The sequence below is a fragment of the Balaenoptera physalus genome (genome assembly GCF_965194825.1).
Source record: "Balaenoptera physalus genome assembly, chromosome: 5".
NCBI classification, from domain to species: domain Eukaryota; kingdom Metazoa; phylum Chordata; class Mammalia; order Artiodactyla; family Balaenopteridae; genus Balaenoptera; species Balaenoptera physalus.
The window spans coordinates 89,581,876-89,653,964 of record NC_138884.1 but is presented as its reverse complement, the minus strand read 5'-3'; positions in this window follow the sequence as shown (position 1 = coordinate 89,653,964).

Here is a 72,089-nt window from a genome sequence, read left to right as displayed (position 1 = left end):
TCTAGATCCTGCCCACAGTTTCTAGAAACTGCTCACAGTTTCTAGAGCCTGCACACTGTTTCTAGATACTGCCCAAAGTTTCTGGAGCCTGGCCAAACTTTCTAGAGCCTGCACACTGTTTCTAGATACTGCCCACAGTTTCTGGAGCCTGGCCAAACTTTCTAGAGCCTGCTCACAGTTTCTAGAGCCTGCCAACAGTTTCTAGAGCCTGCCCACAATTTCTAGATTCTGCCCACAGATTCTAGAGCCTGCCCACAGGTTCTAGAGCCTTCCCACAGTTTCTAGAGGCTTCTCAAAGTTTCTAGAGCTTGCTCACAGCTTCTAGAGCCTGCCAACAGATTCTAGAGCCTGCTCACAGTTTCTAGAGTCTTCCCAGTTTCTAGAGCCTCCCCTCAGTTTCTAGAGTCTGCTCACAGTTTCTAGAGCCTGCCCTCATTTTCTGGAGCCTGCTGACAGTTTCTAGAGCCTGCTCACAGTATCTAGAGACGTCCCACTGTTTCTAGAGGCTTCCCACAGTTTCTAGAGCCTGCTCACAGTTTCTGGAGCCTGCCCACAGTTTCTAGTTCCTGCTCACCGTTTCTAGAGGCTTCCCACAGTTTCTAGAGCCTGCTTACAGTTTCTAGAACCTGCCAACAGTTTCTAGAGTCTGCCCACAGTTTCTAGATTCTGCCCACAGATTCTAGAGCCTGCCAACAGATTCCACAGCCTGCTCACAGTTTCTAGAGCCTTCCCACGGTTTCTAGAGCCTCCCCTCAGTTTATAGAGCCTGCTCACACTTTCTATAGCCTGCCCTCATTTTCTGGAGCCTGCTGACAGTTTCTAGAGCCTGCCCACAGTTTCTAGAGACTTCCCACTGTTTCTAGAGGCTTCCCACAGTTTCTAGAGCCTGCTCACAGTTTCTGGAGCCTGCCCACAGTTTCTAAAGCCTGCTCACAGTTTCTAGAGATTGCTCACAGATTCTAGAGCCTGCCCACAGTTTCTAGAGCCTACTCACAGTTTCTAGAGCATGCCCACAGTTTCTAGAGCCTGCCCAGAGTTTCTAGAGCCTGCCCACAGTTTCTAGAGCCTGCTCACAGTTTCTAGAGCTTTCCCACAGTTTCTAGAGCTTACTGACAGTTTCTAGAGCCTGTCCAAAGCTTCTAGAGGCTTCCCACAGTTCCTGGAGCCTGCCCACAGTTTCTAGATCCTGCCCACAGTTTCTAGAGGCTTCCCTCTGTTTCTAGAGGCTTCCCACTGTTTCTAGAGCCTACTCACAGTTTCTAGAGCCTGCCCAACCTTTCTAGAGCCTGCTCACAGATTCTAGAGCCTGCCAACAGATTCTAGAGCCTGCTCACAGTTTCTAGGGCCTTCGCAATTTCTAGAGCCTCCCCTCAGTTTCTAGAGTCTGCTCACAGTTTCTAGAGCCTGCCCTCATTTTCTGGAGCCTTCTGACAGTTTCTAGAGCCTGCCCACAGTATCTAGAGACGTCCCACTGTTTCTAGAGGCTTCCCACAGTTTCTAGAGCCTGCTCACAATTTCTGGAGCCTGCCCACAGTTTCTACTTCCTGCTCACCGTTTCTAGAGGCTTCCCACAGTTTCTAGAGCCTGCTTACAGTTTCTAGAACCTGCCAACAGTTTCTAGAGTCTGCCCACAGTTTCTGGATTCTGCCAACAGATTCTAGAGCCTTCCCCCAGTTTCTAGAGGTTTCCCAAAGATTCTAGATCCTGCTCACAGATTCTAAAGCCTGCCAACAGATTCCAGAGCCTGCTCACAGTTTCTAGAACCTGCTCACAGTTTCTAGATCCTGCTCAAAGTTTCTGGAGCCTGCCCACAGTTTCTTGAGCATGCTGACAGTTTCTAGAGCCTGCCCACAGTTTCTAGAGGCTTCCCACCCTTTCTAGAGCCTTCTCACAGTTTCTAGAGCCTGCTCATATTTTCTAGAGCCTGTCCACAGTTTCTAGAGCCTTCCCACAGTTTCTAGAACCTCCTCACAGATTCTAGAGCCTGCTCAAAGGTTCTAGAGCCTGCTCACAGTTTCTAGATCATTCCCACAGTTTCTAGAGCCTCCCCACAGTTTCTAGAGCCTCCCCACAGTTTCTAGAGCCTGCTCACAGTTTCTAGACCCTGCCCACAGTTTCTGGACCCTGCCCACATTTTCTAGAGCCTACCCACAGTGTCTGCAGCCTGCCCAAAGTTGCTGGAGTCTGCGCGCCTGCTCACAGTTTCTAGAGCCTGCCCACAGTTTCTGGACCCTGCCCACATTTTCTAGAGCCTACCCACAGTGTCTGCAGCCTGCCCAAAGTTGCTGGAGTCTGTGCGCAGTTTCTAGAGCCTGCCCACAGTTTCCAGAGCCTGCTCATAGTTTCTAGAGCCTGCCCACACTTTCTAGAGCCTGCCCACATGTTCTAGAGCCTGCCCAGAGTTTCTAGAGGCTTCCCACCCTTTCTAGAGCCTTCTCACAGTTTCTAGAGCCTGCTCATATTTTCTAGAGCCTGTCCACAGTTTCTAGAGCCTTCCCACAGTTTCTGGAACCCCCTCACAGATTCTAGAGTCTGCACAAAGGTTCTAGAGCCTGCTCACAGTTTCTAGATCATTCCCACAGTGTCTAGAGGCTCCCCACAGTTTCTAGAGCCTCCCCACAGTTTCTAGAGCCTGCTCACAGTTTCTGGAGCCTGCCCACAGTTTCTGGACCCTGCCCACATTTTCTAGAGTCTGCCCACAGTGTCTGGAGCCTGCCCAAAGTTGCTGGAGTCTGCACACAGTTTCTAGAGCATGCCCACAGTTTCCAGAGCCTGCTCACAGTTTCTAGAGCCTGCCCAAACTTTCTAGAGCCTTCCCACAGTTTCTAGAGGCTTCCCACAGTTTCTGGATCCTGCCCACAGTTTCTGGAGTATGTTGACAGTTTCTCCAGACTGCCCACAGTTTCTCCAGACTGCCCACAGTTCCTAGAGCCGACCCAAATCTTCTAGATACTGACCACACTTTCTAGAGCCCGCTCAAAGTTTCTAGAGCCTCCCCACAGTTTCTAGAGCCTGCCCACATTTTTAGAGCCTGCCCACAGATTCTAGAGCCTGCTAAAAATTTCTAGAGCCTGCTCACAGTTTCTAGAGCCTTCCCACAGTTTCTAGAGGCTGCCCACAGTTTCTAGAGCCTGCCCACAGTTTCTAGAGCTTACTCACAGTTTCTAGAGCCTGCCCACAGTTTCTAGAGCCTGCTCACAGTTTCTAGAGCTTGCTCACAATTTCTATATCATTCCCACAGTTTCTAGAGCCTCCCCACAGTTTCTAGAGCCTGCTAACAGTTTCTAGAGCCTGCCCACAGTTTCTGGACACTGCCCACAGTTTCTAGAGCCTGCCAACCGTGTCTGGAGCCTGCCCAAGGTTTCTGGAGTCTGCGCACAGTTTCTAGAGCCTTCCCACAGTTTCCAGAGGCTTCCCACTGTTTCTAGAGGCTTCCCACTGTTTCTAGAGGCTTCCCACAGTTTCTAGAGCCTGCCAACAGTTTCTAGAGCCTGTCCACAGATTCTAGAGCCTGCCCACAGGTTCTAGAGCCTTCCCACAGTTTCTAGAGGCCTCCCACAGTTTCTAGAGCCTGCTCACAGTTTCTGGAGACTGCCCACAGTTTCTAGTTCCTGCTCACCGTTTCTAGAGGCTTCCCACAGTTTCTAGAGCCTGCTTACAGTTTCTAGAACCTGCCAACAGTTTCTAGAGGCTGCCCACAGTTTCTAGATTCTGCCCACAGATTCTAGAGCCTTCCCACAGTTTCTAGAGGCTTCCCAAAAATTCTAGATACTGCTCACAGATTCTAGAGCCTGCCATCAGATTCCAGAGCCTGCTCACAGTTTCTAGAGCCTTCCCACAGTTTCTAGAGCCTGCCCACAGTTTCTACAGCCTGCTCACATTTTCTAGATGCTCCCCACAGTTTCTAGAGCCTGCCCACAGTTTCTAGATCCTGCCCACAGTTTCTGGAGCCTGGCCACACTTTCTAGAGCCTGCTCACAGTTTCTAGAGCCTGCCAACAGTTTCTAGAGTCTGCCCACAATTGCTACATTCTGCCCACAAATTCTAGAGCCTGCCCACAGGTTCTAGAGCCCTCCCACAGTTTCTAGAGGCTTCTCAAAGTTTCTAGAGCTTGCTCACAGTTTCTAGAGCCTGCCAACAGATTCTAGAGCCTGCTCACAGTTTCTAGAGCCTTCCCAGTTTCTAGAGCCTCCCCTCAGTTTCTAGAGTCTGCTCACAGTTTCTAGAGCCTGCCTTCATTTTCTGGAGCCTGCTGACAGTTTCTAGAGCCTGCCCACAGTATCTAGAGACGTCCCACTGTTTCTAGAGGCTTCCCACAGTTTCTAGAGCCTGCTCACAGTTTCTGGAGCCTGCCCACAGTTTCTACTTCCTGCTCACCATTTCTAGAGTCTGCCCACAGTTTCTAGATTCTGCCCACAGATTCTAGAGCCTTCCCACAGTTTCTAGAGGCTTCCCAAAGTTTCTAGATCCTGCTCACAGATTCTAGAGCCTGCCAACAGATTCCACAGACTTCTCACAGTTTCTAGCGCCTTCCCACAGTTTCTACAGCCTCCCCTCAGTTTATAGAGCCTGCTCACACTTTCTATAGCCTGCCCTCATTTTCTGGAGCCTGCTGACAGTTTGTAGAGCCTCCCCACAGTTTCTAGAGACTTCCCACTGTTTCTAGAGGCGTCCCACAATTTCTAGAGCCTGCTCACAGTTTCTGGAGCCTGCCCACAGTTTCTAAAGCCTGCTCACAGTTTCTAGAGATTGCTCACAGATTCTAGAGCCTGCCCACAGTTTCTAGAGCCTACTCACAGTTTCTAGAGCATGCCCACAGTTTCTAGAGCCTGCTCATAGTTTCTAGAGCCTGCCCTCAGTTTCTATAGCCTGCTCACAGTTTCTAGAGGCTTCCCATAGTTTCTAGAGCCTGTCCAGAGTTTCTACAGCCTGCCCACAGTTTCTAGAGCCTGCTCTCAGTTTCTAGAGCTTTCCCACAGTTTCTAGAGCTTACTGACAGTTTCTAGAGCCTGTCCAAAGTTTCTAGAAGCTTCCCACAGTTCCTGGAGCCTGCCCACAGTTTCTAGATACTGCACACAGTTTCTAGAGGCTTCCCTCTGTTTCTAGAGGCTTCCCACAGTTTCTAGAGCCTACTCACAGTTTCTAGAGACTGCCCACAGTTTCTAGAGGCTTCTCACAGTTTCTAGAGCCTGCCCACAGTTTCTAAAGCATGCCCACAGTTTCTGCAGACTGCCCAACCTTTCTAGAGCCTGCTCACAGATTCTAGAGCCTGCCAACAGATTCTAGAGCCTGCCCACAGTATCTAGAGCCATCCCACTGTTTCTAGAGCCTTCCCACAGTTTCTAGAACCTCCTCACAGATTCTAGAGCCTGCTCAAAGGTTCTAGAGCCTGGTCACAGTTTCGAGATCATTCCCACAGTTTCTAGAGGCTCCCCACAGTTTCTAGAGCCTCCCCACACTTTCTAGAGCCAGCTCACAGTTTCTAGAGATGCCCACAGTTTCTGGACCCTGCCCACATTTTCTAGAGCCTGCCCACAGTGTCTGGAGCCTGCCCAAAGTTGCTGGAGTCTGCGCACAGTTTCTAGAGCCTACCCACATTTTCTAGAGCCTGCCCAAACTTTCTAGAGCCTTCCCACAGTTTCTAGAGGCTTTCCACAGTTTCCAGAGGCAGTTTCTAGATGCTTCCCACAGTTTCTAGAGCCTGCCCCCACTTTCTAGAGCCTGCTCGCAGTTTCTAGAGCCTTTTCACAGTTCTTCTAGCCTGAACACAGTTTCTAGAGCCTGCTCACACTTTCTAGAGCCTGCCCACATTTTCTAGAGCCTGCCCACAGGTTCTAGAGCCTGCCCAGAGTTTCTAGAGCCTGCCCAGAGTTTCTAGTTCCTGCCCATCGTTTCTAGAGGCTTCCCACATTTTCTAGAGCATGCTCACAGTTTCTAGATTCTGCCCACAGCTTCTAGAGACTGCCGACAGGTTCTAGAGGCTTCCCAAAGTTTCTAGAGCCTGCTCACAGTTTCTCTAGCCTGCCAACAGATTCTCACAGTTCTTAGAGCCTGCCCACAGTTTCTAGATCCTACCCACAGATTCTAGAGCCTGCCCACTGGTTCTAGAGCCTTCCCAGTTTCTAGAGGCTTCCCAAAATTTCTAGAGGCTGCTCACAGTTTCTAGAGCCTGCTCACATTTACTAGATGCTCCCCACAGTTTCTAGAGCCTGCCCACAGTTTCTAAATACTACTCACAGTTTCTAGAGCCTGCACACAGTTTCTATATCCTGCTCAAAGTTTCTAGAGGCTTCCCACAGTTTCTAGCACCTGCTCACAGTTTATAGAGCCTGCCCAGAGTTTCTAGAGCCTCCGCACAGTTTCTAGAGCCTGCTCACAGTTTCTAGAGGTTTCCCACAGTTTCTAGAGCTTACTGACAGTTTCTAGAGCCTGTCCAAAGCTTCTAGAGGCTTCCCATAGTTCCTGGAGCCTGCGCACAGTTTCTAGATCCTGCACACAGTTTCTAGAGGCTTCCCTCTGTTTCTAGAGGCTTCCCACTGTTTCTAGAGCCTACTCACAGTTTCTAGAGCCTGCCCACAGTTTCTAGAGCCTTCTCACAGTTTCTAGAGCCTGCTCATATTTTCTAGAGCCTGTCCACAGTTTCTAGAGCCTTCCCACAGTTTCTAGAACCTCCTCACAGATTCTAGAGCCTGCTCAAAGGTTCTAGAGCCTCCCCACAGTTTCTAGAGCCTGCTCACAGTTTCTAGACCCTGCCCACAGTTTCTGGACCCTGCCCACATTTTCTAGAGCCTACCCACAGTGTCTGCAGCCTGCTCAAAGTTGCTGGAGTCTGCGCGCCTGCTCACAGTTTCTAGAGCCTGCCCACAGTTTCTGGACCCTGCCCACATTTTCTAGAGCCTACCCACAGTGTCTGCAGCCTGCCCAAAGTTGCTGGAGTCTGCGCGCAGTTTCTAGAGCCTGCCCACAGTTTCCAGAGCCTGCCCACAGTTTCTAGAGCCTGCCCAAACTTTCTAGAACCTTCTCACAGTTTCTAGAGGCTTCCCACAGTTTCTAGAGGCTGCCCACAGTTTCTAGATGCTTCCCACAGTTTCTTGAGCCTGCCCCCACTTTCTAGAACCTGCTCACAGTTTCTAGAGCCTGCTCACAGTTTCTGGGGCCTTTTCACAGTTCCTAGAGCCTGCCCACAGTTTCTAGAGCTTGCTCGCAGTTTCTAGAGCCTGCCCACACTTTCTAGAGCCTGCCCACATGTTCTAGAGCCTGCCCAGAGTTTCTAGAGGCTTCCCACCCTTTCTAGAGCCTTCTCACAGTTTCTAGAGCCTGCTCATATTTTCTAGAGCCTGTCCACAGTTTCTAGAGCCTTCCCACAGTTTCTGGAACCTCCTCACAGATTCTAGAGCCTGCACAAAGGTTCTAGAGGCTGCTCACAGTTTCTAGATCATTCCCACAGTGTCTAGAGGCTCCTCACAGTTTCTAGAGCCTCCCCACAGTTTCTAGAGCCTGCTCACAGTTTCTAGAGCCTGCCCACAGTTTCTGGACCCTGCCCACATTTTCTAGAGTCTGCCCACAGTGTCTGGAGCCTGCCCAAAGTTGCTGGAGTCTGCACACAGTTTCTAGAGCCTGCCCACAGTTTCCAGAGCCTGCTCACAGTTTCTAGAGCCTGCCCAAACTTTCTAGAGCCTTCCCACAGTTTCTAGAGCTTACTCACAGTTTCTAGAGCCTGCCCACAGTTTCTAGAGCCTGCCCACAGTTTCTAGAGCTTGCTCACAGTTTCTATATCATTCCCACAGTTTCTAGAGCCTCCCCACAGTTTCTAGAGCCTGCTAACAGTTTCTAGAGCCTGCCCACAGTTTCTGGACACTGCCCACAGTTTCTAGAGCCTGCCAACCGTGTCTGGAGCCTGCCCAAGGTTTCTGGAGTCTGCGCACAGTTTCTAGAGCCTTCCCACAGTTTCCAGAGGCTTCCCACTGTTTCTAGAGGCTTCCCACTGTTTCTAGAGGCTTCCCACAGTTTCTAGAGCCTGCCAACAGTTCCTAGAGCCTGTCCACAGATTCTAGAGCCTGCCCACAGGTTCTAGAGCCTTCCCACACTTTCTAGAGGCCTCCCACAGTTTCTAGAGCCTGCTCACAGTTTCTGGAGACTGCCCACAGTTTCTAGTTCCTGCTCACCGTTTCTAGAGGCTTCCCACAGTTTCTAAAGCCTTCTCACAGTTTCTGGAGACTGCCCACAGTTTCTAGTTCCTGCTCACCGTTTCTAGAGGCTTCCCACAATTTCTAAAGCCTGCTCACAGTTTCTAGAGATTGCTCACAGATTCTAGAGCCTGCCCACAGTTTCTAGAGCCTACTCACAGTTTCTAGAGCATGCCCACAGTTTCTAGAGCCTGCTCACAGTTTCTAGAGCCTGCCCTATAGCCTGCTCACAGTTTCTAGAGGCTTCCCACAGTTTCTAGAGCCTGTCCAGAGTTTCTAGAGCCTTCCCACAGTTTCTAGAGCCTGCTCTCAGTTTCTAGAGCTTTCCCACAGTTTCTAGAGCTTACTGACAGTTTCTAGAGCCTGTCCAAAGTTTCTAGACGGTTCCCACAGTTCCTGGAGCCTGCCGACAGTTTCTAGATACTGCACACAGTTTCTAGAGGCTTCCCTCTGTTTCTAGAGGCTTCCCACAGTTTCTAGAGCCTACTCACAGTTTCTAGAGACTGCCCACAGTTTCTAGAGGCTTCTCACAGTTTCTAGAGCCTGCTCACAGTTTCTAGAGCCTTCCCACAGTTTCTAGAACTTACTCACAATTTCTAGAGCCTGTCCAAAATTTCTAGAGCCTGCCCACAGTTTCTAGAGCTTAGTCACAGTTTCTAGAGCCTGTCCAAAATTCCTAGAGCCTGCTCACATCTTCTAGAGCCTACCCACACTTTCTAGAGCCTGCCCACAGTTTCTAGAGCCTGCCCACAGTTTCTAGAGCCTGCTCACAGTTTCTAGAGCTTTCCCACAGTTTCTAGAGCTTACTGACAGTTTCTAGAGCCTGTCCAAAGCTTCTAGAGGCTTCCCACAGTTCCTGGAGCCTGCCCACAGTTTCTAGATCCTGCCCACAGTTTCTAGAGGCTTCCCTCTGTTTCTAGAGGCTTCCCACTGTTTCTAGAGCCTACTCACAGTTTCTAGAACCTGCCCACAGTTTCTACAGCTTGCTCACAGTTTCTATATCATTCCCACAGTTTCTCGAGGCTCCCCACAGTTTCTAGAGCCTCCCCACAGTTTCTAGAGCCTGCCCACAGTTTCTGGACCCTGCCCACAGTTTCTAGAGCCTGCCAACAGTGTCTGGAGCCCGCCCAAGGTTTCTGGAGTCTGCGCACAGTTTCTAGAGCCTGCCCACAGTTTCCAGAGGCTTCCCACTGTTTCTAGAGGCTTCCCACTGTTTCTAGAGGCTTCCCACAGTTTCTGGAGCCTGCTCACAGTTTCTAGAGCCTGTCCACAGTTTCTAGAGCCTGCCCACAGTTTCTAGAGCCTCCCCAAATTTATTAGAGCCTCCCCTCAGTTTCTAGAGCCTGTTCACATTTTCTAGGGCCTACCCAAATCTTCTAGATACTGACCACAATTTCTAGAGCCTGCTCACAGTTTCTAGAGCCTCCACACAGTTTCTAGGGCCTGCCCACATTTTCTAGAGCCTGCCCACAGATTCTAGAGCCTGCTCAAAATTTCTAGAGCCTGCCCACAGTTTCCAGAGGCTTCCCACTGTTTCTAGAGGCTTCCCACTGTTTCTAGAGGCTTCCCACTGTTTCTGGAGCCTGCGCACAGTTTCTAGAGCCTGTCCACAGTTTCTAGAGCCTGCCCACAGTTTCTAGAGCCTCCCCAAAGTTATTAGGGCCTCCCCTCAGTTTCTAGAGCCTGTTCACATTTTCTAGGGCCTACCCAAATCTTCTAGATACTGACCACAATTTCTAGGGCCTGCCCACAGTTTCTAGAGCCTACTCACAGTTTCTAGAGCATGCCCACAGTTTCTAGAGGCTTCCCACAGTTTCTAGAGCCTGTCCAGAGTTTCTAGAGCCTTCCCACAGTTTCTAGAGCCTGCTCTCAGTTTCTAGAGCTTTCCCACAGTTTCTAGAGCTTACTGACAGTTTCTAGAGCCTGTCCAAAGTTTCTAGACGGTTCCCACAGTTCCTGGAGCCTGCCGACAGTTTCTAGATACTGCACACAGTTTCTAGAGGCTTCCCTCTGTTTCTAGAGGCTTCCCACAGTTTCTAGAGCCTACTCACAGTTTCTAGAGACTGCCCACAGTTTCTAGAGGCTTCTCACAGTTTCTAGAGCCTGCTCACAGTTTCTAGAGCCTTCCCACAGTTTCTAGAACTTACTCACAATTTCTAGAGCCTGTCCAAAATTTCTAGAGCCTGCCCACAGTTTCTAGAGCTTAGTCACAGTTTCTAGAGCCTGTCCAAAATTCCTAGAGCCTGCTCACATCTTCTAGAGCCTACCCACACTTTCTAGAGCCTGCCCACAGTTTCTAGAGCCTGCTCACAGTTTCTAGAGCTTTCCCACAGTTTCTAGAGCTTACTGACAGTTTCTAGAGCCTGTCCAAAGCTTCTAGAGGCTTCCCACAGTTCCTGGAGCCTGCCCACAGTTTCTAGATCCTGCCCACAGTTTCTAGAGGCTTCCCTCTGTTTCTAGAGGCTTCCCACTGTTTCTAGAGCCTACTCACAGTTTCTAGAACCTGCCCACAGTTTCTACAGCTTGCTCACAGTTTCTATATCATTCCCACAGTTTCTCGAGGCTCCCCACAGATTCTAGAGCCTCCCCACAGTTTCTAGAGCCTGCTCACAGTTTCTAGAGCCTGCCCACAGTTTCTGGACCCTGCCCACAGTTTCTAGAGCCTGCCAACAGTGTCTGGAGCCCGCCCAAGGTTTCTGGAGTCTGCGCACAGTTTCTAGAGCCTGCCCACAGTTTCCAGAGGCTTCCCACTGTTTCTAGAGGCTTCCCACTGTTTCTAGAGGCTTCCCACAGTTTCTGGAGCCTGCTCACAGTTTCTAGAGCCTGTCCACAGTTTCTAGAGCCTGCCCACAGTTTCTAGAGCCTCCCCAAAGTTATTAGAGCCTCCCCTCAGTTTCTAGAGCCTGTTCACATTTTCTAGGGCCTACCCAAATCTTCTAGATACTGACCACAATTTCTAGAGCCTGCTCACAGTTTCTAGAGCCTCCACACAGTTTCTAGGGCCTGCCCACATTTTCTAGAGCCTGCCCACAGATTCTAGAGCCTGCTCAAAATTTCTAGAGCCTGCCCACAGTTTCCAGAGGCTTCCCACTGTTTCTAGAGGCTTCCCACTGTTTCTAGAGGCTTCCCACTGTTTCTGGAGCCTGCTCACAGTTTCTAGAGCCTGTCCACAGTTTCTAGAGCCTGCCCACAGTTTCTAGAGCCTCCCCAAAGTTATTAGAGCCTCCCCTCAGTTTCTAGAGCCTGTTCACATTTTCTAGGGCCTACCCAAATCTTCTAGATACTGACCACAATTTCTAGAGCCTGCTCACAGTTTCTAGAGCCTCCACACAGTTTCTAGGGCCTGCCCACATTTTCTAGAGCCTGCCCACAGATTCTAGAGCCTGCTCAAAATTTCTAGAGCCTGCTCACAGTTTCTAGAGACTTCCCACAGTTTCTAGAACTTACTCACTGTTTCTAGAGCCTGTCCAAAGTTCCTAGAGCCTGCTCACAGTTTCTAGAGCCAGCCCACAGTTTCTAGAGCCTCCCCAAAGTTATTAGAGCCTCCCCTCAGTTTCTAGAGCCTGTTCACATTTTCTAGGGCCTACCCAAATCTTCTAGATACTGACCACAATTTCTAGAGCCTGCTCACAGTTTCTAGAGCCTCCACACAGTTTCTAGGGCCTGCCCACATTTTCTAGAGCCTGCCCACAGATTCTAGAGCCTGCTCAAAATTTATAGAGCCTGCCCACAGTTTCCAGAGGCTTCCCACTGTTTCTAGAGGCTTCCCACTGTTTCTAGAGGCTTCCCACTGTTTCTGGAGCCTGCGCACAGTTTCTAGAGCCTGTCCACAGTTTCTAGAGCCTGCCCACAGTTTCTAGAGCCTCCCCAAAGTTATTAGGGCCTCCCCTCAGTTTCTAGAGCCTGTTCACATTTTCTAGGGCCTACCCAAATCTTCTAGATACTGACCACAATTTCTAGGGCCTGCCCACAGTTTCTAGAGCCTACTCACAGTTTCTAGAGCATGCCCACAGTTTCTAGAGGCTTCCCACAGTTTCTAGAGCCTGTCCAGAGTTTCTAGAGCCTTCCCACAGTTTCTAGAGCTTAGTCACAGTTTCTAGAGCCTGTCCAAAATTCCTAGAGCCTGCTCACATCTTCTAGAGCCTACCCACACTTTCTAGAGCCTGCCCACAGTTTCTAGAGCCTGCCCACAGTTTCTAGAGCCTGCTCACAGTTTCTAGAGCTTTCCCACAGTTTCTAGAGCTTACTGACAGTTTCTAGAGCCTGTCCAAAGCTTCTAGAGGCTTCCCACAGTTCCTGGAGCCTGCCCACAGTTTCTAGATCCTGCCCACAGTTTCTAGAGGCTTCCCTCTGTTTCTAGAGGCTTCCCACTGTTTCTAGAGCCTACTCACAGTTTCTAGAACCTGCCCACAGTTTCTACAGCTTGCTCACAGTTTCTATATCATTCCCACAGTTTCTCGAGGCTCCCCACAGTTTCTAGAGCCTCCCCACAGTTTCTAGAGCCTGCCCACAGTTTCTGGACCCTGCCCACAGTTTCTAGAGCCTGCCAACAGTGTCTGGAGCCCGCCCAAGGTTTCTGGAGTCTGCGCACAGTTTCTAGAGCCTGCCCACAGTTTCCAGAGGCTTCCCACTGTTTCTAGAGGCTTCCCACTGTTTCTAGAGGCTTCCCACAGTTTCTGGAGCCTGCTCACAGTTTCTAGAGCCTGTCCACAGTTTCTAGAGCCTGCCCACAGTTTCTAGAGCCTCCCCAAATTTATTAGAGCCTCCCCTCAGTTTCTAGAGCCTGTTCACATTTTCTAGGGCCTACCCAAATCTTCTAGATACTGACCACAATTTCTAGAGCCTGCTCACAGTTTCTAGAGCCTCCACACAGTTTCTAGGGCCTGCCCACATTTTCTAGAGCCTGCCCACAGATTCTAGAGCCTGCTCAAAATTTCTAGAGCCTGCCCACAGTTTCCAGAGGCTTCCCACTGTTTCTAGAGGCTTCCCACTGTTTCTAGAGGCTTCCCACTGTTTCTGGAGCCTGCGCACAGTTTCTAGAGCCTGTCCACAGTTTCTAGAGCCTGCCCACAGTTTCTAGAGCCTCCCCAATGTTATTAGGGCCTCCCCTCAGTTTCTAGAGCCTGTTCACATTTTCTAGGGCCTACCCAAATCTTCTAGATACTGACCACAATTTCTAGGGCCTGCCCACAGTTTCTAGAGCCTACTCACAGTTTCTAGAGCATGCCCACAGTTTCTAGAGGCTTCCCACAGTTTCTAGAGCCTGTCCAGAGTTTCTAGAGCCTTCCCACAGTTTCTAGAGCCTGCTCTCAGTTTCTAGAGCTTTCCCACAGTTTCTAGAGCTTACTGACAGTTTCTAGAGCCTGTCCAAAGTTTCTAGACGGTTCCCACAGTTCCTGGAGCCTGCCGACAGTTTCTAGATACTGCACACAGTTTCTAGAGGCTTCCCTCTGTTTCTAGAGGCTTCCCACAGTTTCTAGAGCCTACTCACAGTTTCTAGAGACTGCCCACAGTTTCTAGAGGCTTCTCACAGTTTCTAGAGCCTGCTCACAGTTTCTAGAGCCTTCCCACAGTTTCTAGAACTTACTCACAATTTCTAGAGCCTGTCCAAAATTTCTAGAGCCTGCCCACAGTTTCTAGAGCTTAGTCACAGTTTCTAGAGCCTGTCCAAAATTCCTAGAGCCTGCTCACATCTTCTAGAGCCTACCCACACTTTCTAGAGCCTGCCCACAGTTTCTAGAGCCTGCTCACAGTTTCTAGAGCTTTCCCACAGTTTCTAGAGCTTACTGACAGTTTCTAGAGCCTGTCCAAAGCTTCTAGAGGCTTCCCACAGTTCCTGGAGCCTGCCCACAGTTTCTAGATCCTGCCCACAGTTTCTAGAGGCTTCCCTCTGTTTCTAGAGGCTTCCCACTGTTTCTAGAGCCTACTCACAGTTTCTAGAACCTGCCCACAGTTTCTACAGCTTGCTCACAGTTTCTATATCATTCCCACAGTTTCTCGAGGCTCCCCACAGATTCTAGAGCCTCCCCACAGTTTCTAGAGCCTGCTCACAGTTTCTAGAGCCTGCCCACAGTTTCTGGACCCTGCCCACAGTTTCTAGAGCCTGCCAACAGTGTCTGGAGCCCGCCCAAGGTTTCTGGAGTCTGCGCACAGTTTCTAGAGCCTGCCCACAGTTTCCAGAGGCTTCCCACTGTTTCTAGAGGCTTCCCACTGTTTCTAGAGGCTTCCCACAGTTTCTGGAGCCTGCTCACAGTTTCTAGAGCCTGTCCACAGTTTCTAGAGCCTGCCCACAGTTTCTAGAGCCTCCCCAAAGTTATTAGAGCCTCCCCTCAGTTTCTAGAGCCTGTTCACATTTTCTAGGGCCTACCCAAATCTTCTAGATACTGACCACAATTTCTAGAGCCTGCTCACAGTTTCTAGAGCCTCCACACAGTTTCTAGGGCCTGCCCACATTTTCTAGAGCCTGCCCACAGATTCTAGAGCCTGCTCAAAATTTCTAGAGCCTGCCCACAGTTTCCAGAGGCTTCCCACTGTTTCTAGAGGCTTCCCACTGTTTCTAGAGGCTTCCCACTGTTTCTGGAGCCTGCTCACAGTTTCTAGAGCCTGTCCACAGTTTCTAGAGCCTGCCCACAGTTTCTAGAGCCTCCCCAAAGTTATTAGAGCCTCCCCTCAGTTTCTAGAGCCTGTTCACATTTTCTAGGGCCTACCCAAATCTTCTAGATACTGACCACAATTTCTAGAGCCTGCTCACAGTTTCTAGAGCCTCCACACAGTTTCTAGGGCCTGCCCACATTTTCTAGAGCCTGCCCACAGATTCTAGAGCCTGCTCAAAATTTCTAGAGCCTGCTCACAGTTTCTAGAGACTTCCCACAGTTTCTAGAACTTACTCACTGTTTCTAGAGCCTGTCCAAAGTTCCTAGAGCCTGCTCACAGTTTCTAGAGCCAGCCCACAGTTTCTAGAGCCTCCCCAAAGTTATTAGAGCCTCCCCTCAGTTTCTAGAGCCTGTTCACATTTTCTAGGGCCTACCCAAATCTTCTAGATACTGACCACAATTTCTAGAGCCTGCTCACAGTTTCTAGAGCCTCCACACAGTTTCTAGGGCCTGCCCACATTTTCTAGAGCCTGCCCACAGATTCTAGAGCCTGCTCAAAATTTCTAGAGCCTGCCCACAGTTTCCAGAGGCTTCCCACTGTTTCTAGAGGCTTCCCACTGTTTCTAGAGGCTTCCCACTGTTTCTGGAGCCTGCGCACAGTTTCTAGAGCCTGTCCACAGTTTCTAGAGCCTGCCCACAGTTTCTAGAGCCTCCCCAAAGTTATTAGGGCCTCCCCTCAGTTTCTAGAGCCTGTTCACATTTTCTAGGGCCTACCCAAATCTTCTAGATACTGACCACAATTTCTAGGGCCTGCCCACAGTTTCTAGAGCCTACTCACAGTTTCTAGAGCATGCCCACAGTTTCTAGAGGCTTCCCACAGTTTCTAGAGCCTGTCCAGAGTTTCTAGAGCCTTCCCACAGTTTCTAGAGCCTGCTCTCAGTTTCTAGAGCTTTCCCACAGTTTCTAGAGCTTACTGACAGTTTCTAGAGCCTGTCCAAAGTTTCTAGACGGTTCCCACAGTTCCTGGAGCCTGCCGACAGTTTCTAGATACTGCACACAGTTTCTAGAGGCTTCCCTCTGTTTCTAGAGGCTTCCCACAGTTTCTAGAGCCTACTCACAGTTTCTAGAGACTGCCCACAGTTTCTAGAGGCTTCTCACAGTTTCTAGAGCCTGCTCACAGTTTCTAGAGCCTTCCCACAGTTTCTAGAACTTACTCACAATTTCTAGAGCCTGTCCAAAATTTCTAGAGCCTGCCCACAGTTTCTAGAGCTTAGTCACAGTTTCTAGAGCCTGTCCAAAATTCCTAGAGCCTGCTCACATCTTCTAGAGCCTACCCACACTTTCTAGAGCCTGCCCACAGTTTCTAGAGCCTGCTCACAGTTTCTAGAGCTTTCCCACAGTTTCTAGAGCTTACTGACAGTTTCTAGAGCCTGTCCAAAGCTTCTAGAGGCTTCCCACAGTTCCTGGAGCCTGCCCACAGTTTCTAGATCCTGCCCACAGTTTCTAGAGGCTTCCCTCTGTTTCTAGAGGCTTCCCACTGTTTCTAGAGCCTACTCACAGTTTCTAGAACCTGCCCACAGTTTCTACAGCTTGCTCACAGTTTCTATATCATTCCCACAGTTTCTCGAGGCTCCCCACAGATTCTAGAGCCTCCCCACAGTTTCTAGAGCCTGCTCACAGTTTCTAGAGCCTGCCCACAGTTTCTGGACCCTGCCCACAGTTTCTAGAGCCTGCCAACAGTGTCTGGAGCCCGCCCAAGGTTTCTGGAGTCTGCGCACAGTTTCTAGAGCCTGCCCACAGTTTCCAGAGGCTTCCCACTGTTTCTAGAGGCTTCCCACTGTTTCTAGAGGCTTCCCACAGTTTCTGGAGCCTGCTCACAGTTTCTAGAGCCTGTCCACAGTTTCTAGAGCCTGCCCACAGTTTCTAGAGCCTCCCCAAAGTTATTAGAGCCTCCCCTCAGTTTCTAGAGCCTGTTCACATTTTCTAGGGCCTACCCAAATCTTCTAGATACTGACCACAATTTCTAGAGCCTGCTCACAGTTTCTAGAGCCTCCACACAGTTTCTAGGGCCTGCCCACATTTTCTAGAGCCTGCCCACAGATTCTAGAGCCTGCTCAAAATTTCTAGAGCCTGCCCACAGTTTCCAGAGGCTTCCCACTGTTTCTAGAGGCTTCCCACTGTTTCTAGAGGCTTCCCACTGTTTCTGGAGCCTGCTCACAGTTTCTAGAGCCTGTCCACAGTTTCTAGAGCCTGCCCACAGTTTCTAGAGCCTCCCCAAAGTTATTAGAGCCTCCCCTCAGTTTCTAGAGCCTGTTCACATTTTCTAGGGCCTACCCAAATCTTCTAGATACTGACCACAATTTCTAGAGCCTGCTCACAGTTTCTAGAGCCTCCACACAGTTTCTAGGGCCTGCCCACATTTTCTAGAGCCTGCCCACAGATTCTAGAGCCTGCTCAAAATTTCTAGAGCCTGCTCACAGTTTCTAGAGACTTCCCACAGTTTCTAGAACTTACTCACTGTTTCTAGAGCCTGTCCAAAGTTCCTAGAGCCTGCTCACAGTTTCTAGAGCCAGCCCACAGTTTCTAGAGCCTGCTCACAGTTTCTAGAGGCTTCCCACAGTTTCTAGAACTTACTCAGTGTTTCTAGAGCCTGTCCAAAGTTCCTAGAGCCTGCTCACAGTTTCTAGAGCCAGCCCACAGTTTCTAGAGCCTGCCCACAGTTTCTCCAGACTGCTCACAGTTTCTAGAGCCTACCCAAATCTTCTAGATACTGACCACACTTTCTAGAGCCTATTCAAAGTTTCTAGAACCTCCCCACAGTTTCTAGAGCCTGCCCACATTTTCTAGAGCCTGCTCACGTTTTCTATAGCCTGCCCACAGTTTCTAGAGCCTGCTCAGAGTTTCTAGCGCCTGTCCACAATTTCTAGAGCCTGCCCACAGTTTCTAGAGCTTTCTCACAGTTTCCAGAGCCTGCTCACAGTTTCTAGAGCCTTCCCACAGTTTCTAGAGCCTCCCCTCAGTTTCTAGAGCCTGCTCACAGTTTATAGAGGCTTCTCATTGTTTCTAGAGGCTTCCCACAGTTTCTAGAGGCTGCTCACAGTTTCTAGTGCCTGCCCAGTTTCTAGATCCTGCACACTGTTTCTAGAGCCTTCTCACAGTTTCTAGAGCCTCCCCAAAGTTATTAGAGCCTCCCCTCAGTTTCTAGAGCCTGTTCACAGTTTCTAGAGCCTACCCAAATCTTCTAGATACTGACCACAATTTCTAGAGCCTGCCCACAGTTTCTAGAGCCTCCTCACAGTTTCTAGAGCCTGCCCACATTTTCTAGAGCCTGCCCACAGTTTCTAGAGCCTGCTCACATTTTCTAGAGCCTGCCCACATTTTCTAGAGCCCGCTCAAAATTTCTAGAGCCTGCTCACAGTTTCTAGAGCCTTCCCACAGTTTCTAGAACTTACTCACTATTTCTAGAGCCTGTCCAAAGTTTCTAGAGGCTTCCCGCAGTTTCTAGAGCCTGCCCACAGTTTCTAGAGCTTACTCACAGTTTCTAGAGCCTGCCCACAATTTCTAGAGCCTGTCCACAGTTTCTGCAGACTGCCCACAGTTTCTACAGCCACCTCACAGATTCTAGAGCCTGCCCACATTTTCTAGAGGATACCCACAGTTTCTAGAACCTGTCCGCAGTTGCTAGAACCTGCTCACAATTTCTAGCGCCTTTCCACAATTTCTAGAGCTTGCCCACAGTTTCTAGAGCCGGCGCACAGTTTCTAGAGCCTGCCCATAGTTTTTAGAGGCTGCCCACAATTTCTAGAGCCTGCCCACAGTTTCCAGAGGCTTCCCACTGTTTCTAAAGGCTTCCCACAGCTTCTAGAGCCTCCTCACAGTTTCTAGATCCTTCTCACAGTTTCTGGAGCCTGCCACAGTTTCTGGAGCATGTTGACAGTTTGTAGAGTCTGCTCAGAGTTTCTAGAGCCTTCTCATAGTTTCTGGAGAATTCCAACAGTTTCTAGAGCCTGCTCACAGTTTCTAGAGCCTGCTCATAGTTTCTAGATCCTTCCCACAGTTTCTAGAGCCTCCCCACAGTTTCTAGAGCCTTCTCACAGATTCCAGACCCTGCCCACATTTTCTGGAGCCTGCCCACGGTTTCTAGAGCCTGCCCACAGTTTCTACAGCCTGCCCATATTTTCTAGATCCTGCCCACAGTTTCTAGAGACTTCCCTCAGTATGTAGAGCCTGCCCACAGTTTCTAGACCCTGCACACAGTCTCTAGAGCCTGCCCACAGTTTCTAGATCCTGCCCACAGTTTCTAGATCCTGCCCACAGTTTCTAGAGACTGCTCACAGATTCTAGAGCCTGCCCACAGTTTCTAGAGCCTGCTCACAGTTTCAAGACCCTGCCCACAGTTTCTGGAGCCTGCCCACATTTTCTACAGCCTGCTCACAGTTTCTAGATCCTGCTTACAGTTTCTAGAGACTGCCCACAGTTTTTAGAGCCTCCCCACAGTTTCTAGAGACTGTTCATAGTTTCTAAAGCCTACCCACAGTTTCTAGAGTCCGCCCACAGTTTCTAGAGCCTTCTCACAGTTTGTAGAGCCTGCCCACAGTTTCTAGAGCCTGCCCACAGTTTCTGGATCCTGCCCATAGTTTCTAGAGCCTTCCCACAGTTTCTGGAGCCTGTCCACAGTTTCTGGAGCCTGCGAACAGTTTCTAGAGCCTGCCCACAGTTTCTAGAGCCTGCTCACATTTCCTAGAGCCTGCCCTCAGTTTCTAGACCCTACTCACAATTTCTAGAGCCTACCTACAGTTTCTAGAGTCTTCCCACATTTTCTAGATCCTGCCCACAGTTTCTAGAGGCTTCCCACAGTTTCTAGAGCCTGCCCACAGATTCTATAGCCTGCCCGCATTTTCTAGATCCTGCCTACAGTTTCTAGAGCCTGCTCACAGTTTCTAGAGTATTCCCACAGTTTCTACATCCTGCCCACAGTTTGTACAACCTGCCCACAGTTTCTACAGCCTGCGCACAGTTTCTAGAGCCTCCTCACAGTTTCTAGATCCTTCCCACAGTTTCTAGAGCCTACCCATAGTTTCTAGAGCCTGCCCACAGTTTCTAGAGCCTGCCCACAGTTTCTGGAGCCTGCGCACAGTTTCTAGAGCCTGCCCACAGTTTCTAGATCCTGCCCTCAGTTTCTAGACCCTGCTCACAGTTTCTAGAGCCTGCCCACAGTTTCTGGAGCCTGCCCACATTTTCTAGATCCTGCCCACAGTTTCTAGGTCCTGCCCACAGTTTCTAGAGACTGCTCACAGATTCTAGAGCCTGCCCACAGTTTCTAGAGCCTGTCCACAGATTCTAGAGCCTCCTCAGTTTCTAGATCCTGCTCACAGTTTCTAGAGCCTGCTGACCATTTCTAGAGCATGCCCACAGTTTCTAGAGCCTTCCCACAGTCTCTAGAGTCTGCTCACAGTTTCTAGAGCCTGCCCACAGTTTCTAGAGCCTACTCACAGTTTCTAGAGCCTGCCCACAGATTCTAGAGGCTTCCCACAGTTTCTAGAGCCTCCCCACATTTTCTGGAGCCTTCTCACAGTTTCTAGAGCCTACCCACAGTTTCTGGAGCCTGCTCACAGTCTCTAGACCCTGCTCACAGTTTCCACCCCACATTTTCTGGAGCCTGCTCACAGTTTCTAGAGCCTACCCACAGTTTCTGGAGCCTGCTCACAGTTTCTAGACCCTGCTCACAGTTTCCAGAGCCTGCTCACAATTTCTAGAGGATTCCCACAGTTTCTCGAGCCTGCCCACAGTTTCTAGAGCCTGCACACATTTTCTAGATCCTGCCCACAGTTTCTAGAGGCTTCCCTCAGTTTCTAGAGCCTGCCCACAGATTCTAGTGCCTGCCCACATTTTCTAGAGCCTGTTCACAGTTTCTAGAGCCTGCCCGCATTTTCTAGATCCTGCCCACAGTTTCTAGAGCTTGCTCACAGTTTCTAGAGTATTCCCACAGTTTCTACAGCCTGCCCGCAGTTTGTACAACCTGCCCACAGTTTCTACAGCCTGCTCACAGTTTCTAGAGCCTCCTCACAGTTTCTAGATCCTTTACACAGTTTCTAGAGGCTCCCCACAGTTTCTAGAGCCTACCCATAGATTCTAGAGCCTGCCCACAGTTTCTAGAGCCTCCCCACATTTTCTGGAGCCTTCTCACAGTTTCTAGAGCCTACCCACAGTTTCTGGAGCCTGCTCACAGTCTCTAGACCCTGCTCACAGTTTCCACCCCACATTTTCTGGAGCCTGCTCACAGTTTCTAGAGCCTACCCACAGTTTCTGGAGCCTGCTCACAGTTTCTAGACCCTGCTCACAGTTTCCAGAGCCTGCTCACAATTTCTAGAGGATTCCCACAGTTTCTCGAGCCTGCCCACAGTTTCTAGAGCCTGCACACATTTTCTAGATCCTGCCCACAGTTTCTAGAGGCTTCCCTCAGTTTCTAGAGCCTGCCCACAGATTCTAGTGCCTGCCCACATTTTCTAGAGCCTGTTCACAGTTTCTAGAGCCTGCCCGCATTTTCTAGATCCTGCCCACAGTTTCTAGAGCTTGCTCACAGTTTCTAGAGTATTCCCACAGTTTCTACAGCCTGCCCGCAGTTTGTACAACCTGCCCACAGTTTCTACAGCCTGCTCACAGTTTCTAGAGCCTCCTCACAGTTTCTAGATCCTTTACACAGTTTCTAGAGGCTCCCCACAGTTTCTAGAGCCTACCCATAGATTCTAGAGCCTGCCCACAGTTTCTAGAGCCTGCCCACAGTTTCTAGAGCCTGCTCATTGTTTCTAGAGCCTGCCCACATTTTCTGGAGCCTGCCCACAGTTTCTGGAGCCTGCGCACAGTTTCTAGAGCCTGCCCACAGTTTCTAGAGCCTGCTCACAGTTTATAGAGTCTTCTCACAGTTCCTAGAGCCTGCCCACAGTTCCTAGAGCCTGTCCACAGTTTCTAGAGTCTTCCAACAGTTTCTAGAACCTGTCCACAATTCCTAGAGCCTGCCCACAATTCCTAGAACCTGCTTCAGGTCCTAGAGTCTTCCCACAGTTCCTAGAGGCTGCCCACTGTTTGTAGAGCCTGCCCACAGTTCCTTGCCACATGGGCTTTCCCTACATGGCCTCTTATTTCACCAAGCCTGCACAGAGAGTCTGATTTGGGTTGTAATTATATTTGCAAAAGTTCTTTACTTTTCCTGCACTCTATTGTCTCAAAGCAACTCAGAGTTCTTCCCACACTCAGGGGGAAGAGATTATACCAGGCATGAACACCCAGGAACAGGTATCATGGGGCTCTCTCTCAAGTCTGCCTACTGCACCAAGTGATGATAATAATAATTGTGTTTTTTGTGGTTAGGATCATCGACTTTGGGGTAGAACAGACTTGGCTAAGAGTCCTGGTTCTGTTGGTTGTTAGCTTTGTGAAGTTGACGTCACTTCACTTCTATAAATGTCAATTCCTTCATACATAAAGTATGAATAATAAGATCTACTTCATGAGGATGACTACATGAGAGGATAATTCTGCAGCACTTACTATCATACCTACTACTTAGAAGTATTTTGAACTTTTTATTATTGCTATAATTATTAAATATGTGCTTTATGAGTAATCACAATTTATTTTTAGAATAAATAGAATAAACAGGTTTATACTAGCTGTTTAACGCTATCTATTCTTACTAAGATCCTAGTTCTAAGCCCAAACCTATAGAAGGGAATTTGATTATATTAATATTAGTCCTATAAACAAATTATTACAATGGAACATGCAAGAATTTCTGTGTACTTTTTCAGCTTTTGGGTATTTTAAAATTAGCTCCAAAGTAGATGATTTTGTCTGTCAACACATTTGTTTTCCTACAAAGTTCTCCAGACCCTGTTTGAGGTTTTCCTAATGTTTTGTCTTTTTTCCTCAAATACGTTTCCTTCTTTCCACTTGGCTTCAGATTTCTACTCTATCTGGCAGCAGCTTAAATATTTATAAAGCTTATGCTACAGACTTTCTTTCAAAAGTACCGTAAAATTGAAAAATGAAACTGAAAGTGTAGTGATAACATCAAGAACAAATATGTTGACTTGGTGAATTCTGAAAAGCACAAAGAAATTTTGGAAAACTGTGGTTTTCCTGTCCCTGTTCCCAAATTATAACAGGCCTATTTCTTCTCATAACACTTCACAATTCTATTTTTAAATGATACAAAAAAATCAATGGCGATAATTTCAGAAGCTACCAATTCTACTTGATTATAAAATTCGACTAGAAATTCAGAATTCACATCCTTTCCCTCCAAGGGTCCAGAGTAAGGAAGTGAAGGGAGAAGGGGAACTGTCATTTACTGAGAGTCAGCTGTGGATGAGCCACTTGCTTTAACTTTTATAAATGCTGCCCTTTAATGCCTTCACTTAATGAAATATAGTAGTTGTAGGGAAAGGGGGAAGTTCTAAAACATGATCACTTTCACAATTTCAGTTTGTAATCATAAATTTTTAATCTTAAATTGATATTTGTCCAAAAACTTTAATATTTTCCACTGTCTATCAAATCTAACCACAATTTTAAAAAATATTTTGTTGTTGATAAGGTGGACTTTGACACATACACATACACATGCACAAATACACGATACAAGTGCATGCACACACCATACCCATAGGGAAATTTTGAAGTGTTTTGTCAAAAAAAAGAAAGGAGAGGAGAGATATTGGCTGTAATTTAGAAAGCCTGAGGAAAACAAAATTACAATAAGTACCTTGAAGAGCTTTTTTAAAATATGATTGTGAAGTTTGTTCGATTGTCCTGGAGGAACACAAACATGTGGTGCACAGATCTTCCAACCTAGTAGATGGGCAGGTCTAACACTGAAGTTCAGTGTTAAAACAGTGTTATAGCACACCTAATTTACATTCTTTAGTATCAGCTTTATTGGTAATAAATATTCTACTTTGATTTTTATCTGCCATAACCTTTTTTTTTCTTAACAGATTTTGAACTTAAGTGAAGTAAACAGAGATACCAACCACTGATTTTCCTCAGACCCTAACAGAATGATGAGTTTAGGGTAATGAGTTTTTAACATTGATTAGTATTAATTCTAATCAGTTAACTTTGATATATTGCATTTTGCCTTTTATGCTTATCTGTGTGCTTCTGCTTGTTATAAAACTGCAGTTTCCTGTGTGCAGTAATCATTGCTATCCTATCATTATTGTGCCTTCCCCTTGGAAAGGAAATAAATAAGCCTACTAAGCTGGAATACTACTCTGACTTTTTAAGCAAATATTACTGTTGTTGAATATTTGTTATGGTCAGCAAGCCTATCAGAGGTCACAACATAATTGACAACTGACACACATTTTTAAAACTACATTATTATGAACTCTTTGTTCTGATTTTTTGTTATTGTAGGTTCAAAAAGAAGCCACAACCATTGGACAAATAATTAAAGCCAACTTAAATACATATTTATAAATAATAATACCTTAATATTTGTAGAACAGAATATAATTTTGGAAGCTTTCCAATACTTTTTCAAATTCTAGCCTCTCATCATCTTGGAGATATATGAATATATTATTAAAAACTTTGTTGGCCAACCTTTAGAATTTTATACCATTATAGCTTCAGTATTTGACCTAGATAGATTGCATTTGTTACTTTATTTTATTATATGATTTTTTTTACAGGGAAAACCTCATTTAATAGGTTAGTGAAATAAATATATTGCCAAAACTTGATTTTTGCTGTGCTCTAAACCAATGTAATTACTCAAATGAATCAAGTGTATATCATAAAAATGAGTGGTGCCTTTGAATGTAATACAAATGTAGTAGCTTGCCATTTCCAGCTCTCTTGAACTAATGAGGCATCTCACAAAACTGATCTAGTCACAAGAGACCTGTGAAGAGGGTCAGGATCTCTGTGATCATTGTTTGGCAAAGAAAAAGCTTTAGGGGGTTGTACTTTTTTATCAACTACACTTTAGATCTGCTTAGTTTCTTTACTCTCAGATGTGTTCTCTCCTCTCTAAAGCTTCTTATGTTTTTCCTGGGGAAATAAATGAGACCTAAGGGGTGAGTCTCAGCAATTATATCTCCATGACCCTATTTTCCCAGGCAGTGTTGATCTCACAGCAGTTCCATTTTTCTCATTTTTCCCACAGATGTATCTTACACCAACACCTTTCCTTATGAGACAAACTGTAAATTGCTGTAAGCACAGATTTTAAGAAACAGAGAACTTTTAAAGTCTGAAATTAGCTGTTATTTTCAAGTATAATTAATTTTATGTTAAAAGCTAAAGGGTATTATTTATAAAATACTTGATAAAATGTGTGTAGAACTATTCAAATGCATGTTATCCTTTTGCTTATGTTCCAAAGATGTATAACATTTGAACAGCTTAGCAAAACACAACTTTCTAAAAGAGAAATCAGTGAACAGATCTTCTCCCCTTAACCCCTGCTTTCTTTCCTACCATAAAAAATCTTGGAAAATTACAGAGTCTCAAAGATCCCTTCCTCTTCCTTTGTTTTCTATTTTTTCTCAGGTGAAGCAGCAGAGTTGAACTAAGGAACAGAGTTTATGCTCTCTCCCCAATGTCCATGTAGGACATCCTCTTAATCTTTTTGAAATTCATTTCAGTTTTTTCATTCTCAGTAATGTTTTCTTTACCACATGCCCCCTTCTTCAGAACCACCCCAATGCCCTATTTCCTTTACAGCAAAACATCCTGAAAATTTGTTCTACTGTTGCTGTTTCTAATTCCTCACATCATTTTCCCTATGCACTACTCTAATTAGGTTTCAACTCCCCTCATAAGATGAAACTGTTCTTGTTAAGGACTGCTGCAACATCCACACTGCAATCCAATGTCATTTTTATGCACTGTCACACTCAGAGTTGCAACAGGAAACAGATTATATAATACAATTAGCATAATTCAAGGAAGGTTGAATACATGGTTTATTTACAAAATGTAGGAAGACTCTAGAAATACCACAGAGATAAAATAGCACCCAAGGTCGACTAACAGCAGAGCTGTAATTGACCCTAATCTTGGAATGATGATGGAAGAATGCATTTGCTAATCAGGAAGAAAAAAGTCATGAAGAGGGGCCCCCCTGGAGAGGAGCTATATCTTCCAGTAGAGGAACATAGCCAGAACAAAGCAAGCCTCCAAGAAATGAGGTAAGGAATAAACATCCTGACTTTACTCTCCTCTCTCTCTCCAGATGTCATGCTGGAGATCCCAGTTACCTGAGTTGACAGAATTCGGAGATCAAGGAAACTCTTGATTATTCTGCACATCTCAGCCTTTTGGGATAGAACGCAGGCACATGAAGGACAGAGAATGGATCTGGAAGGTTAAAGAGAAAACATACTTATATCCACTGCCTCATCTTACTCTACCTCTCAGGAGTGTTCTGCACAGTTGACCACTCCTTATTTCCTAAACGCCTTCTTCACTTGTCTTCCATGCCAACACATCCTTCTTGGTTTCCTCTTAAGTAACTAACCACTCTTCTTCTCCATCTCCTCTTCAACTCAAATTTTAAGTGTTGTATTATTCCAAGGTAAATCTTAGGCCTTCTCTTTCCACATAACTTTATTTTATGAGAGCTTTAAGTACTAAAGTTACTGGTACCTTGTAGTTTATAACTCCAACATGGAACTTTTCATTAGGATTCAAACTAATATAATAAACCTACTTCTTGACATCTTCACTGGCTAAATGTCCAAGAGGAAACCTCAGGTTTAATATAAAGAAAATAGAACAATCCCCCTCTTCTTCTCCCACCCCTACCTAAATTGTTATTTTCTTAATCTTACTCATCTCTCTAAATAGAGTCACCATCCACCTACTTGTTCAAACCAAAACTGTAGAATCATTCTTATTTTCTTATTTTTCCTTATGTATTGCAACCAATCCACTTGTGAGTCCTATAGGCCCTACCACAAAAAGATGTTCCTTGGATATCCTTTTCTCTCTATACATCACCATTTTTCATGTAGATTTCAGCAATAGCTTCATAACAGATCTTTTTGCTTGCTCTCTTTACCCTGCTACAGTTTCTGCATGGAATTCCAAACAAGCCCAGAGTGATATTTGAAAAATATAAATCAGATAATGTCACATCTCTGCTTAGAATCTTCCAAAACTTTCTCTTTGCAAATGGACTCAAATCTAAATGTTTCATCATGGTAAAAACTTCTACATGACTTGCTGCCTACTGAGCTCTTTGACCTAATCTACTCTTCTCTCAGTGGTTCTTTATTCTCTTGCTTCATGGGCCTTCAAACTATTTTTTATCAAGAGATTTTGCCCTCACTGTTTCCTCACTTGAATGATCTGGCCTGTCATCCCTGCAGGTCTCGCTCTATTATTCTTTCATTCATGTCTCTGCTCAAATGTACCTCCTCATTAAGACCTATTCTGACCACCCAACCTAAGTTATCACCCAAATCATATTGTTTTATTGTATGTCTAACATTTATCACCTTTCTTATCTCTATACTTTTTGCTTTTTTCTGTTTTTCCTCACTAAAATATGTTGCATGAGATCAGTGATCTTATCTCACTTGTTCACAACTCTAACCCGAGCATCTAGAACAAAGTGTGGCTCATGGTAGATGTTGATTTTGCTTGATGTACAATGAATGAATTCTTTAGCTTCAGTATTCAAGTATAGTCTGAAGTAAAGGAGAAAACGAGTGGTACTTTGAAAAAGAAAACCATAGGACTTAGGGGAATTTTCTTCCAAGCAGGAAGTAACAATTAAATGATCTGAGGGAGAATTAGAAGGAAGAGGACAGGAAGTGAGAAATATGTCCTAGATCCCTGTCTGGGCAGAAACTCTGAAGCCAGCAGAAGCTAGAAATAACCAGATACAATTGGGGATTGTTTATCAGTTACAAGGACAAAAAATTGGAAATTTTCATACATTTTAGAAACATGCAGAGTCCTTTGTTGCATCCCAGATGTCATGAGGCAAAAGAGGAATTCCCAGTAGAGCAAATGAGGACTATTAAATGTGACACATGATAGATCTTGCAGCACTGAGTCCAATAGTGTCAAAAATCATACAAGGTGAGCTCACTAAGAACTGGAGCCAACAGAAAGAAAACCATGAATTTGATTAGTTACAGACTTCGGCAGTGGATGTCAGTACCTTGCCCAAAAGAAGATAGGGATTAGTCAGCCTTAGATGCTCAAAGGCAGGAGAAGACAAGTCCCTCCTTATCAGAGTAAGGCACTGACACAATCACATAACCTTGAGACTCCTTTTACCTATTGCCACAAGAATCCCTGATTCTTAGCAGCAAAGAATATTCTACTTTCTTAGGTGCAGTAATCCTGGGTTCAGTTTTTCAACCAAATTTATCAGACATAGTAAATTCTTCCTGCAATAAATTTACTTAGCTTTAAGAAATTAAACAAGTAACAACACAGATTATAAGAATGGCATATAAACAAGTCCAGCATCTGAACATCTTGAAATCATTCTGTCCTTGAGATGTGCATGGTCACAGTGATGATGGTTAGGTATGTTCAACCTCAGCTTAGGGAAGTTATCAGATCTAGGCTTCTTTCAGCTTTTACTCCTAATTAGTAGATTCAGGAATACATGGATAGCTCCCATTCTCTGGTTTAGGTGCATCCCATCAATACCACTTAGTCATTACTTATTAGCCAATATTGATATTGAAGTACAGATGTTTGCTCTAGTACTCAGCTGTTGGGCATATTCTCATTTACCTTGGATCCTGTATCCTCCTATACTTTTCTTAAGTCAATATTACAAGATGTATTTGACCAGAGGTCTTTTGGCATTTCAGAAGGTAGATGAAAGAAAAAAGAATCATCTGTTTACCCCCCTACTTCCCCAAGTTCACCCAATCATTATCATCTCTATCAGTTAGAAAAAACATATCTATCTCTATCTCTTTTAGCTCATCAGTCTTCACGGACATTATATCAATTGAGGCTTTTAGGACAATTTACAAAATATTTTTCATCCTGGGTTCACTACCTACGTAAGCTTTATTTTCACTTACCCCTATAAGTAAACTTATAAATTCTTTACCAAATCATATAGCTTTGGGAATCTCATCCAGAGTCATTATTTTGATTGTTGATTGCTAAATAACAAACCATGTCAAAACTTAGTAGCTTAAAATAACTTTTTAATTTTTTTAATCTTTCCTAGTTTTGTGAATTCACTGGGATGTGCTGGGAGGTTGTTCCACTGGTTTCACTTGGAGTGTCTCATAAAATTGCAGGCAGAGGGTGGCTGGTGCTGGAGTCACTGGAGTCTCAACTGTGATGATGGGACTGTTATAACTTTACCCATCTTCATGTAATCTCAAGACCTCTCCTTTCCAAGTGGCTTCTCTACAGGATTTTTTCATATCTTCAGCACAGTAGTTATACCTCTTACATATTATTTCAAAGCTTATGAAAGTGAGCATTCCAAGAGAGAGGAAGCAGAAGCTACCTGTCATCTTGAAGTCTAGAGGTGTAACTGGTGCAGTGACTCCCTCTATAGTCTATTGGTCAACATGAGTCACAGGTCAGTCCACTTTCAAGGTGCGAGAAGACCGTACGAGGGCTAAATACTGGCAGGTATGATTCATAAGATATCTTCTTTGAAAACTGTCTACCATAATCATATTTGATGATTTCTTTTCTACTGGCATTCTGTACATCTTTAACCACATTTGCAACATCAGTCATTGACAAAAGAATATATCATCATTTTATCCAAAACTGCACAGCTTAAACACTTCTGTGTCTGCTGACTTCATATTCCCAAGTAGCCATCTCCAGAGACCAAATCAGGTTATCAGCCTTGGCATTACAATTGCCTTCTGAGCTAGCAATTGGTAGACATCATAAAAGTCTACCTTAATTTATCCTCAGAATTCCCACAAAGGTTTCCACAATTGCATTCTCCAAATGGGAGTGTTCTTAAATGTCCAGTTATCTAGGACCCAATTTCCAGACTATACAACAAAGCTTTTGGCCAAAACCCAAACATTAACCTGGAAGTGAGAGCCCAAGTCTTCCTTCAGTAGCAGATGCACTGTCCTCATTTCTACTCATTGTGCAGATTCATCTTTTTCTTCCTCAACCAAGGCAAATAGCAGCAGACTTCCAAATGACATTGCATCCTTCATTATGAGACTATCAGTCAGCCAGACAGCTTGCTTCATACTGAATTCATGGAGAATATTTAGAACTTGTACTATTCATCAATAGTTATTGACCATTTTTCTGGGGATTCTATTACCTATCCCAAAGCAAAGATGTGATGCGACCTATAGGATATATAGGTGGCATATTCCTATAATCTATTTCCATATTATTAATGAGGTTTGCTGAAATGGTCTATCCTTATTGCAATGTCTCTCTAATACACCTATGACGGAAAAGATATTTCAGTTCTCAGATCACTTGATGCCTTTCAGTGGGGATGTTTCACCAAAACTCATTAGCAGGTTGTTGTATGTCTCTCAAAGGAGCTATATCTATCCACTGCATCAGGTAACCTATGAGCCCAAAATTTCAATAATCACTACGGTGGCAAAATGTTAGATTTCTACAGTAGACTGCATCCTCTATTTGTCTGCATAGCAGTTACTTTCAAAATCATTTGTATAATAACATCATATATTATTGATGCTGATTAATGATGCTGTTTGAGTTCAATCTGCTGCATGTCTATATGTGCTCTGGACCATTTCAATGTGTAATTTCATGTATCAAGGCTAACAGGAAGCTTGAGAAAACAAAATATCAGGATTTTTGATGGGTCCAACTAAATCCAAATGGCTTGATAATAAATTATGCATTTTTCTTATGAGTAGGGTCTGGTACGGGCTGTAGTGTATTCTATAATTTCTGAGGAATGTCATAGAATGTCACATATGGCCACAGACCAAGTTATTCACAAATTTAACTGATTGGGTTGGGCCCTGTCTTTAGCCTCATCTAGTCATATACATCACCACAATTCTTAAATAGTTTATGACTTCTTCCTCTGAGAGAAGAACTATCATGATTTCAATCAATGCAATGAATCAGCTTACTTTTGCCATTGGCCAAATCTATACTTCATCTCACTAGGTTGTGACATATGCCTGAGTATCCTAATAGGAGGATGATCAATGCATGCTGGCTTCCTTCTAAGACTGACGTGGAAAGAAAGGCTTGACCAAGTCTCTGAAAACATGCCAATAGAGTTGACTTTAACTTGTTAGACTTCCTGAAGACCAACACTGTATATGACATACAGAGGCTACTTTATTCAAATCAAACAGCCTTGTTCATTTAATTTGCTTAAAAACATAATAATAAGGGGGGATGTTTGAGAGAAAGACTAGGACTAAAACATAAAACACTATAGGCAGAATATTGGATTCTTTCTCTGTCTGTTCCATTCAAAATTATGCTCTCTGAAATTACATTTGACAATTATAATCATCAAATATCTACCACTGTATCTACCACCTTCTTTTCAAATGTTTTTGATTAATTTCATGTCTACTCCTAAAAATGCAAATTATTCTTATATCTAATTGTTCTCCTTTTTCCAATTATACTTTTCTTTACTCTGTATCACTAAAAGTCACAGTCTTATTTTTTAAAAAAATCACTTTTATCATTTCCTGAATGACAGGAAGGATTGGGATTACATAATTTTCTCAATATATACATTCTTATAAAATAATAAACTTACACGCACATGTGTACAAGCTTAAAGTTACAATAAAAAAAGAAGTGATCAGACGATATGTCTAAAACCAGCATTAAAAAAAAAAACAAAACTCTTACACCAGAGGCTGCAAACAAGTGAGATGAGTTCTGAGAGCCAGGTAATTGGAGCTGAAATTTTAATTTTCTTTATTATTTTGAAAAATCTTTATACACTGTTAAAGTGTACACTATGAAAATATGTATAAATTCTTTGCATTCTTTGGAAAAATAGTAATGTAATTGTGAATCAAATTGTAAATTAAATGAGGAATGGCCATATACTTCCTAAGGAAAAAACTGGTTAGGAACACATCATCTACTCATATTTATTCATAGTCATGTATAAACCTCAAACAAGGAAGGAAGGAAGGAAGCAGGGAAAGAAGGAAGGAAAGAAGGAAAGAAGAAAGAAAAGCAAGAAAATCACCTATGGGATAACTTCCTTTATCACCCAATTCAGAATACCAATGGATCAACAGGTATAAAGATGTACCCTCTCCGTTATAGACCAAACGTGTCTGTTCCTCCAAAATTCACATGTTGAAGCTTTACCCCCAATGTGGTATTTGCAGGTAACACCTTGAGGGGGTATATAGGATTAGAGGATGGCACAAGGGTGAAGCCCCCATGACGAGATTACTGATGAGATTTCTTCTTATAAAAAGAAGAAAAGAGACCAGAGCTCTCTTTTTCTGCTCACACACAAAGAAGAGATCACGTGAGCACAAAGTGAGATGGTGGCTACCTACAAGCCCAGAGGCCTCAGTGTGAAACCTGCCTTGCCGTCACCTTGATCTTGGACTTCCCAGCTTCCAGAACTGTGAGAAAGGAATTTCTATCTTTTAAGCCACCCGGTCCATGGGATACTCTTATGGCAGCCTGAGTTGACTTAGCCACTCCCTGAGATGACTGTATGTTGAGTTGCAATGGTTGCAGGTTATGAACCTGAGCAAGGTTTTGTTTTATCTCTTTAAAACTTGAGGCTGTTTCCCTGTGTGAAAGTAGATGGGATGGAAGATGAGATAATAATAATAGTGTTTTGTATAAATAATTTTTATTATACATACTATATAATAAATCACAAAATACAAGTGTCTGGAACGTCATGGACTCGTCCTTTACCTCCCACTAAACTTTCTCCTTGAAAATGCTAAACCAATTTTCCCATTACTTTTTTTTTTTTTTTTTTTGGTTTTTTGTTTCTAAATTTATTTATTTATTTTTGGCTGTGTTGGGTCTTTGTTTCTGTGCGAGGGCTTTCTCTAGTTGCGGCGAGCAGGGGCCACTCTTCACCGCGGTGCGCGGGCCTCTCACTATCGCGGCCTCTCTTGTTGCGGAGCACAGGCTCCAGATGCGCAGGCTCAGTAGTTGTGGCTCACGGGCCCAGTTGCTCCGCGGCATGTGGGATCTTTCCAGACCAGGGCTCGAACCCGTGTCCCCTGCATTAGCGGGCAGATTCTCAACCACTGCGCCACCAGGGAAGTCCTACTTTTTTTTTTTTAATTGTTTTTCTGAGACAATTATGGTTTATTTCATTTCCTTGGTATATCCATACCATTGCCTAATCACTCAGCTAATTGTTACAATAAATATTTTCACCTCAAGTCAGAATAGAAAAGAAGTTTATAGAGATACTCATTTTAAAAGTGTGATTTTCATTCTCCAACGATTAAGCAAAATCTTTCCCTGATATCTATAAACACATTAGCACTTATCAACCAAATTGGTAGAGAGGCACTATAAGTATGAGAGCAGCTAGAAAGGTGAGGTGTGAAATTGGGGATATGCGGTTTGTTTCTGGGGTTTGCAGCTTTCTTGAGTGTGAATATGTCTGCCCCTAATTTGGGCAGAGTTGCTTGAAAAACCAAAAATTGCTCTGGTGACCATTTTAATGTATCATAAGCCCCCCAAATGACGTTCCAAACAGAAATGTATTTTTACATTTCTGCTCTAGCATTTTTCCTGAGTTTTCTGACGTGCTTTGTTATTCCCACTATCTCTGATGTGTTATATATTATTATTAAGAATTATTTCACTTTTACTATTATTATATTGTAGTAGTATTTATTTGCCTTATACAAATATCACAATATCTAGGCACATTTTATTCTTTAGAAAGGTTATCATCATCACGCAAACAATAAATTTCATTCTAGCCCTAACATCAGCTTTATTCCATGAACGCATAGTTTCTTTATTCCTCTAAAGAGGACAATATGTCATGAATAATGAAGTGTAATTCCCATTTGGGTCATAGTTTCAGATGTAAAGAGATATGAAGAGACAAAAAGTGAGACTAAAAACGGGAAGTCCTTGTGTATCTTTTCATCTTCTAGCCTGTCAAAAACATGGAAGTTTGTACTGAACACAATGTCTATAATTATAGTGCTGGTTGCCAAGAAGAGTTACTGTGTCTGTTAAAAAGAAAATTACAGCTACTTTGCAATTCAAATCTGTGTTCAGTTACCTTGTGAAATCCAAATGAATGCTAATCTGACCTTATGTTTCCAAAAGGCACTATACTTTTTAACACTTTTTAAAAAACTTGTATTACTGAGGATGACAAACACTCTAACATCTTCAAAACGATTACATATAAAACAAGCACTTCAACTACCACACCCTGGACACACTAAAGAATTTCAGCAACCATAAAATTCATCTCTCTGAAGCACTTAACATTTTCATATGCCTCAGGTACGCCTGCTTACTGTACAGTTCAAACTCGGATTTATGTACCAGTGAGGGTCTAGACAGAAAACAGATGGCACACTCAAACTGGGTAATTCAAGATAGTTTAATAAAGGCGGTCTTCACAAGCAGGAATTGGGAAAACTACGAAGGGACAATACAGTTTCCTGGGCTGGAAAGAGCTGGAGCCTTACTACCTCTAGGTCTAAATGGGCAAGAATAAGAAGCGGTTATCAGAACAAAAACGGTGAGAGTTGTTTGGAGGGGGTCACCTCCAAACCGGGGTGTGGCCTTCAATAAAGAGACACACTTAATTCCCTGTGACCTAGTAGAGAGAGAATCAAGATTATACATACTCTCACTTCCCTCACTTTTGACTTCTCTTCAACTGATGCCCCACTTAGATCAAATCCACTAGGAAGCCATAGGGCAAAGGTGCAGACTGACACAGTCTATAGATGCCAGCTTTCTGTGGCACAGAGAAGAATTAAGGATAAAGAATGGAATTAGAGGAGGAAAAGTAAAATACTCAGAGCAATACATAGTCAATTTAAAACAACTTTCAAGTAATGTTTGCAAAACAAAATTTTTTATAGTATCATAATTCCAACTTTTGTAAAGAGTTAATTTCCAAATTGCCCTGAATCATTTATGAAAGAGATATTTTTCTATGCTATTTAAAAATATAATTTGCAAATGTTGCCTCATCTAATACGCCAAACAGCTGAAAGGCAGAAGGTCTTTTTAGCACACAATGGCTAAGAGAATTGAAACATGTTGCTCTAAGCCACAGAACCAAGAAAGGAATAAAAAATAAATGAAACGGTGAATGCTATAAAATGAATGTTCATCATATTTCTCTTACTATATACCAGACAATGCTTTAAGAATATTAAATGTATGAACCTATTTATTCCAGGCAACATTATATGAATTACACCTTATTATTATTATTCTGCCTATTTCATAGATTAGTAAACTTCATCAGAGAGCAAGTATCCTGTCCAAGGTCACACTACTGGGGTCAGGATGCATCCTTAAGCATTTGGTGTCAAAGTCTGTTCATTAGATCAAGATTTTCATCAGGATTATATCTGCTGAGAGACTTAAGCAAGAAGTAAACATCACAGAAATAAATATTGTGCTTGGATTCAAATGTTGGCTGTAAAATAAATAGAAAATAGATAGATGTCAGTGTGATGTGAATGGAATCTTTCTAAGTTGAATGTATATTAAATTTTATATATCCTATCAAGGGATCATTTAGAGATAATGTCAATAATATAGAGTTTTGTCACAAGATTATGATCTCCCACTGTTACATAACCATGAACGTGAAGCCAAGTTGTTTATTTTCAAAGCAGGAAAAATCAATCCAGGAATTATGTTCTATAACAGTGATTTTAGTTCTATTATACAAAATGATGCATGTTGATTTAATAATTTTGCCTGATGGATGCTTGAGAGGCAAAATGACAGATGTTCCCTGCACCATTGTGAGCCAGAGTCTTCTGTCAGGCTTAGAAAATATACCTGTTGTATGTTTTGCCTAATCAGAAACAGTCATCCATAAAAGTGATGAGGTTGTACCCCTGTTGTAATCTGCACCTTTATGAATGAGATGATTTATGACCTGTTAGTTAAGGGTGCTGTGGTTTTTAACTTTAATCAGGGAATAGTGGTCAACCATGCAGCTATAAAGTCTAAGAGAGGAGTATATATATATAGTACTTAAAATTTTGAACTGACAGCAAAACAACTACAGAAAGGTCTATTGCACTTGGTCATGATCATGATTCAACTTTCATTTTAACTCCAGATGGAACTGTAGTAATTGTTTACTTGGGTCCCAAATAGAAAACCTTTCAAAGTTTCACTTAGCCTAGAGTGTATACAAAAACACCTAACTCCCAGAAAGGCGTAATAATACATATCTGTGAGAATATATTAAATGAACCCTTATATTTTAATATTTGTGATTGTTTTCAAAGTGTTTTCTGTATACTTATTCATTATTCATTTCATGTTTACAACCACCTGGAGAGTTAGACAGATACATACTGGTTAGCTGAGTAAATTGAGGAATGAAAAGAGAAAAATCAATAAAAGAGTTAGGTGTTCTGATTCTTACTCCATGTGCTTGCATCCAATTATACCACAAAACCTTTCTTTCTTGAAAAATTATCTGCTTTTTAATAATATGTAGCTTGCCATAGTTTACACTTTTCTAAACAACAAAGACCTTCTATGTAATCGAAGAGAGTGATTTTAAATGCATTTCAAAGTTAAGGTACAAAACTCATTTATTTAGTCACTGCAGGTCATTTTCAAATACCTGGATAGCAATATTTTATAAAACTAAATACATTCTTGATTAGGTAGTTAAGAATTAATAATCAAGTTACAAAACTTTTGTTTATAAAATGAGTTTTAAAACATCACTCTTAGAGTTGAGGTTAATAGCATCAGGCCTTAAGCAACGCCCAATAAGTGATATGCCTCTTCCCCACAGAACTTCTAAATGACTGAGAAATTGAAAAAAAGAATGGGCCTACCTCAATTTACCCTCAGAATTCCCACAAAGATTTCCATAATTGCATTCTCCAAATAGGAGTGTTCTTAAATGTCCAGTTATCTAGGACCGAATTTCTAGTCTATACAACAAAGTTGTTGGCCAAAGCCCAAACATTAAGCTGGAAGCGCAAACCTAATTCTTCCTTCAGTACCAGATTCACTGTCCTCAGATAGCACTGATGTGGCTGATGTTGTAGAATATGGTTTATATATTTAAGAGAGTTGTACTCCTGACACCAAATCTCAGAATTAGATAGATGTACTCACCCAATTTTAGAGCAATACAAGAAAGGATAGGCCATGCCAGGTGGGAATTATCCCTTTTAAGTAATAGAGATGGGTGAACAGAGGAAAATGGGTACAGAGGATTCATTGCAAGGCAAAAGAAAGGGAAAAACTAGCCTACAAATGGCTTTGTTTCTCCTGCCACACTCAAAACAGAATTCATTTCACCTCCTTTTAGGCAGAATAAGTAAAGAGGGCATAAAGAGTCAGAATGTTCATGCTGTTGAAGAACCCTTGGAAGGAAGAAAATATGTTTTTGCATTATCCATCACTATTCTATCCATCTACACTTTTGTTAATATTTTCTCTGCCAGAAAGCTGTTACTCATACTTCTTCAACCTAGCACAGGAAATATGATTTGCTGCATAAAAAAAATTCCAAACCTTAGTCGCTTAAATCAAAAATGATTTGCTATTTCTTACTATTCTCAAAGTTGACTGGGCAAATCTAATTCCCAAAGAATTAGGTGAGGTCACCCAAGCTGGACAGGCTTGGCTGAAAGTTCTAAGGAGACCGCTTTCACATATCTGGAGCCTTAGTGCCAGTGGTTGACTAAGGTGCCACTATTCTCCTCCACTTGGTCTCTCTCTAACAGCATGTGCCTTAGCCTCTGGGGCCTTTCAACACAGTCTCTCTTTCCAGAAGAAAGGCCTGATTTTTCTTTGCAACTAGATTGAAGGAGAAAGAGTAGAAACTTACAGGTCTTTTAAGGGCTGAACCCAAAGCTACTTGCAAGATGTCACTTCTGTCACATTCTATTGATAAATGCAAGTCACAAGAAAGGGAAATACACTCTACCTCTCTGTGGAAGATATGCAAAGAGATAGCATAAATTATTGACCACCAATATGCAGACTAGTTATTGTAAACCGTAAAGGAATTTCCCCATGATTACAAGTGACACCTAATGCACTTTCCTTCCCAGCCCTAAGATATCTATTCTTTTTTTTTTAATAAATTTTATTTATTTATTTATTTTATTTTTGGCTGTGTTGGGTCTTCGCCTCTGTGCGAGGGCTTTCTCTAGCTGCGGCAAGCGGGGGCCACTCTTCATCGCGGTGCGCGGGCCTCTCACTATCGCGGCCTCTCTTGTTGTGGAGCACAGGCTCCAGACGCGCAGGCTCAGCAATTGTGGCTCACGGGCCCAGTTGCTCCGCGGCATGTGGGATCCTCCCAGACCAGGGCTCGAACCCGTGTCCCCTGCATTGGCAGGCAGATTCTCAACTGCTGCGCCACCAGGGAAGCCCTAGATATCTATTCTTATAAGCAATACATTGCCTCTGATTCTTCTGCATCCAGGCTTCCCTTCCCTGACTCCTTTGCTTTATCCAGTATTCTAAATTAATTCCATTTGCTCTCTGGAGCTGGAAAGTGGGTGCCAGACCACTCTTTGAGAGCAACTCTTTATCTCCTTTCCCTCATCCACTGAGATGGATATGGCACTCCATCTTAAATTTTGACATTTCAGCTGAAACTAACTTACTCAATAGATTATTTTAGAAAAACAAAAAATATTTTATTTAAACATACCATATAATCTTTTAAGGTAATAATTACAAATGAATAGGTTTTGTGTTTTTAGGAACACATTTATTGGGAACTAGATTGAAAGTCTACAATTTTAATATTTTTCAGTTCTTAAGATGGTGTTGTAATCACTGTTACCTCCTTAGGATATACAGTTCATTTCTGAATTATTTTATTAACAGATTCAAGTTGACAGTCATTAAGTAAACATAATTCTGGTGCTTAGAACTTAGTCAAGACTAACTTGAAAGCAATCCCAGTGTGTGCCACACAGAGGGACAGACTTCAGGAAAAGGTTGACATCCATATTGTATGTGTATAACAGGTATTATTTTAAAATCTGTCTTCATAACTTTGAAGTTCACAATTATTTTTTTAATAAAATTAAGAGAGATCGGCACCAAAACAGCAGAGCCCCTGAAGGCAAAACAACAAAAACAGTGAAGAAAACCACAAACAAATATTGAAGGCTCCTATAGTCACATTTTCTTTGATTATAGAATTAATAATAGACTGTGTGGTGAATCTGATACACAGCTTGACAGTAATGCTGTTCTTGCTGCTTTCAGTAAAGTCAAGAATCCAGCACGTTCTAATGGGAAGAAAATGAAGTGATTAATTTTGAGTTCTGCTGCCTGGTCCTCTGATACCTGTCCCAGATTCTTGGGGCTAAATCATTTCTTTTCTATCTTTAAGTATTTTAAATAGCTGTCTCTAATCTCAAACTTGGAACTCCATATCACTCTTCCCCTTGTCAACATCAGTGACCTATACAAAGCAAACATTCAAGAGATAGTATCCTCTGTTTTATTCCTCTCTGTATTAGTTTACTGGGGCTGCTAAACAACAAACTACCACAAACTATGGGGCTAAAACAATAGAAATTTATTGTTTCACAATTCTGGAGGCTAGAAGGCTGAAATCAAGGTGTCGGCAGGGTTGTTTCCTTCTGAAAGCTGTAAGGAAAAATCAGGTCCAAGACTATCTCCTAGCTTTTGGCAGTCTATGATGTTCCTTAGCTTATAGAATGCATTGTTTTCTCCCTGTGTCCTCACACTGTCTTCTCTCTATACATATCTATCTCTGTGTTTCAATTTTCCCTTTTTATAAGTATACCCAGTCACACTGGATCAGGGCCCACCCTAATGACCTCATCTTAACTTGATCATCTGCAAAAACCTTACTTCCAAGCAAGTTCATATTCATGTACTGAGGGTTAGGACTTCAACATCTTTGGTGGAGACACAATTCAACCCATAACCATCATGAGTTTGGAGAAAGCCCAAACTCCTAGGTGCAGCAGAAAGAGCTGCTATAATCTGCTCTCTGCTTTTCCCTTTAGTCTCATCTTTAGCATACTCCACATCTCAATATATACTCCAGATTATTGAACAGGTAACACTGTAATTTCCCTGGTTATACATCACATTCTATGCTAATGTCTTTAGTTTTTTGGCTGTTTACAACCAGTAAAAAAAAAAAAAAAAAAAAAAAAATGATTTCCATGTGCCACCCTAACTGTGATCTCTCCAAGTCTCTGTATTGAAATAGCCTATTTCATTTTTGAACCAGACACAATATTCTCCTTGGCAGTCTTTCCACTTGACTAGAAACTCTCCTGATATTTCCCACTAATAACCCACACACTCACATCCCGTTTTGTATGTTTGTTCTAAGTGAGATCATTTTGTACATGTGCCTGAACCTCTGGCCCATAAAAAGTAAGAATTTTTAGTTAAGAATTTTAGAAAAGATTTTGATCTAAGTTGTAAGATAGAAGGCTCAGGAACTGGCAGCTGCCACAAATTTTGCTCTACAGAGCAGGAGTGGGAAGACTATGGTCCATGAGCCTATTTGTGCATGCGCCGTGAACTAGAATGGTTTGTACGTGTCTGAATTGTTGAAAATCTAAGAACATTGTTGAAAATCAAAAGAAAAAACTATTTCATGTCAAGTAAAAATTATATGAAATTAGAATGGCAGTGTCCATAAATAAAGTTTCATTAGAACACAGCTACCTTTATTTGTTTATATAGTTTCCATGGTTGCTTTCATGCTACAGCAGACTTGAGTAGTTGCAACAGAGATTTTATGGTCCACAAAGCATTAAATATTGCCTATTTAGCTTTTACAGAAATTGTTTGGTGACCCCTTATGTAAAGTAATAAGACAAACTGGAGAGATAGAACGAGTAAGAGAGAAGGAAGAGCCAGTGAGAAGACCAAGTGAGAGAGAAGGAGGAATGGAGACAAACAAAGCATATATGCAGAGAAAAGTCAAGAGACATTGAACTCTGACAGTGTCTAATTCCTATTATTCCTGAGGTTCAGCAACATCTTTAATCTTGAATTCCATGAGAAATACCAAATGAAATATAAAAACTGAATTTGTTGATGGTAATTAAAAGTGCCCCTAAAATGCATTTGTCTTTCTCCTATAGTTGACTGTAATTTCCTTGAGGTTAGGGACTAACTCATTTAGCATATTAGCTAAGTATATTATTTGTCACTAAATAAGCATTCATTGTATGAATAGATACAGAAACAAATATATGTTGATAATATTGAACTGAAAGTGGGGATAGGGGTGGGGGAACCAAAGAGAATGAGACCCCTGCCCCATTCTTAAAAGTACCACTCTCTCAAAATGTACTGTGAAGTGTTCTAGAAGATCACTTAAATGGATTTCTAAATCAACTAGAGCCCTCGACAAACAAACAGAAACAATACAGACAGTAGCTGTCATTGTTGACAAAGTGCAGTGAGTTCCTGGCAATCGAATTGGTGCTGTAATAAGTCCCAGTGGCAGTCTGGTTTTTGCTGTGTCCTTATATGAGGTCTAAGTCTGGCTCAGGCTGTATTTTCTATGACCTCTAAGTCATTACTCATCTACCTACTGCCTATATTATACTCTCTGTGACTCTGAAGACTGTTATAAATATCCTGACCAAGAGAACATATAGTATTGCCACCATCATTACAAGTTTGTGAATTTTGAACATGAGGTTGCTGGTATTTTGAACATGAGGTTGCTGGGAAAGAACTACAAACTGACCAAGAGTCAAATTATCTCCACTGGCAACAAAGGTTAGGTTTTGAAACCTGGCTTATGCTGTAGCTGTATAAATTTGAGAAAGCTATGTAACTCCACTTAGCCTTAAATAATAATACTAAAGTCATAGAATTGATTGTCAATGCAGATAAAACAGCACAGTTCCTGGCACATAGCAATCAAAATTTGACAAATACATAAGAGTAAAGAGAGTCAGAGTCCTTCAAATTGTTCATCACAAATGTTTCTGAATAGGTTATCACCATATTGCATTATTTTAATCAAAATATGAGTATAAAAGCCATGATGAGGTTAACATAGTTTTGTTTCTGAATGATTTCTTTTGTCTTGCTAGATCCAGCATTCAAAAAGAGGAATTCAATAATCAGGTAAAAGTGTGATGTTGTAAAATAAGAAATGAAGAGAGTAACCTGTGCCATGAGGAATAGTTTGAGACATTCAAGATAAGTAGCCTATTGAAGTGAAGTGGGTCATGATAGGTCATTTCGAATAACATCAAACAATGTCTTTACATGGCCCTAGGTGGTAGGACAAGTAGGTGGAAGTCCAAGAAGATAAATCTGAGGTCAATGTATAATATTCAGTGTCATCAGTTGATTGAATATATTTCCTCAGTAGGTAACGAGATCCCTGACAATGTGGGTGTAAATAACCACTTGACCAAGCATGAGAAGGGATTCAATCAAACATCAGATAGCTGATTGGACTATTTGGCCTTTAAATTCCACTTTGGCCCTGAAATTTGATGCCTCTATAAAAATCTATATCATTACAAGTTTGCTCTAAATAGATCATTTTCTAAAGAGGTAGAGACAGAGATAGAGAAAGAGGCAGCCATAAACATAAGTCTCCCATTTATCCCCAGTATATATGGTTCTCTTTGGTAACCAAGTCTATTTGGTAACAATAGTCAGAGACTTCATCAAATGACCACACAAAATCAAATATTTAAATTCAATTCTCTTCTCTAGCAAATTCTGGGAAACTCATGAGGAATTCTGGCATGTTCTACAGTTCAATCCTACTGACCTCTTGTTAACTCATTCGTTTGTCCTCACAGCACAATGCTGCTGCCCCGGAAGTCTGGGGAGCATTTTGTCATCTCAGAACTAGTTTCTTGTCAGTGCTCCTCCTCTCCTTATAGTATTTTATCAAAATTTGAGCTGGACCCCCATATCCTAAACAAGGTAAAGATAATAGTCAATTGTTCATTTCCCAAATCTGGCTTATTTGTGCACTAAGTTCCACTCAAATGGACCTTGGCACTGCCTGCCATTTCTCTTATAAATCTACATCAGTCTCAGGGAAAGATCTGCCCCCTGAGCTCTCTGGTCCATTTCCTGTAAACAACTCTTGCTTGAACTATAAACACAAACACACTGACACACACACAAGCACACAGAACACAATCACACGGAAGGGAGTTCTCCAATTATGCAAGGGCAAAGGTACTTCTAGTAATGACATAACTCTGTTTACATTAAAAATGAAACTTTTAGCACTTGGAACCTCTTTACAGTTCTTCAAAAACATGTGGAACTTTAGCCTAGCCTAGGGCTTTCTCAAAATACACAAATTCTGCTGCAAACATTTTCACTTTTAAAAATAGAAAATTTGTAGCAACTTTTAAATGGCTTTTTTCCAACCACCAAAAAATACTGAAAACCCATCAGTTACAGATATAAATCTTTTTTATGCCTGTTTTTATTTTCATTTTGGCCCAAAATGTCATTAAAATTGTGTCTTTGTGACTAAAAATGAAAATACAGTTGTTACTGTATAAATACAAATTCAGAACACATGCTGTCTGCAAGTTCAAAGTCAATGCGACTGAAGCCAATGACTTCTCACATTAAGAGTTAAGATAAAAGTTCACGCAGCACCACATAAATTTCTCAGCAATTTTTTCAGAGTCATTTACTTTCTCGCAGTAGCTTTGTGCCTTGTGCTCTTTTCTCCCCATGTACCACCTGTCTCCTCTGCTTCATCTCACCTTCATTCTTTCAACATTTTAAGCTACTATGACAAGAGTTAAAGATCATGGAAGCCATAAAATCTGGCTTGAAACCTTAGCTGTTGTTATGTTCTTTGAAGGTCCCCATAAGTAAAAAGTCTTCTAAGACCTTGGTGAAGAAATCATTGAAAGACAACTTTCCTGAATCTTTTACAACTTGGAAAAGCAAAGAATAAACTTTTCTTTCTATGAAACAGCTGAAAATTAAAGTTTAAATCCAGAAAATGTCCCATCCATTAGGGATCATTACATTAAACTGTGAATGTTTGGAAACTGCTTGCCCTAACAAGAGAAAATAATATCTTTTAAACATTAGCAGGTTATTATAAATGCTTTATAATTGTATTTATGATGCACTGTCATGTCCTTACATCTTGAAACAACAACAATGAAATCTGATTAAGCATACGGAAAGCTAGCTAGTCTGAAATGCTACCAATTTTTATATATTCACTAGCATATATCACACTGTAGATTTTAATTTTATATAAAAAATGTGGTCTAATTTATTATTTATTTATTTATTTATTTATCTGGCCTCACTGCACAGCTTGTGGGATCTTAGTTCCCTGACCAGGGATCAAACCTGTGTCTCTGCAGTGGAAGCATGGAGTCCTAACCACTGGACTGCCAGGGAAGTCCCTGGTCTAATTTAAAAATCAGGGAATTCATAGAAGATGTGGCACAATTGGCACCATGTTTTTGCAACATGAAGAGAGAAGAAAATAATCAAATTCACTAAAATAATTTACCTAGCTCCATGAAAATTAATGACCAGTTTAATAAATTTTAAACATCTAAATTTGGCATATCTACTAAATTTAAACATAATATAGATGCAGAGTATTGAAAAATATTCTTGTATGTTATTTTATGTACTTAAGTCATTAAAATGTATCTCTACCCAAATATGACTAGTTTACTAAAGGTGACACTTTCTGTAAATAATCTGTTTCTGTAAATAATCTTTGCTTCTTGTCTTCCATAATTCAGCTAATGGACTGAACCATTTTCAAAGAGTTAAGTTCAATATCTAAATTGTCTTTTAATATTCTTGTTTCTCATTTGTATGCATTACACCAATCAACAAACACTTACTGAGTGTCAAGCAATCAGTAAGTTGTTGAAGAAATCAATAAGACCGATAAGGACATTCTTGTTATGGATTTTTTTTTTTAGGTTGAGTATGGAAGATAATATCATCTAAATAATATGTGTGATAAACATTTTTAAAAATGCAGAATGCTATGCGACCAACATATGTGCTATATGAAAAGTCAGGCCTTTCCAAAGATATATCACTTAAGTTGAGACCTAAAGCATAAGAATAGGTGAGTTATATGAGGACATAAAGGACAAGATTCCAATTATATGGAACAACCAACATGAAAGCATTACAATTAGAAGAGTATGATGAGCTCAAAAGAAGAAAAAAAAATCTTTTTGGCTAGAGTGTGGAGAGCAAGGCAAGAAGTGGAAATATATGATTCTAAAGAGAAAGCAGGGAACACGATTACAAAAGTCCTTGAAGACACTGTGTGATGATGGTTTATTGTCATTACAAGGCTATCCTCCCTTCTTCCATGCAGGCAGAACTCCAACTTCATTAAAATATACACCCTCAATGAGTCTAAAATAGCTAATCCCCTTCCCGATCTAAGAGATAAATCTTATTTGGAATAAACTAACCATGCAATTCTCTTTTCTCTCTCCCGCGATAGGATTAGGCATAATATTAAACCCTGGCCAATTGAACACGAAAGAAAACCTATTTGGGGAGTTGTTATGGATGGAATTCCCTGTCTTGAAATTCATTTGTTGAAGTCCTAATCCCCAATGGGACTGTATTTGGAGATAGGACCATTAAATCAGTAATTAAATGAGGTCATAAGGGTGGGGCTGTAATCCAATAGAACTGATGTTTTTATAAGAAGAAGAGACACCAGGGAAGTGTGTGCAGAAAGAAAAGGCCACGTGAGGAAATGACAAGGAGATGGCCATCTGCAAACCAAGGAGAAAGACCTCAGGAGAAACTAAATATGCTGACACTGTGATTTCAGACTTCCAGCCTCCAGAACTGTGAGAAATAAATATCCTTTAAGTCATCCAATCTGTGGTATTTTGTTATGGCAGCTCTGGGGGACTAACCCGAGAGTCAGGAAAAGGATTACCCTGTACCCCTATGTCTGTGTCTTCACGTGGCATTCTCCTCTATGTGTGCGTGTGTCTCTTCTCATCTTTTTATAAGGATGCTAGTTATATTGGGTCAGGACCCACACTAATTCAGTATGACTTCATCTTATCTTGATTACATCTACAAAGACTCATTTTCCAAATGAAGTCACTTTCACAAGTACCAAGAGTTAAGACTTTAACATATATATTTATGGGATGCAATTCATCCCATAAAATCTACATATAGAGAATGGCAGAACAGAGGGTGGATCACAGCCTAGAAGATATGGTGGCTTTTTGGAATCAGATGTTTTTGTGGATTTCTTCCTTTTACAATAATAAACTCCTTATCACTTCAGCTGCATTTAGTTAGATTTGATTTTATCTGAGGCTAAAACAGTCTAATGATGTTAAGGATGTGGGAAATTATTCTCAGAGCATTGTGAAATTACCAAAAGATTTTAAGCAAAGGAGTAGCATAATCAGATATTTATTTTGTAAACACTGTAAAGTCCATTTGCCCCCAAGTCCTCTAGAAGTTCTTTCTATAGACCTACTAATTTATAGTTGCCCCTTATTGAGTTCCTGATTACTTCATTTACACATAAAATGCCAGTTTTAACAGAACTCCTTACCTTCCCACTTCAATCTAGTCAGAATATCAAAATAATCTTCCTAAAATAACACCTAATAATCCATCCTTCCAATCAGAAGGCTTCCATAGCTCCCCATTGCCTAAAAGTTCTCAGAGTCCTCTTAAATCCTGACCTCAAAGTACATTTCCAAAATTAAGTCCAAAAAGAAGTGGGTTTTGTGTTAAAATAAATATTACAGATCATCACTGAGCAGTGGTTTAAACCTGTGTAATTTGAGAAAACTGTGAGAGGAGGTATTAATAATAATTTAAACAACAACCATTTACAACTTAAGCATATCACACATATCTGGTTATTCCTTTCCCAAACTGATTAATAAAGAACAGCAAAAGGGAGAAATGTGTTTTCCAATTCCTGAATTATTGTTTTTCATGCAAAAACTGTTGCATGTTAACGCTTGGCTGAGAACTAAAATTGTCACCCAACATCATCAAGGAAGTTATTGTTTTAGAAGCCATCTTGTGCGGGCACCACGCTAAGCATTTTCTACACATTATCTTATTTAAGCATAACAATAAGTATATAAGACAGGTTATTATTCCCCACATTATGAATTAAGAAGTTTGAGTTTGGAGTGAATGATTAAGTAACTTGATCATGCAACTCTGAAATGCCAGAAATGGTGTTCATCTAAGTTTTTAATCATTAGGTTGTAATCCTATGGGTTTTTTTCTTCACCAAAATGACCTTTTCTTAACAAAACTGTGTCACTCTTGGTGCCCTCAGCTTCCTCTGATAGTCCAGTGCTAAGATCTGGATTGATTATAAAAATTGCAACTGTTACGGCAGGAATGGTGCATGTGTATGTATGTACTATTGTGGCTTTGGATAAATAATTTTGTTATTAATATGTTTTAATACTTGATATTCAAATAAATTCAGCAAACATATTTTGTCCCAGGAAGGAGGGAAGAAGAGGATAGTAGAGGAAGGACAGGTGAGATTAAGAGAAGATGATGAGAAAGTTGTTTCTAGTTAATATTTATGAGATGTCAGTACTGATAACAAAGATATAAGGGATATTATGGTATAGATATGCACGTCCTGCCCTCTTTGAAGATAGCATCTAAAGTGCAGTATTGTTCAACAAGCATTCCAAAATGTTAGAACTTTAAGATTTGAATTTGAAAATGAAAATTGGAATAATTGAGAAGAGATTTTGTCCCTTCCTGTTTTCAAGTCATTCCCTCTTCCATTAACTAATTAATTTATAAAAAATAAAAGGCTCTCTTTCAAAAATAACTGAGGGATTTAATTTTCTTGGTTTAATATACTTTTTAGGAAAGTGTATTTTCAAGGAAGAACAAACAAACAGGCAAACAACTATTCTAATTTACCTTGACTCTATGCTGTACTGACTTTTGGAGAGGAAATTATCGTCCTGCTATAAATGCTGTACTGAAAGTCGTAGTCTTCACAGGAGCTATAATATAGGAAAGCAACCTGAAGGAAGTAAAGAACTATTTTCTTCCCAGCCATGCACTTGATCACGAAGGGTAAATAACATCACAGCTTTTTATTGTTTTGCTAAGAAGGCAATTTGTCAGTTAAAGGCTAGATTGCATCCCTAAACATCAAACCATTGAAAATAATCACAAGCAAGGGGTAATGGCTGCAAGGAACATTGTAATAAACTCAGAGAAAACTAGAAAAAAAGGTTCTGTCTTCTGTGTATACCAAGATGACTAAATTATAAAGTCAATATAGGTTTATAAAGTCTGAAAAAATTTTTCATTAGCTTTTATTGAAGTACTATATAATAAGACTTTCTCAATGATCCAGGTAGTGCAGATTTCAAATGAGTCACTAATCTGGTACTGTGTGTGTATGGGATAGACATGTGAGGTGTGAATAAACTAGAGCCATGTGCTGAGTTGGCAAAGAGTGATAGGGAATTGGTACTAGTGTTTTTACCATAAGAACACTAACTCCTGGGGTTCCTGCATGCTCTCTCTCTCTCTTTTTATATTTTGAAAAGCTACATTCATGCCATCAACCCCATAAAATTCAGTAACTTATACATATATCCTATTTAAATAATAAGCATTATGTAAGCCATTTTTAGAATATATATATACACATTATTGAATGCCATTAAAATTGCTTAATAGACTTATAACTCATATATAAATATATCACTTCTCAGATTTTCAGAGGGTGAGAGTGCTGTTTTGAGCAAGGAAGCAATGGGAAGTCAGAGGAAACAAGAACATTCTTTTCGGATAAGGCTTTTCCATGCCTTATTGTGCCTAAAAGTCAGGATCAGAGAAATATAACAATCAATGTAGTGCCATGCTTATCAAAATCATCCTAGTTCTATCCATTTTACTTTTCAAGGACTGACCTATATATCTTTTTCTCCTGTTGATAAAATCCCAGTTCTTCTTGCAATAGGAAGGAAAGTTGGGGTCCCCATTTCATATCTATTTGTCCCTATAAACCAGCCAGCATACATATAACTTTCTCATGGAGTAGAAAAGAGCCCTGATCTCTCTGGAATACACTGAGTGAGTGATGTTAATACATGAATCAGGAAATGTTGATCTATACCAAGAATGCTGCCATCACTTCAAGTCTTCTGGGTTGGCTTATGTAATTGGTAGTAATATTTCTTTTCAATCTACTCCATTGGCCTTTCTCATTATACTAAATATACCTTTGTATACCATGTAATTAAACATAGAAAGGCCTGTTTATTTTGATAAAAAGGAAAAAAAATGAAACAGTAGCAATTCTTTATCCCCCTGAAATCTCACATCTTAACCCAAGATAAGAAGTTATCATGATATGAGTATAATTTTTCAGAGTGGGTATGAATTGATATGACTGATGACAGAAAAAACTAATGACCACTTTGGACTAGAACTCAGCTTTGCTAGGTCTCCTGTTCTCCTGCTTTTTGTTTTGTCTTTAACTTGTCCTTGTGAAAGAAGTGTGGGCTGTTGAAGAAGTCACAAGGGATCAAGTGAATAATCTTCTTAATGACATTAGAAATGATGGGTTTATTTTCACTGGCTTATTTACTCCTAAGTCTCAGTCAAAGGAGTGAGAGCCTAAATTGGTTTAAATGCTCAATTCTTCATAACAAGCTAAGTTTAGATATCAAAATATATTGTGATGGTAATGATAGTTGTACAACAATGCAAATGTTCTTAATGCCATTGAACCGTACACTTAAAATGGTTAAAATGGTGAATTTTATGTTAAGTATATTTTAAAACAATAAATATGTATATTATTGTGAACTAGTTATGCTGACTATTTCAAAGTGGTCTTTGATCTATGGCACATTTTTAATCTAAGATATAATCACTTTGTAAACATTGATCAGGCAACTATGACTTTTGGTGCTACTTCCTAAGAGGAGAAAAACACAACAGTATTGGAAAAGAAAAATTCCAGAATTTAAATTGATACCTGCTTGACAATCTTTATCTTTCTAAGTAATATCATCTCAAACAGACCCTCAGTATAAATTCTACATGTACCTGGTAAACTAGTGTCCTAGGACTGCTCCAACAAAGTACCACAAACTAGGTGGCTTCAACAATAGAAATTTATTGGCTCATAGTTCTGGAATCAAGGTGTTGGTAGGGTTGTTTTTTTCCAGTGCTATGAAGGAGAAGCTGCTGCATGCTGCACTCCTACATTCTGGTGGTTTGCTGGCCATCTTTGGCATTCCTTGGCTTGTAGATATATCATTCCAGTTTCTGGTAGACTTAACCAAATATATCAAAATTGTATTAAATGTAAATGAAGTTAACACTCCAATTATAAGACAGAAAATTTTCAGACTAGTGAATAAAAAAATTACATGCTATTTAAGAAAGATGCCCTTTAAATACAAAGAGACAGTTCAAAAGTAAAGGTATACAATGTTGTATCATGCATATACTAAGCATAAGTAAACTGGTATGGCTATATTAATTGCAGGCAAAGTAAAATCAAAGCGTATTATTAAAAATGAAGAGGGACATTGCACAATGAAAAAGGATTAATTGATCAAGGAAACATAAAAATCCTAAATGTGCATGTACATAGTAACAGAGCTTCTAAATACATAAACCAAACTTACAAATAAAGAAGAAATCAACAAACCCACAGCCAGATCTGGAAATCTCTCCGTCATTGATTAAACAACTAAATGGATAAATCAATAGGGATACTGAAGGTCTGAAATGACACTGTATATCCACTTGAACTATTGATATTTATAAAGCATTCTACAAACAGTTGCAGAATATACGTTCTTTTCCAGTACACCTGGAACATAACCCATAATAAATCATATCCTGGGACATAAAATAAGTCTCAAAATTTTCAAAACTTTGACATCTTACAGAATATGCCCTCTCAACCAATATGGAATTAAATTAAAAATCAATAATTTTGATATCTCAAAAATCTCCAAATACTTCAAAATTAGTCAACACACTGCTAAATAACCAAATTGTCAAATAAGAAATCACAAGCCAAAAATAAATTTTTGAACTGAACTTTAATAAAAATGTCTTTTCCAAATTTTTGAGAGGCTACTAAAACAGCACTTATAGGAAAATGTATAGCTTAAATGCTTACATTCAAAAAGCAAGAAGGATTAAAATCAATGGCCTGAGTGTCTAATTTATGTGGCTAATAAGAGAGCAAATTAAGCCAAAAATTAGTAAAAGAAAATAAAAAGATGAAAACAAATGTCAATAAATACAAAACAAACAGTCGAGAAAATTACCAAAGCCTGAATTTGCTTATTTGAAATAATTAATAAAATTGATAAGCCCCTAGCAAGTCTGAATATGAAATAAAATACAAATTTATCAATAACAGGATAAAAGAGGATAAAACTACATCAAGTCGTTGAAATGGTAATAAAATATTATGAACAGCATTATGAAACTCTTTTAGCTAATGAATTTAACAACTAAGATGAAATAGACAAATTCTGTAAAAAACTAAACTTATATATCAGAATAGCTCAATATCTATTAAAAACCTGAAATTATAATAAAAAATCTCCCCATAAAGAATAATTCAAGCTTAGATGACTTCACTGGTAACTTCTCACTTGTGCATCTTATCAAATTTGATAGAATGCACAAATCTTACACAGTCTTTTTCCAAAAGTAAGCTACAGGAAATATTCTCAACTTTTTTTTGCAGAGACCATAATTACCCTGATAATAAAACCAGACAAATACATCATGAGGAGAGACAATTTTAAGCCGATGACCACATGAACATAGATGCGAAAAATTCTACGTGTATTAGCAAATAGATTCTAGTAATATATAAAAAGAAAACAGGGATTTCTCTGGTTGCACAGTGGTTAGGAGTCCGCCTGCCAATGCAGGGGACACAGGTTCAAACCCTGGTCTGGGGGGATCCCACATGCTGCAGAGCAACTAAGCCTGTGCGTCGCAACTACTGAGCCTGAACTCTAGAGCCGGCGAGCCACAACTACTGAGCCCATGTGCCACAACTACTGAAGTCCACATGCCTAGAGCCCGTGCTCTGCAACAAAGAGTAGCCCCTGCTCGCTGCAGCTAGAGAAAGCCCATGCATAGCAACGAAGACCCAACGCAGCCAAAATAAAAATAAATAAATAAATTTATTTAAAAAAAAAAATGAGAAAAAGAAAAAGAAAGTAAATCATGGTCAAGTGGGTTTCATTCTAGGATGGCAAGTTGGTTTACTCCTTTACAATCAAGTAATATAATTCACCAGTTTAGCAGAATAAAGAAGAAAATTAGCATATCATCATGTCGATAGGTACAGAAAAAGAATTAACAAATTCAGCCTTAAATCATGATAAAATGACAAAATCTCAGCAAACTACGGCTGGAAAGGGGCCTCCTCAATCTGCTAAAAGCATCTGAAAAACCTACAGCTCACATCACACATAATGATGAAGTATTTAATACTTTCCCTATAAAATTGGGAAAAAGGCAAAGATGTGTATTCTCACACTTCTGTTTGATTCGTTCTTTCTGCAACCATTCCCATGCTCCTCCATGTCATTTCCATTCAACCTCATGATAGCAAATAAAGAGTCCTGACCCAGTTGTCATTTCCACATCTACAAACAAGCTTCTAAATTTATTATCTTTGCTAAGAACTTGAGATGTGGCAAGAGTACATTGTTACAAGTTGATCTACGTGGTTCTGAAAGTACTTGTGCTTCCTACTTCAATATAATATTTACCAAATCAGTCAAAAACTAGATGACAAAACAATGGTCTGTAAAAGTGACTTAAGTTTTCCTGAAAGCATATAAGTAAAAATATGAGGCTTCAAGAAGAATAGATGAAGTGCAGACTAAGACTTTTAGGAGTCTGGTGTTAGTCTGAGAACAGTTACTGAATTTTCTGGGCCTCTGTTTCTCCATTAGGTACATGGCATGAATAAAACTGTTTCAATAAGAAACAAATTAAGATGATGTGTAAGAAAGCAAATTTTAAACTATATAGTGATTTTCTCAAATAAAATATAATACTAGAAAAAAGAACAGACTGGTGGTTGCCGAGGGGGAGGAGGTTGAGGGAGAGTTGGAGTGGGAGGTGGTGGTTAGCTGATGTAAGCATTTATATATAGAATGGATAAACAACAAGGTCCTACTGTATAGCACAGAGAACTATATTCAATAACCCATGATAAATCATAATGGAAAAGAATCTAAAAAAAAAATGTATATATGTATAACCGAATCACTTTGCTGTACAGCAGTAATTAACACAACATTGTAAATCAACTATACTTCAATTAATATATATATATAATATTCAATATTAGAAAAAAATACAGCATCCATTCTCTTTGGTCAGTAAACAAGGGAAGGAAATTAACATTTATTAAAGATTATAATGTGTCAGACATTATGCTAGTTATTTTTAATTTGTTGCTTTCTTAAATCTGAAAAACAACCCTAAGAAATTGTTTTGATATTTCAAATGAAAAACTGGAGGCTTAGAGTAATTAATAACTTCCTCTACATTATATCATAATATCATTACGAATAGATTCAATGATATAGGTATTATATGCCAACTCCACTAAAATGATTATAATATCTACAACATAATAAGCACTCAAAAGATATGAGCTTTATCATTGTTAACATGATAATAATAATAATAACAATAAAGATTCTTTTAAACAGAGAAATTAAAATGCTTGAGACAAAGAGGAGGCATTGAAAGTTCTACTTTATGTTTTAGAAAGTGACTACATAGATTGTAAAGTGACTGTAGATTCTATGGAATCTATTTCTGCCCCATTGGAAGTGCCATGCTCTTTCCACTACACCTTGCACATGAGTCAAAGACCTTTGGAAATCATTTGTAATAAGGGGCGCTTTACATACATTTGACAGCTGCATTGATGGCTTTCTTTCTTTTTCTTTTTCTTTTTCACAGTAATTTGCAAGGGCACAAGGACAAGTTGCAAACAAAATCTTTGGAAAAGTGACACTGAAAGACTTAGGAAACATAAGAAAAAATATTTATTGAAATTCCATGAATATTAATAAATGGAAAAATAATGAGCTACTATTAAGAGACAAAATCAAGACACTCAGCTGTACTCTTTTTTTGAACTTAGCTCCATAGGCCTTGCTTTGCCAGAATTAGCTCCAGAATTCTCCAGGGACTACCTTGTCCCTGAATCAAACATCACAGTCAAGCATGCATTAAAGGAGATGCTTGTTTGTGCTCAGAATAAATAAAATGAAATGTAACGCTAGCAATATAAACTTTGTCAAAGACAACATTTCAATTTTTAACCATTAGCATTAATGACAAAAATATTTTCCCAATACATAACTATGTTGAGCAACACTTTATTCTTTAAATATCTGAAAAGGCTAGAAATTGAAAGATATTGAAAAAGAGCTACTTTTACCCTGGAAATGTGACATCCCAAGTGTCAAGAGAAATCATATTTTTACAGCTTAGTTAAGACTCACTGGAAACCAAGATTCGGAAGATATCTTGATAGATCTTTAAGATTTTAGGAAGGGTAGCTGGTACTGCCATAATAAGAGTTTAAATTAAGAACCCATGTTTGGCATGTATCAAGCAGAAACCAGCTAAAAATGTCCAGGCTCATTTCCAAAAGAATTCAAGAAGGAGTTCTGGCAGGCCAACTGGATTTATAAGGTGGTAAATTAAAAAATAATAAAACATTGATCAGAATAGTCTGATTGCAAAGTCTATGGCCATTACTTTGCAATTAGTGTCACTTACTGAAACAGTGCTTTCACAGTGATTCAGCCCTTAGCCACATTTTCCAGAGCATTTTCTTCCGCAAGTTTTGAAAATTATTGCTGAAATAGTCACTTAATATTAAATCATTCTGTCAATTAATGATTGTGGGAGCCAACTCTCGCTTCTGTTCTACACTTTTAAGTACCCAGACAGTACAAAATGTAACTTCTTTCCCAAAGTCATGATATTTTACAGCAGCCCAAAGCTTAGAGAAAGATAGAGAGCTTCCTCTCAAATATGTGTTTCTATCACATCCCATCCATTAGAAGCAAATCTCAGAGCCCTTCATTCTGATATCTAATCTGACTTTGCCCATCCTCAGCATTATTAGTAAGTCCAGCTTTACTGCTGTACTTTCTATCTTTCAACTTGTGCTCTTTTTCCTTGCCAACTGCTTATGGAAGTGACAGTTTTATTATTAAATAAAGGTATATTGCATGTCAAAAGATGATTCTGGTTACTGTGGTTCCATGGGGAGTAGACACAGGGAACTGCTATGTAAGGTTTTGCAGGATGGGCTCTGCCAAAGCTGAGAGGATAAAAATAGTCTTAAGTCCACTGCAGCTTCACATGCAAAGCTGAGTCTTCTGGCTCAGAGAAGAATCATCCAGAAGGATGGGTTCCCTTATTCTTATTCACACAAGCAGTTTGGGGAAAGGGAGCTTTTATTACATTGTTTGATGTTGTGTGAAGAAATGAACTGACATTGTGCAGGTAGCTTGTCATGTTTTGTGTTCCAATAAAAAGTGCTTAAAATCTCCGCCCCGGTAACAGTAAATGGAAGAACACCAAGGCTACAGAGAGGAAGCAACCACAGAGTGCTTAAAGAGATAGACAGCCTGTGTAAAACACAAGCACAGCCAGAGCTGAAAAATATACAGGAGAGTATAAGAGCCTCTCAATGAGGCACCAGTCAATAAAGACTCATGCTTAAAAACTATACAGGCTTCAGGGCTCCCAAGGAGGTATGGAGGCTGCCTAAATCCGAATCTCTTCACACATTTCCCCAAAACCATACAGATGGAAGATCCAAGAGCAAATCACACTATTCTCAAAAATAACTTGGGGACGGAGAATACTACAAACTTAAGTGTATATGTAAGTCAAGAAATAAACATTCAAATCTTTCAGAGCCATCTCCAGACTCAATACCTAAGCAGAGCCAGGTAGAGACAGCAGGGAAAAGAGGGAACTAACAAAGGCCAGTGGTGGCAGAAAACACATAAAATCACCACCCCCTCCAAAAAAGAGAAGTGCCTGCCTGCTGTAGTGGAAATGCTCAAAACATGGCTGCAACATAGTGAGTCAGAACAGGGCTTCTAAGGAATTGAAAGAAGGGGCGTGAATATTTGCATGACAAGAGTAAGAGTCTCCTGAAGATACTATTTGCTGGTGGGAATGGAGAAGGCATGTTTATTGGAGACTTGTTGAAGGAAAGAAGACACATGGTGGAAATCAGGGTATTACAAGGAAAAAAAAAGGAGCTATCTCAAAAGCAGAATCATATCTTCTCCCAAAACAAGGTCTCAACCTACTAACATCCCACTACATTGTCTCCCCAAATAGGCTACTTATGAACCACGTGACTGTGTGAACTATAAAAATCTCTCACCATAAATAAACAGAAATACTGTTACTGCTAGATGAGAATGTGAAAAGTTTAAAATAAGCCAAAAAAGGCAGGCAATATTTCATACAAAGCTGTCATAGAAAATACGAATCAAAACATTGAAATACACAAAAACACTCACAGAAACAAAACGTGAGCAGAGAAAAAATTTAGTATAGTACTCACATTTGAAAAAAATTTGAAGCAAGCACTTGCATATATAAAGGAATAACTCTAATCAGAAATTCAGAAACTCAGAAAAAAAATAGACAAAAGCAGAAACATGTAAAAGATCAGGTGAGCTTAGGAAAGAAATTTTAAAACAGACAAAATATCACATAATTAAAGACAAAATAACAAGATAAAAATGGAGATATATTTACCTGAAAATATGATAAGGGATATTTAGAAGGAATTGAAGGGGTTCAGGGCAGGCCATTCCCAAATATGCCACTTTGGCATATTGATTATTTTGAATTAAAATTACTTAAGAAACAGCTGGCACAAGAAGGACACTCTGACCCTCCTTTGTTCCCCCAAAATAATAAATTTCCATATGAAATGTACCCTCCCTGCACCTGGAGGGTAGAAGGCATCCTTATTACCAGAGATAGGGAATTCACAATGTTGTTACTTTTTTCAGTGATTAGCCACTCACACCCAAACCCCCTTGTCTATTCTTCACAAATACTATTTCTTTGTTTAAAATGTATGAAAACTGCCTGCTTTGGTCACTTTTTTGAGTCTCATATTTTTATGAGCTCCCATAGGTACCAAATTATTTTTTTCCAATTAATATGTCTTATGTCAATTTAATTATTAGTCCAGCCAAAGAACTTAGAAGGGATGAAGGAAAAAATTTCCTCTTTACTACACTTTTGATGCCCAATGTGGGACACTTCACTGGCTGGACACTGCTGCTCTGGGGCTACCACAGGGGAGAGATCCAGGGACCTCTGACAAGAGCTGGCAGAAGGTAAGAATTCTTATCACATCCATCTCTTGGATCTCTGCCTGCAGGATCCAGTGGAAACAGAGTAGGGAAAGTCTTTTCTTTTTCGAAATTTAGATTGACAGGAGAAAATATTTGGGTGAACTCATGCCTTGGGTATAGCAACTCTAATAAAGATTTGTCATGAGTACTCTTGTTTTCTATGGATCTCATTCCTCCCAGAGATGGTCATTGTTTTCTTTTGTCTCTGTGTTTTGTGTCATTTGTCATAAGGAGGAAAACTATAGTGTAAAAGGCAGGCATAGGTCTGCTGTTCAAGCCGGCTCACAGACTGGCAAGTTCACGGTTCTCACCAGACTGACATCTGTTTAGACAAAGTTTGCTGTGGGTCCCCTGTATAAAAACTGGATGAAGCTTTCCCTTTGTCTTGCTCTACATCCCGAGAGCTTGGCTTTAGGACAAAAGACCTTCCCTCTGGCCTTCACCACCTGCAAGGTTCATGTACTGCCATGTATCTGATGGCCAGTTGAATAGACTGAGATTCTGAGACACCATCACAAGCAGCATGCTGTTTGGTCATGTCAGCTTTCAGGGATATTTGTCAGAAGGGACCTTTGTCATCTCAACCTTCATTGTCTGGCTAGTGTTGGAAAAGTCCCATTGTAGTAGCACCTGCCTGGTGTCACAGATTATTGGGTCTATAACTGGAGGACTCTCATATTCCCATGAGAACATGAAGACATGGGTTCTGCTACGCCATTCTTACTGCCCATAATGGCAAAAGTCTCTGCTTTCTTACTTTGCTAACTCTGGAAATGAGCTCTTGGATCATGGGGGCTGCATCTTCTGTACCCACTTCAAAGACACCGCTTGTGTCTATGGTAAAGATTTATTCTAAGCCTGGGAATTTACCTCCAGGTCTTTCCATAAAAAAGGCTTATTGGATTAAATCGCTATTGGAATAAATATATAAATAGAGATCCCACTCATCAATGGCCAACTGATGGATAGGTAGCATTGGAAAAACTTCTGTATTTGAAAAATTTTTTACACAGCTCTCATCCTGAACTGTTGTCTTATTGGTATCTCTGGGAAGAGGATACAAAAATTATAATGCCTAGCCTTAGGGATTCCCTTCACAAGGCGAAAGGACAGAAATTAGATTTGGAACAGAAATTAAACACCACATCCAGCATAAATTCCCCTTCTCCACCTTTTTATGCACCTCTCTGTTTCCGACCCTCCAGAAGATCTTTTGGATCTCTGGATCCTGGCTCTAAATTCCCCTTCTCAAAAAAAAAAAAAAAAAAGGCCACTGGAAGAATAATTATCCCGCAGTTAAGGGAAAGGAGACATTTAAAAAATAAATAATCCGCATAGGCCCCAGCACCCCGAGAGGGTATGTTTTTCTCTTCTGATGGGACAATTCTCCATCAATTGATGGGGTCCGCCAATCCTCAGTTACACTCCAGAGCCCACCATTAAACTTAAAATAGAGGATCAAGAACTGGAATTTTAACTTGACACTGGTACAATTCTCTACCATCCATTCAGAAGATTTATCTCTACCTGTCACCTCTGATTCTATTCAAGGTTGGAGTTTTCAGACAACCTATTTCATTGCCCATATCTCAGCCCATCCTAATATCCTTAGGTCCTCTTAATACTCATCAAACCTTTCTAAAGCCAACTAAAGAATGTGGCTTGCCATCCATCTCTACGAGGATTAAGTTATTAGCCACTGCAGTCGTTGACCTCCAACACACCCTGAAAGGAATTCAGGGTGGAGATCAGGAATGAAGCACTCTGTGTTCTGGAAAAAAAAAAAAAAAACATCAAACTGACAGAACAGGGCTTCAGATCGGTATCTTCAGGAGAAAATTTTATGAACCCAATTTCTTGCATCTTCTCACACCTAGAAAATCACTAAAATCATTAATGGAGACACCTGCCCCTTGTGACTAGCAACAACCTTCTACTGAGATGTGTGCTTGATTTCATGTACTCCCTTTGCCAAAATCATAACTATACTGACCTCCTCCCCACCTCTTCAGAACAGTTTCTCAGAGCTGTATGAGAGGCTGTTTCCCAAGCCATAGTCCTCAGTAAGACACTGAATAAGTTAGACCCACAGCTTTTATGTTGTGTTTGTTTTCAGTAGACACTAGTTTACAGCTCCTTACCAGGAAAATTTTTGGTAGAGATTTGTTGTATAAATGTAATGCCACTATAAATGAGAAAGGTGTTTTTGTTTCCTTGCCCTCAGACCAAACCGTAAGTTTCCTACTTTCCTTACTGGAAACTCCTCTTGATTTAAATTGTTCTGAAAAGGATGCATCTTTAAAGATATCCCAGTTGGTCTCTGGGCCACACATGCAAATGGAATTGGATTGTTACTAAGTGCAGAGCCCATGTGCATTACTCAAAAAAAATAAATAAACTGTTTCCATCAGTAACCCAGTACCCCCTCTCCAGAGATGCAGAGTAAGGAAATGAACCTATAATAGACTCTCCCTTACAGCAGGGTGTATTTGTCTTTACTTCCTCACCCTGTAACACTCCAATCTTGCCAATGAAGAAAGAAGGTAAATTTGACTCAGATGGGAACAAATCTATTGATTTGTGCAGACCTAAGAGCCATAAACTCTTTTGTAATTCCTCACCATCACGTAGTCCCTAATCCAGACACTATTCTTACCTCAATTCCTGCTGATGCAGCCTGCTTTACAGTGACTGACCTCTGCTCAGCTTTCTTTTCAATCCCAAAGGATCTTGACTCTCTTCACATTTACATGGAGAGGGAGATAGTTAATGTGGACTCATCTGCCTTAGGGATATTACAAGTCTCCTTCAATATTTTCCCAAATCCTTTTATCTCACTTACATTCTGTAGCCTTTCCCCAAGGCTCCACTCTTATTCAGTATGTTAACGACCTTTCGCTCTGTAACCAAACTAAGCAGGCTGCACTTATATACTCCTTCACTCTCCTAAAGGCACTAGCTGAACAAGACCATAAAGTCTCCAGAACCAAACTTCAATGGGTACAAACAACTCTTACAAACTTAGGACAGGAGATATTTCAGGGCATTCAAAACTCACCCAAAAATGCATTGAGTCAATTTTGTGCATTCCTATCCCCAAAATGAAAAAACAGTTACATAAATTTCTCAGGGCAACTAGCTGCTGCCACCAGTTGCTAACTTTGCTGCCCTTGCTATGCCCTCCCCCCAGACACTACTCCAGAGCTCATTTCCTGACCTTCAAAGGCATTAATCTCCTTTGAAGCTTTAAAATTAACATTTCACTCCCCTCAGCTTACCTAATTTTGACAAACCTTTTCATCTATACTGCCACACAAATAATGGAATTGCTGCAGGTATTCTAGGACAAGCTTTTGCCTCTCAAATAGACCCCCATGCTTGTGTCCAACAGCCACCTAAATTAACAAAGTTAGTACTCTTACATTAGACTCCCGCATTTGCCTTTATGTTCCCCATGCTACATCTGCCCTCTCACAAGTTCATGAGACAACACCTGTCTGCATGGTGGCAGATCACCTATGAACATGTAGAATGAAAGAAAAAAGCACACATAAAAGTTGTGAGTTAGGTTTTATTGGGGGAAATTACTGACAACTATAGCCTGGGGGACAGCTTCTCAGGTAGCTCTGACCAACTGATCCAAAGAGGTAAGGAAGGAGCCAGGATACACATGATTTTTTTGTTAGAAAAGAATATGTAATCAAACTTAAAAAGATCACTGGTAATCACAAAAAACAGACATCTCAAGTTAATGATTTTAGTGCTTTTCTATGTATGGGAAGATGCAAGAATCTGGAGTCATTGAAATTTACATATGAAATTTCACAGAAATTTCATCTTAACTATCCAGGGGCAAAGCACAGAATGAGTCCTATTTTTCTCCATCCTGAATTCCCCTCAAGGTGCACTGTTTGTGAGCAGCTACAGTGGCTAATGGCTTGAACTGGAATGGTGGGCAACATTCTTTATTTTACAAACAGGACTGTTTAAACTTTCCATCATCTTATGTCATAGTAACACTTTGAACCCAGCTCTTTACTACCCCTTGCTGATGATGGAGAGCCCTACTTTATTCCACAGAAATGCTCTCAAAGCCACAAAAGAACCTCCTAGACACTTCTTTAGGCTTACTTCTATTTTGTGATGGTTCCTGTAAACACTATTAATAACATGTTGTGCCAGCTTTTCCCCACATGAACCACTTGAGACATACTCTGCCCACTGTAAAATCAGGCCAGGCTGCTGAATTCATAGCTCTTACTAGGGCTTACGCATTAACAAAAGGGAAAATTGTCACTATTTACACTGACTCCAGATGTGCTTTTAGAGTCTGCCATATTGTTGGCACGATTTAAAAATCATGTGGATTCTTAACCTCTGCTGGCACTCCTGTTGCTAAAGGGCATATAATTGCTGCTCTATTACAAGCTAATTACCTCCCTTCTAAAATTGCCATTGTTCACTGTTCAGCCCATAGTAAGGAAATGCAGTATCTTTAAGAAACGATAGGGCTAACAAGGCTGCTAAATATGAAGCCCCAAATGGACAACCCTGTCCTTTCTCCAACCAATTCTAAACCTACCTTTTTTCCGTAACTATCAGGAAAATGCCCCACAATCTGAAAAAGACAAATGGATACTAAAAGATGCCAGTTATCAAGCGAATTTTTTTTCCATTCTTTAAGGGAAGTAATTTCATTTTAACAACCGTTTAAGTGTAGCAGCTTTTCAGAAGTAGCAATCTCCCCTTATGTCCATGCCATTTTGTCTTTTCATTCAAAGGTTTTGGAAAAGTAATAAAGAAAAAATGGTAATAAGGAGAAATTAATTCCATTAGCTTCTGTGGTGGTTCTTTTTTTATGGCAGTTTGGCTAGGTTGTAGTACCCAGTGATTTAATCAAGTGCCAATCTAGGTGCTGCTGTGAAGGTTTTTTTTTTTTTTTTTGAAAAAGCCTTATTTTTTAATTTTTTTAATAAATAGGTTTTTTCCATTTTTTTTTTTTTACAGCAGGTTCTTATTAGTCATCAAATTTATACACATCACGTATACATGTCAATCCCAATCTCCCAGTTCATCACACCACCACCACTCCCCCCACTGCTTTCCCCCCTTGGTGTCCATACATTTGTTCTCGACATCTGTGTCTCTATTTCTGCCCTGTAAACCGGTTCATCTTTACCATTTTTCTAGGTTCCACATATATGTGTTAATATATGATATTTGTTTTTCTCTATCTGACTTACTTCAATCTGTATGACAGTCTCTAGATCCATGCACGTCTCAACAAATGACCCAATTTCATTCCTTTTTATCGTTGAGTAATATTCCATTGTATATATGTACCACATCTTCTTTATCTATTCATCTGTTGATAGGCATTTAGGTTGCTTCCATGACCTGGCTATTGTAAATAGTGCTGCAATGAACATTGGGGTGCATGTGTCTTTTTGAATTATGGTTTTCTCTGGGTATATGCCCAGTAGTGGGATTGCTGTATCATATGGTAATTCTATTTTTCATTTCTTAAGGAACCTCCATACTGTTCTCCATAGTGGCTGTATCAATTTACATTCCCACCAACAGTGCAAGAGGGTTCCCGTTCTCCACACCCTCTCCAGCATTTGTTGTTTGTAGATTTTCTGATGAAGCCCACTCTAACTGGTGTGAGGTGATACCTCATTGTAGTGTTGATTTGCATTTCTCTAATAATTAGTGATGTTGAGCAGCTTTTCATGTGTTTCTTGGCCATCTGTATGTCTTCTTTGGAGAAATGTCTGTTTAGGTCTTCTGCCCATTTTTGGATTGGGTTCTTTGTTCTTTTAATATTGAGCTGCATGTGCTGTTTATATATTTTGGATATTAATCCTTTGTCTGTTGATTCGTTTGCAAATATTTTCCCCCATTCTAAGGGTTGTCTTTTCGTCTTGTTTATGGTGTCCTTTGCTGTGCAAAAGCTTTTAAGTTTCATTAGGTCCCATTTGTTTATTTTTGTTTTTATTTCCATTACTCTAGGAGGTGGGTCAAAAAAGATCTTGCTGTGATTTATGTCAAAGAGTGTTCTTCCTATGTTTTCCTCTAAGAGTTTTATAGTGTCCAGTCTTACATTTAGGTCTCGAATCCATTTTGAGTTTATCTTTGTGTATGATGTTAGGGAGTGTTCTAATTTCATTCTTTTACATGTAGCTGTCCAGTTTTCCCAGCACCACTTATTGAAGAGACTGTCTTTTCTCCATTGTATATTCTTGCCTCCTTTGTAATAGATTAGTTGACCATAGGTGCATGGGTTTACCTCTGGGCTTTCTATCTTGTTCCATTGATATATGTTTCTGTTTTTGTGCCAGTACCATATTGTCTTGATTACTCTAGCTTTGTAGTATGGTCTGAAGTCAGGGAGTCTGATTCCTCCAGCTCCGTTATTTCCCTCAAGACTGCTTTGGCTATTCGGGTTCTTTTGTGTCTCCATATAAATTTTAAGACTTTTTGTTCTAGTTCTGTAAAAAATGCCATTGGTAATTTGATAGGGATTGCATTGAATCTGTAGATTGCTTTGGATAGTATAGTCATTTTCACAATATTGATTCTTCCAATCCAAGAACATGGTATATCTCTCCATCTGTTGGTATCATCTTTAATTTCTTTCATCAGAGTCTTATAGTTTTCTGCATACAGGCCTTTTGTCTCCCTAGGTAGGTTTATTCCCAGGTATTTTATTCTTTTTGTTGCAATGGTAATTAGGAGTGTTTCCTTAATTTCTCTTTCAGATTTTTCATCATTAGTGTATAGGAATGCAAGAGATTTCTGTGCATTAATTTTGTATCCTGCAACTTTACCAAATTCATTAATTAGCTCTAGTAGTTTTCTGGTGGCATCTTTAGGATTCTCTACGTATAGTATCATGTCATCTGCAAACAGTGACAGCTTTACTTCTTCTTTTCCAATTTGTATTCCTTTTATTTCTTTTTCTTCTATGATTGCTGAGGTTAGGACTTCCACAACTATGTTGAATACAAGCAGTGAGAGTGGACATCCTTGTCCTGTTCCTGATCTTAGAGGAAATGCTTTCAGTTTTTCACCACTGAGAAGGATGTTTCCTGTGGGTTTGTGGTATATGGCCTTTAGTATGTTGATGTAGTTTCCCTCTATGCCCACTTTCTGGAGAGTTTTTATCATAAATGGGTGTTGAATTTTGTCAAAAGCTTTTTCTGCATCTATTGAGATGATCATATGGATTTTATTCTTCAATTTGTTAATATGGTGTATCACATTGATTGATTTGCATATATTGAAGAATCCTTGCATCCCTGGGATAAATCCCACTTGATCATGGTGTATGATCCCTTTAATGTGTTGTTGGATTCTGTTTGCTAGTATTTTGTTGAGGATTTTTGCATCTATATTCATCAGTGATATTGGTCTGTAATTTTCTTTTTTTGTAGTATCTTTGTCTGGTTTTGTTATCAGGGTGATGGTGGCCTCATAGAATGAGTTTGGGAGTGTTCCTTCCCCTGCAATTTTTTGGAAGAGTTTGAGAGGGATGGGTGTTAGCTCTCCTCTAAATGTTTCATAGAATTCACCTGTGAAGCCATCTGGTCCTGGACTTTTGTTTGTTGGAAGATTTTTAATCACAGTTTCAATTTCATTACTTGTGATTGGTCTGTTCATATTTTCTATTTCTTTCTGGTTCAGCCTTAGAAGGTTATACCTTTCTAAGACTTTGTCCTTTTCTTCCAAGTTGTCCATTTTATTGGCATAGAGTTGCATGTAGTAGTCTCTTAGAATGCTTTGTATTTCTGCAGTGTCTGTTGTAACTTCTCCTTTTTCATTTCTAATTTTATTGATTTGAGTCCTCTCCCTCTTTTTCTTGATGAGTCTGGCTAATGGTTTATCAATTTTGTTCATCTTCTCAAAGAACCAGCTTTTAGTTATATTGATCTTTGCTATTGTTTTCTTTTCTTCTATTTCATTAATTTCTGCTCTGATCTTTATGATTTCTTTCCTTCTGCTAACTTTGGGTTTTGTTTGTTCTTCTTTCTCTAGTTCCTTTAGGTGTAAGGTTAGATTATTTATTTGAGATTTTCCTTGTTTCTTGAGGTAGGCTTGTACAGCTATAAACTCCCCTCTTAGAACTGCTTTTGCTGCATCACATAGGTTTTGTGTTGTCATGTTTTCATTGTCATTTGTGTCTAGGTATTTTTTGATTTCCTCTTTGATTTCTTCAGTGATCTCTTGGTTATTTAGTAACGTATTGTTTAGACTCCACATGATTGTGTTTTTTACGTTTTTTTTCCCCTGTAATTCATTTCCAATCTCATAGTGTTGTGGTCAGAAAAGATGCTTGATATGATTTCAATGTTCTTAAATTTACTGAGGCTTGATTTGTGACCCAAGATGTGATCTATACTGGAGAGTGTTCCGTGTGCACTTGAGAAGAAAGTGTAATCTGCTGTTTTTGGATGTAATGTCCTATAAATATCAATTAAATCTATCTGGTCTATTGTGTCATTTAAAGCTTCTGTTTCCTTATTTATTTTCATTTTGGATGATCTGTCTATTGGTGTAAATGAGGTGTTAAAGTCCCCCACTATTATTGTGTTACTGTCAATTTCCTCTTTTACAGCTGTTAGCAGTTGCCTTATGTATTGAGGTGCTGCTATTTTGGGTGCATATATATTTATAATTGTTATATCTTCTTCTTGGACTGATCCCTTGGTCATTATGTAGTGTCCTTCCTTATCTCTTGTAACATTCTTTATTTTAAAGTCTATTTTATCTGATATGAGTATTGCTACTCCAGCTTTCTTTTGATTTCCATTTGCATGGAATATCTTTTTCCATCCCCTCACTTTCAGTCTGTATGTGTCCCTAGGTCTGAAGTGGGTCTCTTGTAGACAGCATATACAAGGGTCTTGTTTTTCTATCCATTCAGCAAGCCTGTGTCTTTTTGTTGGAGCATTTAATCCATTCACGTTTAAGGTAATTATCGATATGCATGTTCCTGTGACCATTTTCTTAATTGTTTTGGGTTTGTTTTTGTAGGTCCTTTTCTTCTCTTATTTTTCCCACTTAGAGAAGTTCCTTTAGCATTTGTTGTAGAGCTGGTTTGGTGGTGCTGAATTCTCTTAGCTTTGCTTGTCTGTAAAGCTTTTGATTTCTCCATCAAATCTCAATGAGATCCTTGCCGAGTAGAGTAATCTTGGTTGTAGGTTATTCCCTTTCATCCCTTTAAGTATATCATGCCACTCTCTTCTGGCTTGTAGAGTTTCTGCTGAGAAATCAGCTGTTAACCTTATGGGAGTTCCCTTGTATGTTATTTGTCATTTTTCCCTTGCTGCTTTCAATAATTGTTCTTTGTCTTTAATTTTTGCCAATTTGATTACTGTGTGTCTCGGCGTGTTTCTCCTTGGGTTTATCCTGTATGGGACTCGCTGCGCTTCCTGGACTTGGGTGGCTATTTCCTTTCCCATGTTAGGGAAGTTTTCGATTATAATCTCTTCAAATATTTTCTCTTGTCCTTTCTCTCTCTCTTCTCCTCTGGGACCCCTATAACGTGAATGTTGTTGCGTTTAATGTTGCCCCAGAGGTCTCTTAGGCTGTCTTCATTTCTTTCATTCTTTTTTCTTTATTCTGTTCTGCAGCAGGGAATTCCACCATTCTGTCTTCCAAGTCCCTTATCCGTTCTTCTGCCTCAGTTATTCTGCTATTGATTCCTTCTAGTGTAGTTTTCATTTCAGTTATTGTATTGTTCATCTCTGTTTGTTTGTTCTTTAATTCTTCTAGGTCTTTGTTAAACATTTATTGCATCTTCTGGATCTTTGCCTCCATTCTTTTTCCGAGGTCCTGGATCATCTTCACTATCATTATTCTGAATTCTTTTTCTGGAAGGTTGCCTATCTCCACTTCATTTAGTTGTTTTTCTGGGGTTTTATCTTGTTCCTTCATCTGGTACATAGCCCTCTGCCTTTTCATCTTGTCTATCTTTCTGTGAATGTGGTTTTTGTTCCACAGGCTGCAGGATTGTAGTTCTTCTTTTTCTGCTGTCTGCCCTCTGGTGGATGAGGCTATCTAAGAAGCTTGTTCAGGTTTCCTGATGGGAGGGACTGGTGGTGGGTAGACCTGGGTGTTGCTCTGGTGGGCAGAGCTCAGTAAAACTTTAATCCACTTATCTGCTTATGGATGGGGCTGGGTTCCCTCCCTGTTGGTTGTTTGGCCTGAGGCAACCCAACACTGGAGCCTACCTGGGCTCTTTGGTGGGGCTAATGGCAGACCCTGGGAGGGCTCACACCAAGGAGTACTTCCCAGAACTTCTGCTGCCAGTGTTCTTGTCCCCACGGTGAGCCATAGCCACCACCCACCTCTGCAGGAGACCTTCCAACACTAGCAGGTAGGTCTGGTTCAGTCTCCCCTGGGTTCACTGCTCCTTCCCCTGGGTCCCGATGCGCACACTACTTTGTGTGTGCTCTCCAAGAGTGGAGTCTCTGTTTCCCCCAGTCCTGTTGAAGTCCTGCAATCAAATCCCACTAGCCTTCAAAGTCTGATTCTCTAGGAATTCCTCCTCCCGTTGCCAGACCCCCAGGTTGGGAAGCCTGATGTGGAGCTCAGCACCTTCACTCCAGTGGGTGGACTTCTGTGGTATAAGTGTTCTCCAGTCTGTGAGTCACCCACCCAGCAGTTATGGGATTTGATTTTACTGTGATTGCACCCTTCCTACCGTCTCACTGTGGCTTCTCCTTTGTCTTTGGATGTGGGGTATCTTTTTTGGTGAGTTCCAGTGTCTTCCTGTCGATGATTGCCCAGCAGCTAGTTGTGATTCTGGTGTTCTCACAAGAGGGAGTGAGAGCACGTCCTTCTACTCTGCCATCTTGGTTCCAATCTCCTATCAAGCGGATTATACATTGGTCCAAACAGACTTCCTGTAGCCTTCTTTTATTTTGACCTTTAGGCTTGCACTTATCTCCTATTAAATGGGACATGAGTGCAGGTGGGGGGAAATTAAGGAACTAAAAGACCATTGGTTCTTCTCTGGTATCCACAAAATTTCTGAACAAATTATTTCCCAGTGCACCACTTGTAAATCTCACCAAATTTGTGGAAGAAATCAATATACCCCTCGAAGTCCTGCAAAGCCCACACTGAACCTTGCCGCACTCCAAATGGATTTTTTCAGAGTTACCTCCAGCTTTAGGCTATTCTCACTGTCAGGGTATTGTCTGCAGGTTTAGTGGATGGACTGAATGATATCCAACTAGACATGCTGATACCACAACAGGGGTAGAGAAATTAATAACTGAGAGCATTCTGTATTTTCCCATTTCTTTATGGATTTAATCTGACCAAGGAACTCATTTTACAACAGAGATAAACTTGCTTACAAAAACTCAGTAGTACTCATTAAAATTTCATACCCATACCATCCTCTATTATCAGGGCAAGTAGAATGTAAAAATGTAGACATGGAAGACATTCCCTACAAATGACCCTAAAATAGGGATTTCCGGAACCAGTGCTCAGGCTCCAGAAGCAGACAGCATCATGAAGTAGACAACTTTTCCGTAGAGCACAGATCAAGAAACTTTGCTCTCACCTGTCCCAACCCCCCTTTTTAAGAATCCTTACACACCACACACACACACACACACACACACACCAAAAACCAACAAACAGAAAAACCCCTTTTTATTAAATATTTCTTTTCTTTCACATTTATTAATCTTTATTAAAAGGCTGATTGGAGATTGCTTGTTTCAATCTGTCCTACTCCCCTTCTGAGTTTTGATTATAGGCTCTCTTTCAACCTGTGTCTTGCTTAGTTTTTCAGCAGGTCAGGCACAAACCAAACAAACACTCTCTTGTGCCAGTTTAACAAACCTTGGCCACGTTCACTAACCAATCTGACTGTTGGTTGTGTCAAACTCTAGACAGTATAAAAGAACCTGAACTAGTTTTCATTCCTGCCAATGTTAGCACCTGCTGGACTAAGTATTGAAGAGAGATAAACAACAGACATGGTATCCACGACTAGAGAAACATCATTCTGTCTCTTCTGGTGAGTGATTAGGTCCAGGAAAATTTCTATAGAAGCTCAAGGGCTGTCTGTTGCCCAGATAAAGACAATAAGTGAAATATTTTCCCTTTGTATTAAAAACAGGTATACTGGGAATTCCCTGGGAGTCCAGTGGTTAGGAATCTGTGCTTCCATTGCAAGGGGCACTGGTTCGATCCCTGGTCGGGGAACTAAGATCCCACAAGCTGAGTGGCCTGGCCAAAAAAGAAAAAAAAAGTGAAAAAAGTTGAAGACAAATTTAAAAAATAAAATAAAATAAAATAAATGATAAACCACTGAACACTCTCCTCTAAAAAAAAAAAAAACAAAACAAAAAAACAGGTATACTACTGGACCTTTCCTGGGTGACATACCAGGAAACTATTGCAATCAAACCCTGCGGTTTGCTTCCATAGGTGGCATCTTCAAAGCTGTCAAAGAAAGTAAAAGTGACTCTGGTACTAACTACTCTGGCACAGATGCTTGCCAAATCACCAAATATTTTGAATAGTTAATTGGCCACTCTTGTACGACTGGAGTATCTCAGCTGCTCCTCTGATTAGACTGCTCAATACTTTAAACTATATATGGGTGGACCAAAAATCTGGACTAACTTATGTGACAAAACTAAGCTCTGTAGCTGTCAAAGCCAGACTGCAAGTTTTCTATATCAGATATTTCAAAACCTATTCTGCTCTTACAAATTGACAGAGTACTTGGAAAGTGGAAATATATGGTTGCTAACATTACTAGTAGCAAAGATAATGAATGCCCCAGATCTGAGAAATTACAGACTCCACTCTGACCTTGACTTTGAATCACCCTGGATTTTTTATCTTACATGGTGACAAGGTATACAAAGGGTTCTCATCTAAATGGTTGGGACAGTATGGATTTGGATACCTGGCTCCTTCTGTCACCAGATATTCTACCTTAAATGCCAGCCAAATTACAAACTTGGGCTCCTTTGTTTGTAAAGTCATGTTGTACAAACATGTTGGACAAGAAATCATATAAAATCTGTTTGTGAACACAATTCTAATTTCTTTTCAATGTTGAGGACCTTATTCCCAAACTTTACAATTTATAAATTGTAAAGGGCAATCTTAAATCATTTCATGGCGATAGAACAAGAGTTCAATACCACTATGTGAACTTTGGAACTAATCCAGCTTCTGTTGTACTCCAAAATCATCATGCCCTAGGGACCCTGACTGCCCAGCAAAGAGGAATTTGTGTAATCACTGGGGGAAAAATGCTGCTTATATATAAATCAAACAGGACAAATAGTGTTTAACTTATATCTAGTAAAAGAAAGGATCAACAATTCCCATCACATAAATGAGGCACAGCCATTTTGCTGGACTGATCTATTCCCAGGATTGGGAGACAGGTTTAATAAGTTATAGGGGCATGTTCTTTGATTTATTCTTTTCTGTTTGTTCATTCTCATTCTAATCTAGGTTCTTTTCCCCCTTTGCAGATCTCTTGCCATTCAACTGCTAACCTGATTCTCCTCTGTACAGCCATCAGCTCAGTTTTTAATATGTGAAACTTACAGAGAAATTTCAGAGGAAGGAATTGATAGGATTTAGGGCAGGCCATCTCAAAATATGCCACTTTGGCACATTGACTATTTTGAATTAAAGTTACTTAAGAAACAACTGGTATGAGAAGGACACTCTGACTGTCCTTCATCCCCCTGAAAACAGGAAATAAATTCCCATGTGAAGGGTACCCTCGCTGTGCTTGGAGGGTAGAATGCATCCTTACCACAGAGATAGAGAATTCATGCCAAGAAGACTGTGTAAACAAATTTCGTTACTTCTCCAGTGATTGGCACCACAAGACCAAAACCCTTTGTCAATTCTTCGCAAATAATTATTTCTTTGTTGAAAAGGTATAAAAGCTTTCTGCTTAGGTCACTTCTTTTAGTCCCATATTTCTATGATTTCCCATATGTGCAAAATTAAATTTGTGGGGTTTTTTCTCCTGTTAATCCATCTTATGTCAATTTAATTATTAAGACAAACAATTGAGAAGGGATGAAGGTAAAAATTTTCTCTCCTTAACAAAATAAAAATGGTCAAAAGAAATCAAATAAAGATAGAATTTTAAAAGATCAAAAAGAAAGGGATATATAGAAGACAGGTCAAAAACCGTCTGAAGAGCTGAAAACTGAAAAGCCTGAAAAAGAAAGACAAACTAGGAAAAAGAGCTAGTAATAAAACTAGAATCTAAGAAAACTCCAGAGAGTTTGATTCAAGATATATTCTCATTGATAATTAGTCCATGAACAGTTCACTTCTTTTTACTTATTTAGTTAGTTATTAATTAGTTGTTTTTAATACTGCAATGGACAACCTTGGCCCTCCACCCAAAAGAAAATCTAAGATCTTGACAAACCACATTCAACCATGTGGTTTCCCTCCTCCTATCAATCAAACCTCCTGTCCCTCCCCAAATCAATAAAAAATCATCCTGAGTTCCACATTCATCATCACATAAGCAATCTCAAATTACATTTATATGCATTACTAAAAAAGATATGTATATAATATAGAATACATATATGGGACTATTAAATGTATATGCACATATATATATCTTAAATGTTTTTAGTTTTATAAAAATGTACTGATGT